This window comes from Camarhynchus parvulus, chromosome 6 (assembly GCF_901933205.1).
Source record: "Camarhynchus parvulus chromosome 6, STF_HiC, whole genome shotgun sequence".
Lineage (NCBI taxonomy): Eukaryota > Metazoa > Chordata > Aves > Passeriformes > Thraupidae > Camarhynchus > Camarhynchus parvulus.
Window position 1 is genome coordinate 31,684,757 of NC_044576.1, and position 72,089 is coordinate 31,756,845.

The 72,089-nt window shown below is 43.4% G+C and overlaps 1 protein-coding gene across 1 annotated transcript; it reads right to left on the reverse strand.

The window, feature by feature from the left end:
- Window positions 1-376: 376 nt before the first annotated feature.
- CHST15 (carbohydrate sulfotransferase 15) lies at window positions 377-44,771 on the reverse strand. The gene is made up of 8 exons (XM_030951664.1): window positions 44,744-44,771; window positions 18,661-19,730; window positions 17,575-17,914; window positions 14,326-14,472; window positions 9,682-9,838; window positions 6,093-6,249; window positions 2,146-2,293; window positions 377-980 (listed from the first exon to the last, which is right to left on the reverse strand). Exons 2-8 carry the CDS (start codon window positions 19,201-19,203, stop codon window positions 790-792), a joined length of 1,683 nt encoding a protein of 560 aa, XP_030807524.1. The 5' UTR covers window positions 19,204-19,730; window positions 44,744-44,771; the 3' UTR covers window positions 377-789.
- Window positions 44,772-72,089: the final 27,318 nt, after the last annotated feature.

Sequence of the window (72,089 nt, forward strand, 5' to 3'; positions counted from 1 at the left end):
TGGACTTTTAAATAAAAGTGGTTTCCTAGGAAAATATGTGAGTGATATGAATAAATCATACATATTGATACTTACACGAACAAAATATGGAAAGCAAGGAATTTGTTATGCTAAGCACCAAACTGGCCTGTTTAGGTTTCAGCCATCCATTCTCATCGGGATTATAAAATTTTCTTTTACAAGAACTGTGGCTAGGAAAGTCCATTTATCTTGAAGATATAAATGAGACTTGAAAATTTATGTGAATGCACTTCATCTTTCAGAATTAAGGAAACACACTCAGTGTTAGTGTAGACCATTTTTAAACAGGCTGACAAAAAGAAACAGAACTTTAGGTTGAAATCAATTAAAAATTTTAATGACTAAATGACATTGATTGCTTGAAAAAAAAATGAGTGAATAACATATATTGAAAATGAAATGAGAGATTATAAGTGTAACTGTAGGAAACTGATGCTGACTCTGTGTTGCAGCATCTCAGAGAAGGTTGCACTTCAACACCCCTGTGGAAGAGTGTAAGACATCATTGTCCTGATGCTTGTCCACACCTTTTCTGGGGTGAAAGAAGTTGCAATAAACTGATTAAAGCAAGATGCTTTCCATTCTCCCAAGGGAAATGTGGCAGAGCTGTTGAGATGTGTGCTGGCTGAAGGTGAGACTCTCAGCTCATCCATCGGCTCCTCTTTGGAATGGGAAAAAAAAAAAAAGTAAAATATCCACGCACAAAAATAGAATTTAAAAAAATAAAAACTCCTTTAAGCACTGTAGTCGTGGCAAGAAATTTACACGTTATGTCCTCTTCCATAAAAAAGCATCATCAAAAAGAACTTGTGCCAGTTTTGTATTAAAAGGCCTATAGAAATCTCTTAAAATTGCCTTGGTGGTCGGCAGCATGGGGCCCAGGCTTCTGTCCTCAGGTCTTCGGGTGTTGGATGCAGGACTCTTGGTAATCAGAGCTTCTTGTTTCTCACTCAGAGGCCCTGTGGAAAAAGAGAATATTATCTTCAAATATTTCCCCCAAAATTGCCCACCCTAAAGAAACCTTATGACTGGATCAGAAGGTTTGCCATGGGGAGAAAAATGTAATTTTTGTTAGCAGCCACAATGTTTCAGAATATTGAACACAGGCTTAGATCAGTAAAGTAAATCACTACTGGTAAATATGGAAATAATACATGTTCCTCTCCTATTAATTAATCCTCTCTATAAAAAGCATCATAAATCACTCTTGGAGGAAAACAGTTATTTTCAGAAAAATCCCAGTGATTGAAAACAACTTCCCCTCCATTCTGGAGCTGCAGGTATTTTCCTCTGCTGCTATTTCATTTCATGGTGTGAGCTGACTAATACCCCACAGAAGCCCCACAAGCCTCACTCAGCACTCAGGAAAGGCCTGGTTTGTTTATTTTGGAGGCTGGCAGTGGGATCAAAGTGGACACAGGTGCAGTGACACCCCACTTTGGGAATAAATGTGCATCACCAGGATAAAAACCTAGGGAGTTTTCCAGCACAAACCACACTCAGGAAGCAGATGCCAAGCTCTTCATCTGTTCAGCCTGCTCCATCCAAGCTTTCCCATCATCTAGACCAAGCCTTGGACCAGACAGACGATTTTTCAGCCACATTTTCATTCTCTTGCTACTGTCAAATCAACATTGGGCAACGTTTTGTCTGCCGGCATTTCTTCCCAGGATTAGCAACAGATGTCTCAATCAGCACAGCAAAAACACAATTTCTCCCTTCTCCTCGGCTACAAACACAACCTTTCATCATGCTCAGATTTAGGTTCTGGGCTGGTAGCACTTCAGTTTGTTAAAATGGTGAGGGATAACTTTGCATCTTTGTAAGCCCATGGCAAACAAGCCCTGAGTGCCTTCAGAAGCAGGGCTGGCTTCTGGGTGGGAAGATAAATCCCTGCATTCTGAGTGGTCTGGATTTTTTTTTTCCTTTATATACTCTTACTAAGATCTTCTAACACCAGGCATTTGAGAATTTAATTTTGCTTGACTCCAGGCAATGAGATTAATGCATCCTTCAAGCCAAATTCCTCTGCTTCTCTTTTTGTCCCTCAATAAAGCAAAACCAACCTAAAAGGAAGAGGATAATAATGATTTTGCACACTTAAACCAGCCAGCAAGCACCTACCCAGATCCAGGAACTGGAACACCATGTGCATGGTGTACCTCATGTTTGATGCATGGTCCTCCAGGCGAAGAACAAGGATCTGATCTTTGTTAAAAACTGTCAGCCAGTCCAGGAGATACACAACATACAGCCCTACCTGTAACCTCACCTGGAAGAATAAAAAACCCAAATTAGTTCACCTTACAACACAAAACAACACTCCACTCTGCCATCTGGGCAAAAAAAAAAAATCCCCAAAATGTGCTTTTAAGGAATGACAGAAAGAAAGTATGTGACTATTTTTAAACCTTCTTCTCATTTTCTGAACAGCTTAAAGAGATCTTTGCAAACAGCTTTTCTGCTGGTGAGAGACTTCATCTTACCAAGCTGCACCAGCCACAGGTGTGTGTAAAAGTGCTGCACAGACACAATTATCCAGAGAAGGATGCTCAGCCACCTCACACCCAAGCTCTCCGTGCTTGGAGCTTTCATGGATACTCTGAGGGCTCTCAGCCCCCTGATGAACAGTGATTCAAGGCAAGATGCTCAGTCCTGCCCCTTCTCCAGACCCTAAGCCTGCTTATTTCAGTTTGATTTCACCTTGGGGAAATAGTTCTGGGGTGGGTTTGGCAGTGCTGCATTAAAACTTAGGACTCAGTGACCTTACGGGTCCTTTCCAACCTAAATGATTCCACTCCAGGTCACACTGCCATGAGCAGGACAAATATTCTGCCTTGCTGTCAGGTGTTAGATTTGGGTGCATTTTGCTGCATCCTCCGATTGCAGTAATTAGGTTGAGATCTCAGCTGCAGCAGCATTGATGGTGCCTTGTCTGAGTACCCACACAGTCAGACCAGAGAGGGGGAATAGCAGCTTTTCAGCCTCTCCTGCCCTTATCTCCGTTTTTCTTCCCTCCTCAATTTTACATAACAAGTTGAAACACAAAAAGAGTAGCCTTGGTGTTCTTAAAAAGTCCAGCCTCCAACTGTGCTTATAAATATTTTTCTAAATCCCTTCAGGCTCAGAGGAGAGGAACATGAATCCCCAGTCTTAAGCATCTTTCATAAAAGAGACTTATAACATCTTCAGCTCACATTACCACAGAGCCCATCAAGTCAGATAACAGCCCCTTTCACTCCTGACACTGCCCCATGACCTACAATGACACCTAAATTCCCCTTAAAAAGCCTTATTTTGAATTATTGCTGAATTATTATTATCCTGTGTGATTCTGATGTGTGTCTTTGGCTGTTTATAACATAAGTCTCCACATTTAGCAGATTTCTTTATAGATGTGCTTCACCACAATCTAGAACCTCTTATTTGATGAAGACATCAGGCTAAGATGGGATAATTCTGGCAGGGCAGTGTGGTGATGTTCACAGGGGTCCCAGGATGAGGGAAGAGATGAGAATCTTGACTCCATGTTTCAGAAGGCTGATTTATTATTTTAGGATATATATTATATTAAAAGAAAATGATAGACTAAAACGATACTAAAAGAATAGAAGAAAGGATTTCATCAGAAGACTTGAAAGGAATAGAATGGAATGATAATAAAATCTTGTGACTGACCAAAGAGTCCGAGCCAGCTGGACTGTGATTGGCCATTAATTAGAAACAACCACGTGAGACCAATCAAAGATGCACCTGTTGCATTCCACAGCAGCAGATAATTATTATTTTTCTTTTCCTCTGAGGCTTCTCAGCTTCTCAGGAGAAAAAATCCTAACGAAAGGATTTTTCATAAAATATGTCCATGACAGGGCAGCACCCCAGCCCTCAGTCAGTGCCTCATTCCACTCAGCACCGGGGCAAACTTGGGGTTTATTGTTTCTTTTCTCACTCCAGGCTCTTGTAAATAGTTTCTCCATGTTCCTTGTGCACTCCTTCAGGTGCTGGCAGGCACAACTGGGATCACCCTGGTCACTGTGCCTTTCTCTGGGTAGTGTTCTTGCCTCTGATCCCAGGTGCCAAACACCCCTTTCTTCCCCCTCAGCATCCATCAGCAGCCAGGATGCCCAGGACACCTCTGTGGTTTCAGAAACACATTAACAAAGAGCAAACCCCTTCTTTTCCTGGCACAGTCACAGAATTAGCAACCTAATGAGCTCACCAGGGACAGCAATCCTCACTCCTTCAGTGCACAGCACACCACGAGCACAACAGATTTAGCAACTTGGCTGAAGAAGAAGCTAAAAAAGGCCACTGAGGAGCACAGTTGGCATGTGGGTTTTATTACAAGCACCTGCTTGTGGCTCTATGGAAGGAAAGAGGCCTCCTCTGCTCGTTTCCAAAAGCATCTTCTTCAAGAGGGCTGCTGAAGATGATAAATGGAGACGGTTCTGCACCCTGAGGATGAACATAAGAGGAAAATCTTTCCTTCTGGTTCTCTCTCTGCCTTTCTCTGCCACACTGGAAGGAACCCATTTGTGCAAGCAGATGGCTGGAAAATTCTGTGATGCTGCCCAGCAGCAACTGGTGTGTGAGGGAGTCCTGGGGGCTGCAGTCAGGGCTGAGCAGCTCCAGCCTACCTGGTGAGTGAGAGCAGTGTCCTGTTTGCTCTGCTGCTGCAGGGCCCCAGCCCATGGAGTGCACTCCTGTACTGTTATTTTATCCAGTCGAAGAGGCAATAACTTCACCCCAGAGGCAAAGGAGGGAACTATTCCCTCCGAATCCTTTACAGCCTGAGCAAATAAAAGAGGATTGAATGGCAAACTGGCCAGATGAGATACTCCCAATCCATCTATTCTGTATTATTCTCTGCCCTCGAGCAAAATCTGAAGTCAGTTCTATGCTAAAATTGTGAATTTTGGAATTGTAAGCCTGTAATACTTATCCATTCCCCTGCCAGCAGTTTCTGTGTTTTCTTGTATAATTTTCTGGCACGGACAATTAAAATAAAAAAAAGAAAAAAATATTTTATCTAGTTATTGATAGCCTTTTCCTACAAAAGAACACATAATTTATTCTGATTTTGAGGCAATTTGGTACTGCAAAGATCTTTGCCAGAGCTACTTTTTTGGAGACATCTGCAAAAAGCTTGCACATTAATCTTCACTAAATGTGCTCTCCATGCACTTGCACAATAGGAAAGCTGTGTTATCCCTGTTGGCATCCAGCAGGGAACAGGCTGAGGAGACAGCTGGGCCCCCACACCATCTTTTACATGTCTACATATATATTTATACCCACCACTTTACAAATGAACAGGGAGAAAGTTTTGCTTTCTCACTGCTTCCTTGCATGGGATTTTGGTGTTTTAACAACCTTTCCACCAGGTTGTCCAGCTGGACAATGCCCAGGCACAAAGGGACCTGGGGGTGCTGGTGGGCAGCAGGCTGGACATGAGCCAGCAGAGTGCCCAGGTGACCAAGAAGGCCAAAGGCTCCTGGTCTGGAGCAGGAATGGTGTGGGCAGAGGAGCAGGGAGGTCACTGTGTACTCAGCACCGGTGAGGGCACACCCTGGGTGCTGTGCCCAGCTCTGGCCGCTCAGCTTGGGAAGGACCTTGGGACACCGAGCACATCCAGAGGGGCTGGGAACACAAACCCTGAGAGGAGGCCCTGAGGGAGCTGGGGGTGCTCAGCCTGGAGAAAAGGAGACTCAGGGCTGCCCCCATCACTCTCTGCAGCTCCTGAAAGGTGCCTGTGCTCAGCTGGGGCTGGGCTCTTTCTCCAGCAGCACTGACACAACCAGAGCACACAGCCTCAAGGGAAATACAGATTGGATAGCAGGGAAAAGTTTTTCACAGAAAGGGTGATAAAGTTCTGGAATGGCTGCCCAGGGAGGTGGTGCAGTCCCCATCCCTGGGTGTGTTTAACAAAGCCTGGATGTGGCACTGGGTGCCAGGGTTCAGTTGAGAGGTGGGGCTGGGTGGGACTCGATGATCTTGGAGGTCTCTTCCAACCCAGTCACTGTGAATTCTGTGAAAAGAGCAAGCAGCCCCAAGTGGCAGGGCATACGTACGGGCATGGCGTTGTTGAGGGTGTTGTTGTAGACACAGGCTCGCAGGGAGAAGTCCAGCACACAGCCCTCAAACAGCTGCAGGGACTCCGCCACCTTCTCGTGGAAATCCTCCGCGGATTTGTTGGCGCTGGCGAAGTACAGATAATCAGAGTACAGCCTGGGAGGGGAGAACGTGGCAGTGAGGGGCTGAGGGAATGGAAGAACGTTCATTTACACAACAGATTTGGCAATTCCAATCAGCTACAGGAATCCAGGGAAAGGGGACGTGTGTGTAACAGCGTCCCACCCACAGCCTGTCACACAGTGACATTTTTTCATTCATTTCATTTCATTTCATTTCATTTCATTTCATTTCATTTCATTCACAGCAAAACCCTCTCCAGGGGATTCTGAACAGCATCCCCACTTTCAAGGTCTGCATCCCCTGGAGACCTGACCCTAGAAATCGTGTGAGCCAATGTTTTCTCCTGAAGGCAAAATTTAGACTTTAAATTCATGTTCTTTGTGAACAGAACTGGTCTCAGCTGATGTTGCTGCCCCTCTACACCTGGTGTTCCATGGTCTGGAACCGTCCTTGTCTCTAAAACTTAAAGCTGATTTTAGAAACTTTAGGTGGGTAGAAAGGGTAATTCTTATATTACTACCAAGCTGGCTACAGTCATGAGTTAGAAAGAGTTCTGATTTCCCATTCCTTTCACAGGAAGCTTCAGCTCCAACCTTATGTTGACTTTCCATCAAAAGACTTTCAATTTACAGCATTCTACCTGTTGATTTTCTGACTTTGTTTTTTTTAAGATGAAGCAGGAGTTTCTCTAAGTTACAAAGCATTATCCCCTCATTACTCACTTTTAGCACAATTACTTAAAATTACTTAAAAAAGATAATGTAAATTCAAATTCCTTTGGGGGTGATGCAGTGAAACAATCCAAAACCTACAGGCAAGGAAAATATCCATTTTAGCATTAAGCCCTGAAACCTTGATTAGGCTTTTGCAAGATGAACATGTTTTAAAGAGACAAAGGAAATACCTAGACATAACACAAATATTAGATCTGCTGAACATGGTATTTTAACTTCCATTCATAATTAGGCTTAGAATGACCAGAACCACAACGATACCACAGGATTTTGAAGACAATTTTGTATCACTCAGGGAGTCAGTTCCCCAACTGTGTTTGCAGCACAGATTTGATGCCTCCACAATACCCTTCTCTTGATAAAATTCCAGAAAATCTGCATATTTTTCAGCCTCTTTCAAAAAACCACAGGTGTTTAAGAAATAAAAACACCAATCTATTTAGGTCCCACTTATTACTGCAGTAACCTTTTGTATTGCACTTAGTTTATTTATCCTTTAACTTCCCTATATTTCCGTGGGTACTTAAAAATGCCTCATTTGGAAAGTTTAGGCCTAAATCCAGCAAAGCACTTAAGCACAGGAACAGCCCCTCTGCACTCATTATTTATGTCAGTGTTTTGCAAGAATAGAATTTTAATTCCCATGTGAAACAAATGAAGACTCTCTGTTCGTTTTAAAAGAAAGAAAAAAGGGAAAAGTTGAAGGACCAGGCCAGCTGAGTTCACCTAAATCAGACACTCAACAGCATCCCCTGCTTGTAGGCAATGTGGATATCAGGACGCAGCTGGTCCCAGGGATGGTGGGACTGAGTGGTGAAAGGCTTCTTCCTGGGAAAAATCAGCCAGCAGGCAGCAGGTACAGCATGAGCCAGGCTAAAGTGTCATTAAGAAGGTTTAATATGACTGCTTGGTGTTTCTAACCATCCATCAAAAGAAATGCATCATTTTTCAGACTCGTTGGCATCTTATGAAAAACTGCGTTCTTGAGGACAAGCTCTGCCTCTGCAGGGCAGCTGAGATTTCCTTTCCATTTTTCTTTTTCTTTTTTTCCCCATCTGTTTTTAATTCTGAGGACATCCGCCTTTGCTGATTAGTATTTCAGCTGTTCTAGCTACTTGAAGTCCTTCCCTTCCACCTCTTGTCCATTGCAATGAAATAATGACACCAGTTCACAACAACCATCTCAAAAAAAAAGATGTCATTCAATTATTTCCAGCTGGGGACAACACCCAAACTTTGTGCAGGTTAGATCAGAGCCCATCCCACCCCCTGCCCTCCTGGCTGCTCCAAGGAACCCGTCCCACCAATGGATGCCTGGGCTGTCCCTTCTGCTTTTGCTCCTGCAGCTCAGATGAGCCATCAGGAATGCAGGGAATTGCAGACAAAGAGGAGCCAATTTGTCATAAACACAATCAAGGAGATGAAGCTGAATTTTCTGCGACCCCTGCTAAAGCTGGCAAAGAGCTACACCTCCATTACAGAGGGTGGTTAAGGCAATCAGGGAGTTTGTCACTAATTTACATGAGGAAGCCACTCCAGCCACTCTCTTGCATAAAATTACCATCTGTTAACTCCTGGGGTCAGGAGACGTTGATGTGGAGAGCTGCATTTCCTGACACAGGAGCTGGGAACCATCTCCCAATCCGGCTCCCACCACAGCCCGTCCTGCCAGCAGGGAAGCTCCTTGGGGAGCACCACCCCAGCTCTGGAAGCTGCTGAGCATCTCCCACCATCACCTGCATCCCCCACCATCACCTGCATTCCCACCATCATCTTCATCCCCACCATCATCTTCATCCCCACCATCACCTGCATCTCCTTCCTTCCTTCCCTGAGTTTTTCTGGTGCTTTGCCCCTGAGCACTGACCCTGCCACAAGTATTCTGACTATCCCTATGGAGCTACACTGAAAAGGAGCTCACACCCCCTCAGTCTGATCCTTGTGGACTCTGCCTTCATCCTTTCCACCCTCCCCATCACCCTCATCATCATCATCCTGCTTCAGAGGACACAGTGGGAAAGATTGAGCCAGAAATCTGGAGGAAGACTGGAGAGAAAAAGTGAAATGCAAGTGGAAAGCTCGACACTCCTGACTCTCCATAGCCATTTAAAACAGTCCATACCTGGGGAAAAATCCAAACCCTTTCCTTGCAAAGTCAGGAAGACCAAGGATGAACTCCTGTAGCAGTTGGTTGTGCAAGCTTCCAAGGCCCAGTGAAACTTTACATGACTGTCTCATCAAGCACTTTAAAGAGTTTTTAAAAATTGTATCATTTGCTGACTCTGGAGCTATTTCATCATTCTTAAAAATTATTATTTAATCAGTTTGAACTGCAAACCCCATGAAAACATAGATTTTACTACTTAAATGAAACATTTCCCAGGACTACTTCTGCTAAGATCTGGAGACACAGTGCCCTCCTAGTCTAAAGAGCCCTGCTGAGAACCAGGACATATTAGCTCAGGTAATGGCATTAGATTGCATTGGGAAACAAAAATTCTTTTTTCAGAGTAGCTCAGGAGTCCAGGCATGGCACTCATAGCATTCACACTCACATGCTTCTCTTTAAAACATTATCACTGCTACCTGTGCCAAAATACACAGAATAAAACCCCTCTTGTCACAACCAAGTAGCTCTCAAACACCACAGGAATATTTACTGAAGATTGACTTGCATGCAACAGAGTGAGAGTTAAAAATATTATTATAACAAGAAAATTTTCATGCTCACCTTTCAACAGGGTCCCTCAGCATGATGATAAGTTTGGCATTTGGTTGGAAGGCATGGATAAAATCCTGGATTAGGAAGGGAGGTTCTCCTTCAGTGCTGTTGTCATAGAAGAAAATCCAAGCGTTGTTGTCCCACATTGTCGAGGCACTGGCCTCCCCTGGAAATGAAAAGCATCTCTGCTGGTAACTCATTCCATTCTTCATGTTGGGAGTGGAGATTGGCTGAATTTTTAAGTGCTATTAGGCAGATCAGAATTGACTCAAAATGAATTTCAGCACACCCTAGTTCTTGCAGACTGCTCTGGCTGAAGCTCCCAGAGCTGCAGCAACCCCACTGCCCTGTGCCTTTGGGAATGCAGGGATGCTTAAGGCAGGTTTTATGCAACTCCACCTGAAATGCTGCTCTCCATGACCACACTGCTTCCTGCTGGTGGCTAACACATGCAAATAATTTTAATTTGGGCTGGAAAAGATCATCTTGTTCCCATCCCTTCCACTGGGCCAGGTGGCTCCAAACTCCATCCAACCCAGCCTTGAGGAGGCAGGAGTTTGTCCCTGCTGAAGCCTTGCAATGCTCTTTGTAGCACCCACAGTTTGGCCTTAATGCTCCCAGTCTCAGAGAAGCAGCTTGCTAACAAATTGTAAAATTTCCCAGAGAAAAATGTGGAAACCATCGCCCCTGCTCCATCAACAGTGTGGAAAACATAATCAGGAGAATCAGTGAGCATATAAGAAATATTTAAAAAGCAGCTGAGATGCGTCATGAAGGTTTGAAGGATTATTTTTATATAATTATTCATGTAGAACAAGTAAAATATTTATGAATAGATAAAGGGTTTATAGAATAAATAGCACACCTTGGTAAAATACCAGATTCTGGTATCTTTAGTGTCTGAAGAAGCTCACTTGAAATGCAATGCTACAGGGAGAAATATATTCAGTAAAAATCTCTGCCAGACTGAGATATATGATGGTTCAGCTGCTAAATAAATTATCTGATATGTTGTTTTGAATTTTGTAACCTTCTCTGTCTTTTTAAGTAATCCTGGCATTTATGTGGCACGGTACTGTTCAATAAAACATGTACAGAAGCTTTTTGGGGACTTATACTCTGACAGTCTAATGAAAGCTAACTCTTGCTAATGAGGTTTTTCAAATCAAAGGGAAGGAGATTAAAAAAATAATAATGTTGTAGGCTTATGGACTTGTACATTATTTCCCTACATTTTTCTTCCTTCCTCTGCTGGGAAAGCCCAATAAAGATTTAAAAAGATGGACAAAGCACAACATGAGAAAGGTACTGGCTCCAAACTCGGGCTGAACATAATGTGATTCATTAATAAAGTCTGGGAGTTGTTAGAAAACATATTAATCTTCTGTCACGTTCATTTTGCCTCTTTTCAGGAGGAGGAGATCAGCTCCATTGGCTGTAGCTGGGCGTCCACAACAGTTCCATTCTTCCATTCTAAATTAATTAGCCAAAGCACTGCCTAATCACCAGCAGGCTTCCACTTGTCAATTAAAACTCAATTAGCCCAGCTCCCACGCTGGGTGAGGCAGAAACACAAGGGATTAACCAGAGGCCAGGAGCTGAGACAGCCCTGCCGCAGAAAGCTCTCCTGAGCCACCAGGACGTGGGGAAACACAGAGGGAATGAGCACCTGCAGGCAGGGATTTGCTGGGGAGGGCACTCCAGGCATGGGGGTGACCTTGGGAAGTCCCTGCTCCATCCCCCTGACAGGCACAGCCTCCAACAGCTCCCTCAAAAATGTTTGCCTCAATCATGGCAAGGTAATTAAAGTCTGTGACCCCATCCAGCCACCTATTCCTGCCTAGACTGGATCTGATCATCCTGCACAGCTCCCTGCTCTGTTCCCTGATCACCTCGGGTGTTCTGCTGGATTTATCCAAATCAGCATGGCCAAACCTGCAAACACCTCCCTGCACTGTGAACTACAAAAAAAAAAAAATAAACCCAGTGCATTTACACATAAATGGGCAGATTCTCCTAACATCAGAGCCCACGTTCCACAGAAACTCTGAACTCCACCACCCCAAATCTGCAGGCAGGACACAAGGCAGGGACACAAATCCCGTAATCACAAAGGTTGGAGAAGACCTCCAAGATTGTCAAGTCCAACCCAAGATCACAGGCACAAAATCAAATCATGCTAAAGCATTAACAGTGCTCAAGGTGCTGCTCCAGCCCAACAAAACCTGGGCTCAAGAGGCTAAACCTTCCCACAAGATGACTATAATGAATTTAATGAGGGGGGAAAAATATATATATTTTAAAAATATAATAATCATTCTGGTCCCTGGTGACTTTTATAATTTGAATTTCCTGAAGCAGGCAAACAAAATTTTTTCTGACAATTTGACAGTGTTTGGTTTTGGTTTAATATAATATAATTATATATATATATATATATATATATATATATATATATATATATAAAATCTATAATCTATATATATAATGTATTGTTATATATTTTATATAGATATATATTATATTCTATATATAATATAGAATAATATATATATGTTAAACATTATCTGTAATTATAATTATATATAACTATAATTGAATACAGGTTTAATACCTGCAAAGAGAACAAGCCATACATACTAAACATGGATAAATTAATCACCAACAATTAATTGTGTTTAATTACACTGGTGCAACTGAATTGTTTTTTCTTCTTATGGACTTAAAGATCACATGAATTATTAAATTGCCTAAAGAATGGTGCATAACCTCCTCATTCAGTCATTAATGGATTAACATCATATTGTGTTTTCATAAGTCATTCCTCTGAATATATCTTATTAATGATTCCACATAAACAAATCCGTTTCAGAATGCCTCGGGCTGGATCAGCCCTGTCCTCTGGGGTTCATCTCTAAACAGACAATGGGGTTTCTTTTTTAGGAAAATGCAGTTATTACCCACTAGGTTTAATATCCTAACTTTTCAAAATAATACAACATGATGAACTACTGAAATATTTACAGTTTTAATTTGATTTTTCTTTACAGTCATCCGAAATAAGAAAAGGAAAATAATGAGAAAACCTGATGTTCATACAGATTCATTTTAGGCTAGATGGCTTTGTTTTGTTTTTTACCAAGGTCATAAAAGACTGCCTTAATGAGTATAATCATTCAAGACTTTTCCTGTAAACTTAATAAGAAAACCCAGCAGAACCTTAATGAAACAAGAAATGAGACCACAGGAAAAAGAAACACAAAGTGAACCCTACAAAAAGCTGCAACAGGAGATGGGTAATCAAAGATGTACACTCCCAATTAGATTAGTGAATTTAATTAGTATAAGCACTTCACCCATCAAAGGACAGGAGATATTATTGTAAGTAGCAGGAAAATCTGCAGATGTCCTTGATGGCAACATTTCTTAAGAACCCCATCTTGCAAATGTTGCTCAGTGTTGCAATGTTTAGTAAAGTGAATGATGGACTTAAATGGAGGCTGGGGAAGTACTGAAGAAATGTGACTCAGACAAGGCTCTGGTATCATCACCATCTCATCCAGCCAGCAACAGGTTAAAATTTTAGGTTATAATGAGACCAAACGCCCAGTAATTCTGAGGGAAGGCAGTAAAATCTTGTCTCTCTATTTTCTGTAGAATTGTGACTTCAAGCCTACTTGAAAAGTCTCTTTTTGACAGGGAACTGTCACTTGCACAACCACTTTTTGCAAAGAATGTGTCTGCTTTCCCTGTGAAATAAGACTGGTAAAATTCCCATCCCCTCAGTTTTCTGGTTTTAGCAGACAGCAAAAGCAGAATTTAGAAGTTTGCGATGTTCCTCATGGGCACTGTAAACCAGCACACCATGGGCCAGAGTGGATGAGCCCAGAGGATTGACCACTGTGTGTCATGGAAAGCAATCCAGGGATCCCACCCTAGAGCCCCGTGCTCACCATGAACTTCCACAAAGTACAATAAAACAGCACTTCTAGACCATTCTTAGTGCTAATTAGGTCATTTAACACCAACTAATTACATCAATTTCTTCTGTTGGAGCTTAAGAGCCACTGGGAGCTTTTGCTACCACATCTCCCAGCAGCTCCAGGATTTCTGCAGCACCCAGTGTGTCATACCACCACAGTTACTGATTTATCCCAGACACTGCTCCAGCATTTGGAAGTGAAGCCACAATCCCAGCACTACAGGCAATCCCCTCATAACTGTGCTTAAAGTGGATGTGGCACTTGGGGACATGAGTTAGTGGTGACCTTGGAAGTGCTGGGGGAATGGATGGGCATGATGATCTTGGAGGGCTTCTCCAACCTAAATGGTTCTGTGAAAACAAAATGGAAACTGCGTTTGAATGAGTCACCAAGGTCATTCTCATTCTTGGGGAAAAAAACCAAACAAACAAACACATTAATTAAATGCTGGTGCTCACCAGACATACAGTACTTGCTCTGGAATGTTCGGAAGATAATCACAGCTTCTTAACAAACAGAGAAGGAAAAGAAAGCCAAGAGCTTCCAGAAAAGAGCAACACCAAGGGCTCTGTGCTGAGAACCAGACACAAAATCCCCTTTGGTGCCTCAGCTCTGAGCACTGCCAGTGTGGATGGAGCTACAGAGAATTTTGGGGCTGTTTTTGCCCTACCAATGATGATGTTGTTCCTCTTGCCATGCTCCTTCACGGCATCACTCTGCAGCACACTCTGGATCTGATGTGCTGCCAGGTCAAACAGGTCCAGGTAATCCTCCACCGGGTAGCGGTCGTGAAATCCATCCCTCAGCCGGATGATTCCTGAGGAAAAACGGCCAGAAAGAGAGAATTAAAATCAGCAATTATGACAGCAACAGGGCAAGGCTAACCACTGGTGCAAACCAAGGTGGTTGGCCCCGAGCCAGCCAACATCAGCACGAGATCAGACCGACCAAGTGCAACCCTCAGATAAAAGTGCCAATAATGAAGTGGCTGAGGTCTGAGATACTGAATGATTACACCATAAATTCACAGTGATAGGAAATATTTTAAGTGCTCTGTTTTGTAGTCCCTGCATGAATGAGCTTGGATTTATCTTCTTCTAAATTTAGCTTTTGGAAGGAATATAGAAGATAAGATGCTACTCCCATTTGCACCCATGTAAATTGCAGTAATATTGGACTCCCACTAGATTTACTGTTTTGAGATTGAGCACAGGCTCTGATGCCAAATATGCAAATGAACACACACTGGGAAATCATTCATGGGTTTTTTTCCTTTCACAGGTATGCAAATAAAGCTCCACGGTAGTATCTTGTTTTCCTCCTCTCCTTCCCTACACTCCAGGGTGAGTTCAGTATCACCTTCCCCCTGTGTTTCTCAGCATCTTCAGCTGCATCCTGTGATTTTTATACTCCTTTTCCCACTCCTGTTTCCAAATCTAGTTTCACTTCTCCTTTTGCTGTACATGCTCCCCACACAGGACTTCTCAGCTCTCCCTTTCTTGTTCCCACAAGGCCAATAATTATCAATTATGTGAGAGGAAAGCTCAGCAAGGGAGTTCTTTTGTCCAATGCCTCTGATTTTCCCCTTTAGGAAAGTGGGATTTAATGAGGGTAGGAGAAAGTTCAACAGCATATTTTTACTTGTTTTGAGGGGGGAAAAAAGTGCAAGAGTGGCACTACAGACAGCCTTGGTTTGTTGCCACCCCACTCCTGGGAACAGAAACAGTGGCAAGGAGCCAGGAGAGAGAGACAGTCAAGCTGAGACAAAGTCCTGTGGAGCATCAACCATCCCAGCAGAAGGGGAAAGGAGTGATTTGTGAAATGGGGCCTCCCCAGAGGGCTGTTTAACCTCAGCTGAAATTAGTCAGTCTCATAAAAATCCACTGAATCAGAGGATGCCATTGAACAAAGAGACTTTCTTGTCCAGCTTAAGTGTAAGAAACCAAACCAAGTTAATAGCCAGGAGCATAGGAGTCATAGCCACTTGCTGGCTGTCTCAGTTTCACTTGTGAGAGTGTTTGTCATATCCTCCGTTTTTCTTTTCTTAATTTTTAAATAGTAACCATTAGGTAATGTACTTTCAAAGGCAGAATTAAAGGACTGAGCCACCAGGAATAAACTTGATCTTTCATTCTCAGTGGCAGACAGCTGAGATGATCAGAAGGTCATCCCCACAGATCCCTCTCCCATGAGACCACGAGCTCTGCAATGTTTCCTCATTCTCCAGCTTTACAAAACAACTTCAAGAAAACTGAATTATGCAAAGAATGTTCTCTTCAAGGATCAGCACTTGGTCCCCAGTGGCTGACCACAAGACTCTGCAAGTGGAGGGCTTGTGGATGCCAGCACAGAGATAGGAATTCACCCTTGTTCTCAAGTTAGATGCACTCCAGCCTGATTTTTTTAAATTCTTCTGCCTGTTTGGTAGGTCAGGTTCAGAGCTTTAGTGAGCCCAGTCTTGCTGAAGTGAGGCTGGGTGCATTACCTCCTCCAAAATTCATTCCAAACATTTATGTTGAGGTTCATGTAAGTGGAGGTGTAAAACATTTTAGTTTAAGCTATCAGCTGGGTTCAGCCTTTCCTACCATGGAACACAAAATCCTCCACAGATTTTGCTGACAGAAGCAAGAAACAAAACCCTGTCTACAGGAGCTCAAAGGTTCTTCTGGGAACCAGGGCACAAGGAAACAAGATGGAAATTACAGGACCACATGTTGGAGAAATAAAGAATTTGAAGCAGCACTGCCAGTATCCCAATGCCTCAGAAAGTGTCCTTTCTTGCCTTCAGCCACAGAAATCCATCATTTTCCCATTCCAAGGAAGAATAGAAAAGCACCAAAAGAAAGCAGTGATCAAAGTCCTCATCTACACTCCAGTGCCAGTTTTTCCTGCTCCAAAGTCTGTGTCTGCCACAAAGCAACAGCAAATGAGAAACAGAAATTAAGATGTTACCAAAATAAGCAGACTCCTCCTCTCGGAAACAGTAAAATCACTGAAAAGTCTTTGATACCAAAGTCATACAAAGTGAGGGCACACCAGCACTTAACAGCCAGACTCAAGACGAGGAAAATCCAGTGCCTGGGTGGAACACAGAGGGCACAACACTCATCCACATCTAGAAGGGAGCAGTTAGGAAATTCAAATGGGTCTTCCGCAGTTCTAACCTCTAACCACAACACTGACCTTCTTCAGCATCCAGAGAGAGAGAAGAAGGAGAAAAACACTGCAGATGGATGAAATTCTGTGCTCAGCCCCAATGCACCCTTTGGAGGTGGAATTATGAGGGATGGATGCGTTTTGCTCCAGATGGCCACAACCCCAGCTAGTCATGTCTGCCTTCAGAGATGGAAATAACTATATCATCCAGACAAAGGATCAAAAATACATGCAGGACCCTCAGCGTGAGAGAGTTTCCTCATGTAGAGCATCTCTACTCATCAGTGTTGCCCAGAGCTGTGTCACTAATGAAGCTCCTGCCACAGCTGTATTTATTGAACCACAAGGACTGGAATTTTAAGGAGTGACCCATCATTTATTGATGTAAGAAAGGCTTTAGAGAATTTTGCAGTATAAAACTATCACTGCTGCTCTTCAACTCCCCCATGACAACCTAACAGTTTCCCTTCTTGCCTTTATAAATTCATAAGGTCGGTTTTATGCACTGGTTTTGTTTTCCCTTAGATTTTCCAAACTGCTGCAAATAAAACCAAATGAAATGCGCTTTTTCTCAAGAGGCTTAACCCAAACCACCACTGAACAACAGCAGGTGGAACACCCACCCCCTGGATTTCTCCAAACCACCAACTCCAGCAGTTTCTAGGCAAGCCAACATGCAGCAAATGTATAAACCTCATCCCGAATACTTACAAAAATTTAAGAGGGACAACTTGCCTGGCTAGCAGAGGGCATTTAGACTCACCAAAGCGCTTCCTGGTCCACCAGTGGGGCTCCTTGATGGCGGAGAAGCGAACGTCGGGGTGCAGGCGGAGGCGGTCGTACAGGTCCGTGGTGCCACACTTGGGCTGCCCGATGATGTAGAAGTGCGGCAGGCAGCGCAGGCGGTAGTGCTTGTCCTTGTAGTGGTACAGGTGGTTCCAAAACACCTTCCTGAGGTAATCGAAAATGATCCGGAAGCGCTTGGAGTAGAGCGCGTAGGAGTTGGTGGCGTAGGGATCCTCGGTGGCGTTGCCACGGTACTCCTCGTACCAACAAGGGTTCTTGCTGTTTGGAAGGAATTTGTTAGGAATTACCGAAAACATCTGCAACATAAAGAACAACAATTTCAGTCAAGGCAGCAAGCAACCAACTTTTGCTACTTAGCACTTACTTTTCTTACTTAGCACAGTGAGACAACAGAAACACTACCAGGACAGAACACTATTTCTACCTACAAAGCTGACCCCGTTCATTGCTTCTGATGAACCAAAACCCTGTGCAACCCACTGGGCAGGGAGACAAGTATTTAGAAATCCTTTTATTTTCAGGCCAGAAAGGGCCTCAATAACCACCCCAACTCCTCTGCAATCCCAGGAACTGATTTTTAAAGTCAAACACTCAATACTCAAATCAAATTACCTTCCAGTTTTTAACTCTGATATACAAGGTTTGCAGTGATTTTCAGGAAGGTGCCCCTGCAAGCAGTTATTAGAAAGGCTCCTTTCTTATTTATCATTTCAGGTGACAGGTAAATGTAAGTCACAATGATTCTGCATGAGAGAAGGTAAAAGTTCAGTGACGTTGTACAGCTACCAGAAGACTGCCTGATTTTTTGCTTCAGGTGTCAAGAGCATTTATAGAACTCATCCATCCTGCCTGTGACTCAAAGGGATGTGATCTACAATATCAACTCCTCAGCTGCTGTGAATCAGGAGACTCTAGATGGTGTAAATCACTGCATGAACATCCAAGCAGTTGCACTTTTTTATATCTAGGCAAAAGATTGATCCACAAGCCTTGAAATAAGGATGTAAAAAGCAGTTTAAGACACGCCTCAATTCATACTTACATGTGGCTCTTGCTTCCTCAGCTCTTCTAAATCAGGGCGCTGCCTCGTTATAAACTCTATCTTTGAAGTAATGGTGTCAATAATTAATTTAATGCTTGGATAATCCCTTACATATGAAATATTCATTTTTGAAGGCTGGTAATAGTCTTTCATGTCACTAAGGCTTTCATTGTCCATTAGGCTGGGATTGCTAGCAAAAGCTCCATAATGGAACGGAGATGGGATCAGCAGCAGGCCATGCTTGGCTCCAGTCAGTATGTAGGACACCATCACCAGAGTCATTATGATCAACCCAAACATCAAACTGCAGAGCTTCCCCTTCCTCAGGCAGAAAAACCCATTCCAGCTCTCACAGTGATCAGTCCTCACTTCCAGAACCGCGAGCCACTTCATCTGCTTGCTGTTTGTGTACAAAGGGATTTTATTTTCTCCTCTGCACACAGGACACTTCTGGTTATTGTGGTCAGGTCCACGGCATCTGAAACACTGTCTGTGCAAGTCATTTGGTAATAAATGTATGCAGCAATTAATGCAATGCCTCATATTACTACTGTTAAACTCCTACGTTAATGAGCCAAGCGCAGCCATAAAAATGTTTCTGAAGCATATGAGTCATCTTCTGCCAGTCTGAAATTATTTCGTTCCTGGAGTGGTTCTACAACTACTCAGCAATGCAAAAGGACAGGTTTCAAAACAGAATAAAAAGTGACATGTGTCACAGAAAGAAAAAGAAGCCCCAGCCACCACCACCACACAAAAATAGATGTACTCTGGATGTGGCTCCCAAGAATTTGGCTCAGTAAGAGGAATGTGGCAAAGTAAGGATCAGCTACAAAACTGGCTCAAGTTTTTCCCATTGAACAAAATGAGAAGGGAAAAAAATTGTTGCGCAGTGTGAAAATATGCAAAAAATAAAAATAACTCATTTTCCTCTGCTTTATGCTGGAATGGGCAAATATGGGTAGAAATTTCCAGGTTCCCTTAAAACAAGCAGGTTCCAAACCGCACTGCTGCTGCTGCTGGAAGCTTCATCTTCCCAGAGGTGGCTCCAAAGAGATGCATTGTCCAACCTAGAGAAACAAACCCAGATATTTATACACACCCAAGCATCATATCCACACCATCCACAGCCACAGCAAAGCACAACCTACCACCAATAATTTCAGATTCCTATTTGAGAGATGCCTGCCGTTTGCCAAGCCTGTTAATTACAGCACTCAGGACATTAAACCCAGGCAACATTTGGCTCCAGGTTCACAGCGAGCTGCCCCTGATTTTCCATCACCCATCTGCTCACATCAGTGACTGGTTGCTACTACAGGTAACACTACACGACTCACTAACCCACCCAACAGATCTTAATCTGCTTTTGAAATATGGGAGCATTTCTGGACAGTATCCAGTGACACAGGTTTAAATAATTATACTCTATCTGGTCCTGAGGACCTTAAATGAATAGTCCTGAAGTGGGGTAGGACCCTTTTTGAGGCAGGGATAAAGTAACAATCTCCTTTCAAACATGGGAGATAAAAAGCCAAACAAAAAAAAATCAAAAGCCATAGTAAAACATTCAGCAAAGTGAAGGGATTAAAAAACAGACACAAGGAAAAGGCCAATGACAGCATCTCAGGTTTCTGGACCAAATAATGGATTCTCTTATTACTCACCAAATCAGAGAAGTATAATCATTACTGTTATGAGTCCCACCATTTGACTGTTTTGCCTTTAGCTCTATCAACACCTATTTTTAATGCTTAAGCAACACTGCTATAATTTTAGATAATAACTCCTGGTTAATTCCTACCAAAGTGTCCTGATCAAATGGGGCACTCACTTCAGATCCCACATTTATCATCATCCTTCTGGCTGCATTTTTGTATGAGACAAAGTGCTTTTGTAGAAGTTATTTGTATTCTGATGTTTCTCCCACTGAACACTGTCACATATTGGAGGATTTCTGCAATCAGAGCAAGTAGGCTGTGTCTCAGGGACTCAAGAATAATTAGATAAATATTGAACAAAAGTATGTGCAAAATGCTTTCCTTCCACCCCAAAAAAGTTCATTTCCTTAATGAGTTTATTGTCTAAGCCAGATGAGGCAGACAGAAATCACGGCATAATCATTACTGACTATATTTAAACCAAAGGGAAAGAAATCAGCGCAAGACTTCTCAAAGAGACCAGACTTAAAAACTTCTCCAAAGGACCAAAGCTGTGATGACCGTGACAGAAGTTTGAACAACAAGACATATTAAATCAGATTCATATGGGTCATTTTAAACCTAGAAAGTATATGCTTTCTTATCTGTAAAAAATCCCTCCCAGTAAACACCCAAAAGAAAAAGAGGAACTATGGAAAGGAGCCAAGGTTGGAAAGACCTTGATGGTTGTCCAAACACCACCAATGGTGGTGAGAAGAAGGACAAGAAAGGGAACTCCTGACAAGAAGTGAGAAGTTTCCACTTCCCAAGTAAATATTTCAGGCAGAAATAAGACCCTGAACAAACATTTTCAGAGAGGAAGCAAAGGGGGCCAGAGACAGAGGCAGTGTCAGGGCAGATTCAGGCAGCATCCACATCCAACAGAGGAAGTAATGAAAACAAAGATAGCTCAAAAAAAAAAATACTGTAAAAAAAGGGGCTGGAGGTGAGGGCCTTCATCACAAAAGATAAAAAAGGAAGGTGAAAAAAGCCCCTCTGAAAAAAGAAGCACGAAGAAGAGGCCACAGGTTAAAGCAGTAGCCAGAAAAGATCTGGTAACCCAAACCCATCCTACAGCATCTCTTCAATTATATTTATCATGGTTTACACATTTGTTTTTATGTAATCCTTCTACCCTGAGCTCCTCTTCTTTGGCATCCACCTCAATACCATCTCAGACCTCTGCTCTCCAGCTCCTTGCTGTTTGTTTCCACAGACCAATTCCTATGCACTGGCTACTTAAAATAAAGAAAAAATCCAATTTCTCTTCCAGTCCTCTTCTAACAGGGATCTGCAACCTGCTCAGTGACACTGACTGGACAGATTTATCTGAGATAGCCTTATGGGATCAATTCCAGGTTTGTATATTTGACATCAATTCTCAAATTCTTAAAAGGAGCAATCAGAAATACATTAATGAATGCAGGCCACAAGACCTTAGGAAAACCACATAACCTTCTCTGTCCTATGTCCATTTGTGTGTTAAAAAATGGACTGGAATTTATTGAACCCTTCCCAGCTGCAGACACTTCTCATGAAAATCTGCCACAAATATTACAAAGCCAAGGAAAAACCATGTTAACTACATCTTTGGCAGGTGAAGAAAATTGTTTATCAGGAAGCTGATACAAGGGGGAAAAAAAATAGAAATATGTTTAGGCTACAGTAAAGCTGAGATATTAATCACACCAGTCATGAGGGGAAATTTAAAGTTCCACCAGCAACCATAACTCTGCCAGCTCATGCTCAAGCACTGCATCAGGCTGCTTAATTAGCTGATCAGTTTGATGACCTATCACAGGACAATGACAGATCACTCAGCTAATAGAATAAACACATTGATCTCATTTTTTTTTAATAACTGCTTGTTGCCAACACACCATTTTGCATGATTTCGCACTGTCAACATTCATGAAATAAAAAAATTGAGTTGTAATAAACACATTAAAGGATCTAATTCCCCAGCGCCACTCCCTTCTCTTTCCCAAGCAGCTTTTGATGGAAGTTCATTCCCTAAATTTTACCATGGCATGAAGGATGCTCACCAGAAGGGCAAGATCTTCCCCCAGCCCTCACCTCCCTCATTCACCCCATGAAATCCAGACATCTACAGTGCCCTGGTTTTGTTCCTCCCATCCAACATTCCCAGCAGCCCCAGCCACCAGCACACGTCAGCTCTTTGTATTCCACTCCTGAGAGCAGAAGGATGTGGATTGCAGGCAGAGGGAAGGTTATGAGGCTTGAGCTGGTAATAAACCATGTGTGTCTCCTTATATTTTAGCTGCAAAGCTGCTGGCTGTTCGCTGGCAGAAAATTACTCTCTTTACACAACAAGCAGTGTCTTTGTATATTGAATAATGTAGCATGTAATTTCCCCTTGTTGAAGGGAAGGGTGAATTATTTATGATCACGTCTATACTGCATTTGTCTGCTGTACATTAATGCGTGCCAGCCCTAACCACAGAGCAGAAATCAACAGCAACCTTTGCAGGCTCCGTGGCCAAAAGCAGCCCTCCTCATAAAAATCAGGATCTCTGGGAATAGCCTGAGGAGGAAACATGGATATACAAGATGACACACAGCGGAATGGGGGGGAAAAAGGAAAAAGCTCTCCTAGATTTTAATATATTCCCACTGAAGCCAGGGGGGACTTTGCTCCAAACTGGAGCAGGCTCAAGTGAACAAAGGTATTTATATGCAACAGAACTTAATAGCAAACAGGTGAGACCTTTCAATGGCAGTTTCCCTGAACAATTCCTGCATTCCATGAGAGAAGGGGCTGTTGGGGGCTCAGGATGCAGGAGAGGAGGCTGGCAAGCAGCACTGGCAGGAGCCACAAAAGCAAACAGCAAAACCTCACCCCAAAGCACTGAAAATGCAGCGCCCACCAGGCCCTACTCATCTCCTCCATAGGGCAAAAAGAGACAGTCCCCTCAAAAGAAAACATGCAAAATTTTTCATCATCCACACGGATTTTGTTGACCATACAGAAAGTATCTGAAATTCTCTATTATTCCTATGAAATGAACATTTCATAAAATTCCTCCCCTTACATTTTAAGGATTGTAAGGGAAGACTGCAACCAAAATGGCTACAGAATCTCAGAATCATGGAATTGCTGAGGTTGGAAAAGCTCTCCAAGACCATCAAGGCCAAGCATTAATTGAGCATTGCCAAGGCCACCATGTCCCCAGGTGCCACATCCACACAGCCCTTAAATCCCTCCAGTGATGGTGACTTCACCACTGCCCTGGGCTTTTGATGAAGAAATTTTCCCTAATATCCAACCTAAACCTCCACTGCTGCAACTTGAGGCCATTTCCTCTTGTCCTAATGCTTGTCCCTGGGGGAGAAGAGACCAACAGACTATAAAAGCAATTACTTTCATATGCTCAGTCACTTAGCTAAAATTCTGATCCTCTGTGAATAAGATAAAAGAGATTTTACATATATATATACCTGTGTGAATGACCTGTTTTCCAGGTCACCAGTTCCTTAATATTTAATATGCTTTCCTTTCTTTAAATCAAACTTTTGCTGGTGCTCTTCAGGTCACATTTTTCTGTAGCGTCATTACTTTTAATCACAGTCAGCTTCTCCTCCCACCACATGAAAAGGTGGCTGTTAACCTCTTATAAACACATTTCAGGTACACCAGGAGGACATTTATCATCCTGGGGTATAAATGTTCCCCTGAATTTATGTCAGTGGAGCTACAGCACTTTGTCTCCTCCCTTCACACAACAGAATTGAAGATTTCAGGTAAATCAGTCCTGCTGGGCAGCTCACAGACTAAAATATGGATGTCTAAGGCAAGTGAGAAGCTAATCCACCAGCTCTCAGATTAGATGGGATAAAGCCTACTTAGAAAGCTACAGATGCTACAAAATTAAGGATTAAACACTTTTACCCAAAAAACACAAACAAAAGATTAGGCAAAAGATAATACCTCTGAATCATCTGGCCAGGAACATCACATTGCTCCTAATTTAATATATCTAATGCCATTCTTAGAGTAAGAGCTATGTCATTCTATCCATAGTCTCCTAATTGTTTCCACTAATCAGGATGAATATTCCTTCTGCCTAAGTGCCTTCCCAGCCAAATCAGGAAGGTTTGCTTGAATCAAGTTCTCAGTTTGCACTGGTGATGTTTTTTTGCAATCTTGGAGCAAAGCTGATCCCACGCCCTCCAGAACACTCCAGAAATGAACTCCCCTGTGGAAATGTCTCCCCCTGAGGAGCTCCTGTGAAGACAAGGCTGTCATTAGTCAGAGATGCAGCTCTGGAAGTGAAGGGCTGCCCACAGTCCTACCACCATCAACTTTCCATGACTCACATCAAGAGGAATGGGAACATGAAAGGGCAAAGTGAGGCTGGTGGAGTGAAATCCTCGTAAGGTTTTCATACGGAAAGAAAAAGCCCAACAATGTTCAGTAGCAATGCAGCACAACCATGGAATTCCTTTTCCATCCCTCCATCACTCAGTGCAACATTCTCCATGTACAACAGCAGTTCTTCAGCCCAGGCGGGATAAATTTATGACCTCTGGACACAAAAAACCTGCAAAACCTTAAAATGACAGATATTTTTTAGCTATCAAGCATACTGGAAATGGTTAGAATTGAAGCAGACTGCAGGCAGCACACAATCTGAAGTATTTGTACAAGGGTAGGGGAGTATTTGTACAGCAGGAGGAAGTTCATCCTGTGAGTGGGCAGGTTGTAGCATTTCAATAAAAAATAGCCCAGTAGAAGGAATAAAATCTAAGCTAAATTAAAAAATAAAGACCATTATGTAAGGAAAAGAGAGAAATAATCGTAGATTTTTCTCTCTCCTGCTTCTTGGACACATTTGGCTCCTCAAGTTTACATATTTGGAAATAAACTTTGCCTGAACTCACATCTATTTACCTCAGAGAAATCAGAAAGATGCCAGAATGATGATATGTCAATAAAAAGAGGATCATGAATCACTGAGCTCTGCAAACTTCTGGCAAAAAGAAGAGGGGAAAAAAAACAAAACAAAACAACAAAAAGAAGCAAAAAGCAATTGCAGTGATTTAGAAAAGCCACAGGACTCATTACAAAGCTCAGCAACCTCCTGCAGACTGAAGTTATGTAAAGCTCCTTTATTTACTTAAAACCCCTAATTTTTAAAGAATCATCAATAAAGACAACTCCCAAGATGCTGTATAAACCCATGGAACCATCTTCAAGGCAATCAATGGCAAAACAGGTACATCCTAAAAGCAAGAAAAGGTGGCCCCAACCCATGGTTACATACTCAACCTGCTGAACAACTGCTGAACACTTGTTCAAGTCTAAAATTTTTATTTAAAGAAAGCATTTCATGGCCTTTTAAGGCCAAAGAAAACCTCCTGAATCACCACTGAATTAGCAATCTCGCCTAAAAAACAACAGTGGTTTCTTCCACAACCCAGCTGGTTCCTTTCTCAGAATCTAATCCAAACACAATCTGCTCCTTCCTCATCCATACACTTCCAAATCAAATGTGAGAATGGAACAAATTCCTTGCTCCACATGCAAAAAGAAAATATCAGCAAACGCCCCTAAAATCAGCATAACAGTAGTCATTTCAATCACATAAGGATGACTTCTATTATTTGGGCTGCAATGCTCAGGAAATAGTTACTGAGCTTGAATCACCACTCAGCTAGGGCATAAACACTGCCTGAATAAACAGATTGTTGGAAGCAAGGAAAAAAGAGTGGGGATTGGGAAAGGGAGCTCCCTGACCTGGATCGGTGACAGCAGGGTCGTGCCCTCCCCCAGAAATGCATTATTGCACCTAAACTCTTGTGCAAGTTCCTGGAAATTACCATGGTCCAGTTCCTTGCACTCCTAAAATGCCACATGTTCTGATGTGCTGTTGTTTGGTCTGCCTCGAGAATGTGAAAATAACAAAACTCAGTGTTACCCATTTTTAAATTAAAGCCTTTTTCAGCAGGGAAAAAAACCAACCCACCAATTATATTTAATGACTGCAGCGTTCCTTCTTTCTATTCTATCTGATTTAAATCAGCCTAAATCAAAAATCTTAGTTTTTGGGCTACTTACAGGATAAAAATTGCAGACAGGAAAATAGAATAGAACCAAAAATCAGCAATTTCTCCAGAAATACAGCTCCAAAAACCCTGGAAGGAAAAAAAGCAGCACCAGCAGCCACCCAACCTGTGGCAGCACATGCCTGGAGCTCCTGTGTCAGGGCAGAGCTCCCATCAATGTGTTTAAATCCTCTCTCTGTACAAACAGGGAGCAGAGTGCTGTTTTCATACATTTCTGAGGATGTTTGGAGCAGAATTCTGCCTGCAATGCACGCTGGCTTCTCAACTCCTGATCAAAACTTGCTGCCTACGATGTGCAACAGCTCCAGCAATTCATCTTTTCCCTTCCCTTAGTTCCTATTCATCTCACATAGTGCCTTGCTACAGAATCACTGACAGGTTTATATTGAATATGAAAGAGTTGCACACTGTAGAAAAAAAACTGTGTCTTTACATAAATTACTCCAGTGCATTTCTTCTCACAAAAAAAGCCACTGTAATCCACTTTCAGAAATCATTCTGCATGGTCAAAGTTTAGTGTCTTTATTTTCAATCCTCAGAATAACTGTGAGCATCCTCCCAAACAAACCCCACATGGTCCTGGGGGTCCCTCCATGGAAACAAGGATAAACCAATGCACCCATCCTGTGGGGCTCACAGATTCCTTTCCCAAAAATCTGGAGCCAGATTAGAAAGTTCTGACATTCAGAACATAACCAGAAATTGCATCCATTTAACAAAATCCAGCCAGTCCCTCATTAAAATGATCGATTCACCAAGAGCCAGAATAAAGGACTGATGCCACTGGGAGTTAATTTTTACCACTTCCTAAGAAAAAGTGCACTTTCTTAAATGTCCAGGGAGACAACAACACCAAAATTAGATAAAGACAGATGTAGAAGGTCAAACAATTCATGCAATGATCTCATATCCGTGAGAATTGTTCAGTCTAAATTTGCCCTATGTACTTTCTTTTGTTATATGGGAAAAAAATAAGCTAAGAGCTGCCTGGGAAGGCACAGGGATCACCTGAAATCCAACTTCAGGTGCAGAAAGTGAATGTGGTCTTGCCATAAATGTTTGTATTGCATTTTTAATAAGACCAAGCAGCAGCTGAAGTTTCATTTCCAACACAGGACATCACGATAATTTACAATAATAGAAATTCTTACCTGCCTGCTCTTTCAAGGAATACATCCCACTCTCATCCCACAAATCAGCCACATTCCTGCTCGGAGTGTGAGTGCAAGAGGGAAGCACAGAGCACGAAGGCTGAATCTGTTATGAAGCTCTTTCACTGCAGTTATTTTTATCAAACAAACTGAAGAGGTTTGGGGGTTGGCAAGAGGGAAAAAAATATCATCTCTAAATACAGCTCTCATCCGCCCTGCAGTCAGGCTGTAATCAGAAATAAATAAGTGTTTATCTTCAGAAAACGCCCAAGGCAAAGAATTGGTCTGGTATTGACAGAGCTGATGTCTCAGACCCAGCTGTTCTGTAGTTACCTGTCTCTTCCCATCCACTGTGAATCCTGCTTAATTTCAGGCTCCCAAGGCTGCTTCATTGACTCTCTGGAAAGACTGTGCTGCAATTTATTCAAACAGCTCTTCTGGAGCAGCTTACTCCACAGAGACACCAGGGTTTCCCTCCATGCAGAGCTCATTTAGGTGAGCACAGCACAGTGACTCCATCACTCTACCTGAACACCTGAAAAAATTGTGGATTCCCCATCCCTGGAAGTGGTCAGGGCCAGGCTGGACAGGGCTTGGAGCAACCTGGGATAGTGGAATCACTTCACTGTGCAAAAGAAAAAAAACCTTCAGAGTCAGTGTGCCAGCTGACTGTCACCCAAGGGAGAGGAGGAGAGCTGGTGCAGCACAGTTGGGTTTGCAGGAGGGGATCTGTCAGGGCTGAAGGGATATTTTAAGCCCAGCTCTTTGTCTCTTTGCATTGATTACTGGTCCAGAACCAGCACGTGGGGGAAAAATGTTCTGAGAGTATTTCCAACGTCCTGCCAAGAGTTTTCAGCCTTGACATGCTGCAAAATAGTGGGCATAACTCACAGTTATGAGCTACTCTGATTACCATCTTGTTCCTTTTACACATTTGATTTTCCTTGATTTTAGCAGCTGCTCCCTCAGGTTGATTTAAAGTGAGGAACATATTCCATCCACCATCTGATCTCTAATACTTTCTGCCACTTTGTAAGGGGTATGCAGCACAAATTGCTAATTCCTGTGGGTTGTGAGAGATCAGCTCCTAATTTAAGGCTGCTTTTGAGGGATGAATAACATTGTATGGAATAAATAGAATTAGCATCACTTAATGCCTTCGGTTCCTGTTTATCTCATGCTGTGGTAAAATGGTTTTGCATGCAATAATGCAACCAAGTGGTATCTACTGGAATTCATCTGATACACCTTCACATTTCATATTTAAGCAGTTTTTCTGAAAGGGGACCCATTCTATGTGAGGCTTAACTTTGCTTTAAACACAATACACTTATGGCAATTCTAGAGCAACGTAAATGCTCGCAGCTGCTCATTTGATGTTTTAGTGGCTGAGAAGGGATTTTCCTCCACCCCCAAGCTGAATTTTCTCCATAAACTTTACTATCTTAACAGAGTCATCTGAATTCTTTTTGTTGTGACTCATATACGGTGCCTTCTCTGTGAGACATGCATTGAAATGGATGGAAAAACGTATCTCATCTGTACATAAGTACCATGTAAGTGCTTTTGCATGAATAGGGCATTTCATCTTTCATCTAGTGCTGAGTGGGTGAAAGGAAACATACACAGCTGCATCCTGAAAAGACAAACTCAGCATTAGAGTCTGTCATTAAAGTTTCTTGTAAATTCAAACAAAAATTACTCAACTCAAACTATTCATTGATGCAAAATCACAACTGGGGCTTTGTTTCAGCACTTTAAAAAAACTCAACTCCGTTCCAAGCTTAGTAGTAACTTTTCTAAATGTTCAACAACTTTAATTCTTTAAGCAATGACACATCAGATAAACCTCAGTCCATTAACCAAGAAACCACTTTGTTCATTACAAAGTGCAGCAGACTCAGAGCCCAAAATGGAAAACCCAAGAAAGCTCTAAGTGTTCTCAAGAAATTTCTAATTAGTTATCTCTAAAAGAGCACCAGATAAAATTTTTGCAGGTAACTGCAGGCTACACCTAATTAAGCAAAACCTTTTTGATATAATTTCATTATACTGCTCCCAGATTCCTGGAAAAGTGTTTATTCTGCAGAAGTCAGGCAACATTTATTTCCAAAGTCTCCTACCATTATTCCTAAGTGTTTCAGCAAAGGCTTGGGCTCCATCACTCACCCCTCTGTAGTCTGTGCTTTGTAGCTATACAAAAGTGCAATACATTTTTATTAAACAGTTTGTAAGATTCTATCATTCTGAAGACATTTCTGCAGCTCTGCACCCCAGGCAGAGCACACTCTTGATGGGGAAGCTAAAGCCATTTGAAAATGGATTAAACTCTCCGATTGTCCTCTCCTGTCTTCACACCATCACATCTAAAGAACACCACTTCTACCACAAGCTTCAAAGGATCAAATATCAAATATTCAAAGTTCAAATATCTCAACTCACTGATTCCCACGAGTGGAGGAGAAAGAACGAGCTCTGTCACCAGCCTCTCAGAAATATCACAGCTCTTGGTGCTGTTCTCACAACAGGGCAAAACCCAGCCCAGGAATCTTGCAACTGCACAAAGCCCCCAGTTTACAACAGTCATAACAAAAGGGAAAAATTCCATGCTATGCATGGAACCCAGTAAATAGTGTAATGAGTAAATATTGTAATATCCAGGACAATGATAAGAAAATCTGTTCCTCAGCCACTGAACCATTGACTCCCTTGACTGGACTCTCTCTCCCTGCAGGTTTCTCCCGTGTTTGGCTTCGGTGTGCTTGTTTTCCACTTGGAAAGAACACAACCACAAATACCTTTTCATGCCTTACACTGCACTTAGCTGGCCTCCAGATTGTAAACAAACAAGATAAAAATCTGAGAATGTTCTTTACTCAATCTCCATGAAAAGAAACCAAGGGGAAAAAGAAATTAGAAAAGCAAACCAAAACCCCAACTCTGCATAATGATGAATGTACCAAGGGAAATTTGGCATGCACTCCCTCACACCATGCCTCTTCTGCAACATTTTCTGCAATATAAAGACAACATTTAGCTTAGCAAACTAGATGGTCTTTATTTGTGGGCAGAGGAAACCCAAGGCAAATGCTCCAAGAGACTTTTTTTTTTCCAATGGATATGTTAATTACTTAAATTCTGTTATTGGGAAACTGTCCCAAACTAACCTTCCACTCTCCCTCTGCTTCAACTGCAGAGGGGTCAAAATTCACTTTTTACAGTTTTGAAGTGAGAAATTGAGAAAACAAAGCCCACCCTTGATGGAGCTGTGAGAAAGCACAAGTGCCTTATTGAAATCCTTCCTGATCCCTACCTGAGCATCTTTGGGGAACTGCACAGGGATGCCTGGGACCAGGATGCTCCAAGATCTGCTTTGTGGGACAGAGCATCTCCTGAGACAGCCCAGAGTTCTAAGGGAAAGGGAGCACAACTGCTCCCAAATGCCCTGCTCCAGCCAGAAATCTCTCACTGCCATGGAAAACCCCCATGTCCCTGGAGGCAGCAGAGCACAAAAGTGACCAGTGGGAGGTAAAATGAGGTTTTATTTCTAAACTGCAGTGCGTGTTGATGTATTTGGTTCCAGACAAATAGAGGAGGACGTGGAGTCGCTACAGGACATTGCAGCTGAAATGGCACCAGTGCTTGAAATAAACCCTTTGCTGAGGCAAATCACACAAGGAATCTGAAGTGACACAAATTCCATCAACTGCAGTTGGCAGCCAGATTTTCAAGAACAGATGCATGACTGTTAATGATAACCCAAAAAGCTGTTTCTAGTGCAGAAAGACTGAAACTGTTAACATTATAAAACTGCAAAGAGCTAGAAGTATCTCCAGAGTACACCCCACAAAATACTTTGCAGGAACTTACAAACTCCAACTTAAGCAGAATTAACATATCTAACAAAAAAATCTCCATCAAAAATGCCTCCCAAGTTCTGAAACACATTTCCATCTGTTCAGTTTCTCTGCTGCTGATGTTGTTTGCCTTCAGTCAAAGATACGAATCTTTGATTTCATGAGATTAATGTAATAACTTGGTTTAGGCTGTTAATGCATTCAAAGCTCTCAAATATGCAGGAGACTAAGATGGCATCAAGAGCATACAGATACATTTGGAGGGGATGTTTTTAATGTGAAATAAATTAGAAATTCCTTAATCTATTTCTGCAGCAAGGACTACACTTACATAAAAGCTTCCTGGTGTGTCTTAGGCTGGAAGAGATGGCTTCCAAGCCCATTTATTCCTTCTAAGCACGGCTGTATAACCTAAATAATAACACTAAGGAAAACCCCTCAAGCCTTGTCAGGTAAGTGAGGACTCAAGCTTTGATGAATGCAATGCTCACGTCTCAAAAGTGACACCTGGCCATGATGAAACAATGATAAATAAAATATGCATATTATTTGCAGATATCTGTAGAGAAAAAGGCTGTATCGGTCAGCAGAAGAGCTCAGCCAAACTGATGCATCAAGCTGCAAGAGGAAACACTTCTGTTGGTGCCTCAGATCCAGAGAAATGTCAACAGCTCTATCCTCAGCTGTCCTATCACTAATGCTGCTGAGTTACTTTTTAGTGGGCACCAAAGGAGCTGCATGGTTTTGGGAATAAGGCATTGTAGAAGCTGCCCCGTGCTCAGCTTCCTTAACACTTTCCATCCTCAAAAATGGTGTTTAAAAGGCCCAGCAGGTGCCACCACAAGCTGTATCAATCATTGTCTCCTGCAAAGATCACTCCATGCCCATAGCTAAAGGCAGCAACCTGCAACAAAATGCCAAGAAATGCCACGTATTCCATCAGATCTTTGGGAATGTGACTCAGCAGCTGGGCTGGAGCAGTTCTGGGCACTGCAGCCCCTCCACCCTGCTTTATGTCCTCTACAGGAGATGCCCAAAGAGCAAGGCTGCCCACACCCCAGCAGCTCTGGCTTGCCCTGGCTCCAACAGCAACAGCTCCAGGTGAACTCAGCAGCCTGATCAGAGAATTGCTAAGGCTGGAAAAGACCCCTAAGATTATTGAGCCCAACCAGCAACCTCAAGCTGCCACCTTTGATGCCTCAGGTTTTAGCTTTAATATTTTTCAGACTCTGTGCTGCTTTGGTGTGTGGGTCTGAGCTTCACATCAGGGATGGTGAGCTCTGTGCACAGAGCAGGGAGACAAAACAATTCCTGCTCCAGCTGGGCACCAAGGACAAATGATCCAAATCTCAGCCCAAGAGCACAAACACCGTGGGCTGGAGAGAGAAAAACAAGCAGGGTGGGACTGCAGGGGCTAAAGCTGGAATGGGACAATGAACTGCAAGATGGAAATGGAGCAGAACTGATCCCAGTGACAGACCCCGTGCCCGCTCGTGCATTTTGGGGCCATTTTGGTTCATTTTGGGTGCAGCCCTGGCTGGGCTCTTGTGCTGCCCAAGGTGGATCCATGGAGGAGATCCTTTGGATAAATCCCTGCTTTATTCTGTAGCTCTGCCAGCCTCTGCTCTGGGGCAGCCTGAACAAGGCATCAGCAGTAGCCACACAGCACCAAGAATGGCAAAATCTGTTCATTGATAACTCAAAATCTGTTCATTGATAATTTGTCCTGGGCCTTCTCAAGGCATCACCTTCCCCACTGAGCCACGACCATCACTCCAGCACTGCCAGCCAGCTGGGAGAGCCCTCCTGAGCCTGGAGCCACATTGGTTGTTTTGGTTGGGATTTTTTGCCTCATGAACTGCTGTGGTGGCCCTGCCATGAAAACCTCCAGGCTCTGGCCAAAGAATTGCTGGAGGAGCTCATCTCTGTTGCTGCTGCCCAGGGGGAGGTGGCAGCTGGTGATCCCCTGGTGCATCCCCACCGTGCCTGAGGAGAGCAGAGCTCCAGAGCAGAGCCCGCAAAAAGAGGCAGCCAGGGATGGGCTCTCTCACCCTCCTGAACAAAAATGAAAGGTTGGATGAGGCTTGGAGCAGCCTGGGGTGGTGGAAGGGCTGGAACGAGATGAGCTTTAAAGTCCCTTCCAACCCAAACCACGCTGTGACTCTACAGTTTTTCCATGTGAATAACCAAGTCCTGCTCCTTTCACAGCAGTTAGTTCACCAGTATGTGGAAAATTGGGCATTCCAGAGCACCATCCTAGGTGCAGGAGAGAAATAAGTCTCACCACTGATCATTTGATTTAATTTGAAGTTTTCCTGCATATTTAAATCCTGGGAAATGCCTTCAGCATCCAAACCATTTATAATCAAAGTAAGTGACTGCAGAAGTTCAGAATAATCTATAAACTTAAAAAATTCCACAGTTCTCCTCATTTGGTGAAAAAATAAATCACATGCTGATAACACACCTCAGTTTCTTTATTGCATAGCTCATTGCTTTAAATTACTTTGAGAAGAACAGCAAATCAGAATGAAACCTTACAATTATATGGGCTTCTTTCTTTGCATATGAAAACTTGCATTTGATGGTATTCTTACTATTCCTCGTTTACATTACTTATATGGGGCCAACAAAACTGATCTGGAACAGACAAAATGTTTTATCCAAACATGGACAATTAAATACAACGTGTATTATTTTATCAGTGCTTTGACAGAGATGTTTCTGCCCAAGGTGAAAAGCAATAAATGAGAAAATGCAGCTGTAACCATTCATGCCATACACAGGAGCCTCAGAGTGCACTCAAATGCACCTTGGGGTTAAGTTATGGTCCATAAAGGGTGTGGAACTCCCATCACCAGATCTCAGAGCGATTTTCAAAGCTGCTGCTCCACCTCTGGGTGACAAAATGACAGAGTTCTGACATGTGTCACCTGTAATATCATTTGGAGTAACACAATAGAAGTACAAGAAAAACCTAGATCTCCTAACTCACCATCCAGAATCCCATTACCTAGGAATTGAGGGATTTTGAATGAAATTCAGATATGTGTTTCACAAGACAGAAAGCCACCAGCAATCCAATTTCTAAATAAACCACCTAAGGCAGACAGCGTGGACTCTGACTTTCCCCCAGTAACCACATTAAACAGAATGGATTTCAGCCTTTCATAAGCTCGACAGACAGAGAAAGTGAATTTTCCCAGCTTCCCAAGCTGCAGTCATGCTCCCCATCCCAGAGCTGTGCCAGAATCTCCCTGCACAGCAGTGGCAGGGAGCATTTTTGGGTCCAAAGCTGGCAGATGGCACTTTCAGGAGCAAAGGTGCAAGACCTGCAGCAGGAAATGAAACCCTCCCTGTCATAAACAACCCCCAGTTGAGAACTGGAGCTCTCATTAATGTAATTGGTTTCATATGAGGTGCTAAAATACAAATTTGCTGCATTTAGAAGCCAACACTGTTTCTATTAGTTAAGGAGTGTTTTGCTCACCTCTATTTTTGCTCAAGCACAGAGGCAAAAGGGAGGGGAAAATGTGTCATGTACTCTGCCTCCAGCTAGAGAATGCCATGCTAGAGTACATTTTTCACCTCAGATGAAAAATGAAGGCAGGTAGCCTTTCAGCACAGCTGCTCCTGAGGACCGAAATGGAAAATTATTTGGAGAGGAACTCGCACATCATTCACTCAGAGCTGTGGATTTACATCCTCCAACCTGCATGAGATCCACAGAGTGAGTAGGACTCCATCCCAAGCTGAAATCTGAGGGAGGAGATATATTTAAAATTTAAAATGTAAAAAAATTACAAATTTAAAATGTAAAAACAAACTACAGTACAACCACTAGGTGGGAAAAAAATCACTAATCACTATCCTTCAGGAAAACACTCAATTTTCAGCCTTTCTGCTTCAAGTCCAGCAAATTAAATTTCCTCTTTTTAATGGTGCTGCCTTTGAGTGCAGGCCAAAGAATGAAAGAGCAGGAGGGTTATGTTACCAGGGAGCAGAAAGAGGGTGTGCACCTCTCAATTTGGCATCTCTGGTAATGGGAGAGAAAACCCACAGAGGAACAGGACACACCCAGGACTGGTGAGGAACTGTCCCCTCCTCCAGCCCCCTGACACTGGCCATGCCCAACAAGCCAGGAAATCCAGCTTTGCCCGGGGTACCAAGTGTTTTTCCTCTTTAGAGACAACCCCACCCCTCTTTGCTCCTCTTCTCCTTGAAGCCTTTAAACCCTGGGGATGAGCTGCTCCATTCCAAAAGCAGATGTTGGTCTCTGATTTCAGAATTATTCCTTTCCCTCCCTCCACAAGGACTTCCACCTTCTGTATGACTTTAAAACTGCCCCCGCTGGCTTTTAACTCGGCTGAAGATGAATATCTGTGTGAGCCAATGGCTGAGGTGCCTTTAATGACAGAACAGTTCATAAAAATAAAACCATCCTGTCCGTAAAATGTGCATTCCCCCTTCTGGAAATGGAGTAAGCCCATTAATTATTTTCTTAAAGACTGACTCTCAAAATGGCACTGCTGACATTTAAGGCTCATAAAAAATGCAAGTCTGTCTGATCTGTGAGAAATGAGTTTATCTGATCTATTTTAAGATGAAAATATTTATCAAGGAAGACAGTTGCCAGTTAGGGACACAAACAGAAACAGAGCCACCTAAAGTAAGTTGTCCTTTTTTTGTTTTAATCTTTTCCATGCCAAGGACATGCTTCTCCCCAGAAGAGTGGTGGTGCACAAAGTAAGTGACATCTGGTGGCTTTATGCTGTAATAGAATAAGGCACCTCATTTCAATGCTGTTAACCAAATCAATTTTTAAATTTACTGCTCCTTAGCAAAGCTTTTCAGATGTTTCATTTATTTATTTTCGTGCAGATACTTCTGAGGCCCCTGGGCATCACAATCCCTTTTGCAGGGTGACAACTGCTGTTATCCAATTAAAGTGGGACTGTCATATTCACATCAGGAAAAACGCAACTCCACAAAGGAATTTGGAAGGTTCAGGAAAAGAGCACTAAGATTTAGCTGGGCAGCATCAGTAAGAATCACATAAAACCAGGCTGTAAGAAAAGGCTTTGCAGAATTTTGTGAAGGAAATCCTTCACCTGCTCCAATTATTCACATGCTCAAAGTAATTACTATCAACTTAGGTCTCTCTGAGTTGTCTTTCATTGGATTTTAATTAAACCCCAAAGAAACAGCTGCATTTTTCATTCTGAGTTCAGCAGCATCCTGGTAGCTACGACTTTTACAAATTTGAAACAGCTTTTCCCCTTTTCATGCTTTATTGATCCTCAGCAATGGCCACATCTAATCCAGCCAAGCCTCCTGCACCTAAACCTGCACTCCAGACATAAAGCAATTACTACTCCCCTTCAAACTCCTCCAGCCAGAAATACACTTCTCTTTTAGAAAGCCACAAGCCTCTCCTGGATAATTAATAGAAGTACTGCCAGCCAGCCTCAATTAAAATTACAAAACTGCTGGCACTGCAATATCAAGGCTTGCAACTCTAATTTCTGCAGTAATAAGTATTTATGGGGGGGAAAAAAATAACTGTAAGCACTATGTAACAGAAATGAGAGGAAAGATAAACAGACTCTAAATATTTATCAGCAGAGGAAGTCCAAAAATATAGCAGTAAAAATGGAGCGGATGGCACCTAAATCCAGACCATGGAGGGTTCCTCGAAGGATGTGCAAGGAGGAACTTCATTTTCAGCTTGACATGGCTAAATCTAATTAATTCCTTCCTCCTATTCAATTCAGGCTGCACAGAAACCCCTGATGCCAAAAGGACAAAAGCTAAAAATGTCCCCAAAGCCATGTCTGAAGGCTGCACTTCTACCCTGCAGCAGTGCAATAAATAAAGAGTCGGACTTTGGGGCTTTTCCATCACTTTTAAGGCCTAAATATCCTTAAGAGGAATGTCCACCTGCATGCTTGGCTTCCCTCAGCACTGAAAGGAGGCTCCACATCTGCAGGATCTCCATTAAAAAAGGGGCCTCTGGGATAGCACAGCTACTGATGGATTATTTCAAAGGGAAATATTATTTCCTGCTCACATTCCCTCATCCTCACCAGACATTATCTTCACCTCGAGACCTCCTGGCTGAGCTAAATAACATATGCACAGAAAAGCACAGCTGAATGGCTTTAGCTCCAGCCACTCATCAAGAAGAAAACTTTTAAAGATCCCATTTCAATTTATTTTTCGAAATGCTGGCATGCTGAAGTCAGCAGGAAGACATTTCAGTGACTTTAATGATGGCAGAGGTTCATCCAGAGAATTGCTGTTTGGAATGAACACGGGGTTTATGTTATCTCATTTGAAACCTTCCAAGTTTTCTGCTAAATGCAACTTAATGATATTTGCTATCTCGGAATTATTTGCTGTCACAATACAGAAAGGAGGGCATTAAAGTTGTGCACTGTAAAATGTTTAGTGATGATGGATGGGATACTCTTGTTTCACTAACAGGCATGTTTTTAATGCATAAATATTAATTGTCATAAAGTGCCTGTTCATTTTGCAGTTTTGGAAAGCTTTAGCTTGTAGGAATTATAATAGTCCAAAAAGATACTGTTGGCATTTACATATTTATCAGCATTTTCATGGCACATTTTTGGGGCTTTTCTTTTTTTTTCATTCATTATCCAATGTACCAGCACAGCAAGACAAAAAAAAAATGGAAAACTGGAGAGATTACTACACTCACTTAATGGGTATCATTACAGGAAAACACTATCAAAACTCAGCAGAGGCTTTTTATGCATTCCCCTGTATACCAGCAGAATGAGTTATTGCAACATTCCAACTCTGCTGCTAAACCAGGAGAATGCTCAATCTCCCGGGAATGAGCAGCAGGTGAGTGGAACCATCTGAGAGGGTTATTGACTCCAGGCAGAAGCTGCTCCCTGACAAGCTCTGGAGGGTTACCCAGATTTCCCAGCCTTGCCACACTCCTTGGTGAGCACAGGTCTCTGAATCCCTCCAAAACAAATGGAAAACTCTTCCCACTCCCACCAGTGAAATCCAAAAGGTGAATTGCTCCTGATCCAGCCTAATGCCAGATAAATCCACGTGGGATTTCCATGGATACCAATTTAGATTGCATTTAGTCTGCTGTACATTTTCATTTTGCTGATCTCCTCAGAAACACTCAAAAACACACTCTGAAGGGTTAAAAACTTCCCTATTCAAAATCACCTGATGTCAGACTGTGACAGTGTTGGCAGGGGTCTTAGGATGAGGGAAAAGATGAGGATCTGACTCCATGTTTCAGAAGGCTTGATTATTATTTTATGATATGTATTATATTAACACTATACTAAAAGAATAGAAGAAAGGATTTCATCAGAAGGCTAGTTAAGAATAGAAAAAAAAAGAATGAGTAACAAAGGCTTGTGACTGACAGAGACAGTCTAGCCAGCTGGCTGTGATTGGCCATTAATTACAAACAACCACATGAGACCAATCACAGATGCACCTGTTGCATTCCACAGCAGCAGACAACCATTGCTTACATTTTGTTCCTGAGGCCTCTCAGCTTCTCAGGAGAAAAAATCCTAAGGAAAGGATTTTTCATAAAATATGTCTGTGACATCAGACAAATTTTTATTTCCTTTTTCCTCAGTGAGAGGATCAGCTCAGATCCCACCCTTCACTCCTGCTCACCTCTCACATCTCATTTCTTGTTTTAAAGATGGTATAAATAGCCTTGCAAAGTAATTGTAATACTAACTGTCAAGTGCAATAGTGGTTTCATTCTGATTTATCCTTATCTGATCCTCAGGCAAGTTAATCCTGAAGCTGAGAAACTGTTTTCAGAGCTTTATAATTGATGAAACTTTTCATCTAAATTATTTACTTTGCGAACGGCTCCGATGAGTCGCTCAGGGCATGAAGCTGTAGTACTCCATGCTGGAGTGCTCAAGAACATGTTTTTGTCTTCTTAAATTAACAGCCCATCACTGCATCTCGTGCTGCAGTTTCTATTGGCAGTCTTTAACGCACAGCAGGGGTTTTATCTGAATTTTTATCGCCTGCAATGGATGCAGTTACAGCCCAGATGTCTCGGTGTTATCCCAGCCCGGAGCTCCAGGGAGACACAAAGCAGGCAGAGGATCCCTGATCCTGAAGGTGTCAATTTTACAGAGAGAAACAGTGTTCCTTCCCTGGAATCACCTGGGCTCCACGCCTAATGGACACATTCAAAACCTGCTCCTCTCCCATTGCAACAGCAGCACCCAAAATGATTTCCAGAAGCAGCCCCAGGAAATTTCCTCAGGCTTCAGCAATCCCAAGGATGAGCTGCACAGCAGCAGCCCTAAAAATGCACTAGGAAGGGGTGGCAAGACAAGAGCAGGAGCCCAATCATCAGCCTAACACAGTGAAATACATCTACAAAATCATGAACTTAAAAATTTGAGATTCATTATCCATTTAATTTACTTAACATTACCAATATCTGTTTAACGTTATCTAATATCTACAGAGCTGAGCAAAAAAGACAAATTACAACTAAAAAGCAGCCAAAATCAAAGAGGCTGGGAAGGAATATTAGATAAGGTATTTGATGGGCTTGCAAGGAAGTGTTGGTTTTAAGAGCTGCTAAAGGATTTTCAGGAGATAAAGCTCCCCTGTGAGGAGCTGGGCCTGCAGGCAAACCCATCTCATTATGTGATACATTCTCCTAATAAACTACTAAACCATCCTTCTCCACTTCCTCCTATTTCTAGCTTTACACAGACAAACCTCCTGGCTGCCCCAGTCAGAGAGTTCTTTTTCTTTGGATTAACAAATTCTGGCACTCAGACCATTATATCCCAATTTAGGCACAGCAAGGTTGACACTGGGCTCTTACATTTCCTCCAAATTATGGGCAAAACCTTGCAGAATCCTAACTTCTGCTACTTTTTTTTTTTCCTGAGGTCTCTCCTATTTGTTGGTATCTCATTACTTATTTGATGCCACTTCTAAAGCACTTTAATTAAGTGGTTTTTCTCCACACTGTTCCAAGACCTGAAATTGGGCAAACCATCCAATATTACAAACTCACATCCACGTGCTGCCCATCCTCAGAGCACTCTTTCAACTCTGCGAGGCTCCTTCCATCTCCTGAGTACACATGCTGCACATAAATCTTTATATTTTTTTTGCCTTTGTATCTTGTAGAGTTTTCCATTTTTCAAAGCAGTCTTATCTTGTTTCCTCTGTATGACTTTGAACTTTACATTTTATCTTCACTCTTCTCTGACCTCAGAGTTCTTCCCAGCTCAAGCTCACCTGTAACTCAATGACTTATTTGAAAGAAATGACCTTCCCTCTATTCCATGCAATCCTGAGAAGTTACGAGTCTAACTTCAACTTGTATCTAAGCCAAACACCAATAAATGCAAAAACCAAAGTAAAATATAACAATACAAAAGCCTTTTTCACTCTCATCAGTTTTTCTAATTTTATGGTTAGATAGCAGGGTACATTCACCCACATTGAAAATCAAGGTTTTTCTACAGGAAAAAATATCTCCTCATGAAACTTATTTTTTCCTACTGGAAGGCGTGAAGCAAATGGAAAATGTCAGTTTGAGTATTTTGCTATTTAGGTACAGATCTGCACCTTTTATAGTGAGGATCAACCCACCTTAGATACAGATTTGGCCTAAAACCCCATTTATTTATAAAACACTCTGCTTATTTGGTGAGTAAATGATGGCATAGTAAGTTTTAGAACATTAAGTGTGTATCTGGTGCTGCTTGGTACATAAACAAATAAAAGCCTGGCTTGCTCTCTTAGTCCATCCCATCAGTTCTCCACAAAACTGGGTTCTGGGATCAGTTCTCCATGGGATTGGGTTCATTTCCAAGGAAACCCATGGCACAAGAGGCAGCCACGTGCCCCCCACCATCCCCAAGGCTGCAGGGGCTGTGGCTGCTTTCAGCAAACCAACAGGGGAAGGGTCACACCACCAGGAGCTCCAAAAACGTGTCAGGAGTTGAGGTGGGGCTCCTCATGTTTGGGCAAGGACAGAAGGAGAGAGCAGCCAGGTGCTGAGGTTTGGGAAATGAGTGTTTCAGGCTGTTGTGGGAGTGGGAGGAAGGTGGATTTGGGAATGAGAAGAGGCAACAGGCTGGGGCTGGAGGGTTGGTGCAGGAGAGGGCAGAGGGATCAGAGGGATGGAGCATCAGTCCTGTGAGGAAAGGCTGGGAGTGGGGTGCAGCCATGATATCTTCTGAAAAATCCTTTCCTTAGGATTTTTTTCTCCTGAGAAGCTGAGAGGCCTCAGGAACAAACTGTAAACAATGGTTATCTGCTGCTGTGGAATGCAACAGGTGCATCTGTGATTGGTCTCATGTGGTTGTTTCTAATTAATGGCCAATCACAGCCCAGCTGGCTTGGACTTTCTATCTGAGACACAAGCCTTTGTTATTCATTCTTTCTTTTTTATTCTTAGCAAGCCTTCTGATGAAATCCTTTCTTCTATTCCTTTAGTATCATTTTAATATATATCATAAAATAATAAATCAGCCTTCTGAAACATGGAGTCAGATCCTCATCTCTTCATTCATCCTGAGACCCCTGCGAACACCATCACAGTGGGGTGTTCAGCCTGGGGAAGAGAAGGTTCCAGGAGTCTTTAGAGCACCTGGAGGGGCTCCAGGAGAGCTGGAGAGAGACTTTGGACAAGGGATGGAATGACAGGAGAAGAGGAATGGCTTCAAAGTGCCAGAGGGCAGGGATGGATGGGATACTGGGAAGGAATTGTTCCCTGTGAGGGTGGGCAGGGCCTGGCACAGGGTGCCCAGAGCAGCTGGGGCTGCCCCTGGATCCCTGGCAGTGCCCAAGGCCAGGCTGGATGGGTTTGAGGCAACCTGGGACAGTGGAAGATATCAGGGCTGGAACTGGATGAGCTTCACATTCCCTTCCCACACAAACCAGTCTGAGACTGTGACCTCTGTGTGCTGCCACCAGAGGGGACAGAGTGTGCCTCACTCCTGCCCACATCCACCACCTCACCAGGCCTCTCATCCTCCCCACAGCTGCCTTGTCACTGCCACCAGGACAACATTTTTCCTTCCGTTTCTTCTTGCAAGGCATCACCTGCCTCTCTCCCCTCAGAGGATGCTCCTTAAATCTAAAGCTTACAATCCACGTTCAACAGCTGCTGGAAACCAGGTGTAACATAAATTAATAAATATTCCATGGAAAAGCTACATTAACTGCTTGCCCCTGAAGTGCTGTTCAGTGGCATGTCAGGCACAGCTGTGTAATCAAAGGATTACAGAGCTCCCATTGCAAGGCTCTCCACCTCCTCGGGAGCTTCCCTGGCTCCCTCTCCTGTAAAAACCCAGCCCAGGCACCAGGACAGAATGGTAATCATGTCATTGAGCCTGGGAAACACAACCCAGCAGGCTGTGGGGACAAACACAACGTGTTTTCTGTCAGATACACAGGCAGCCACACCAATTTTTAAGAGAATGGGTCAGCAAAGCTCTAGATCATCTGGAATTTTAGTGAAATTGCAGGGAGAGAGATGGGTGCAACCCAGGTTGCTTCAAACAAGGACTTGCAGGAAGTTACAGATCCCTTCCCCTGCTTAGCTGTGCTCAGACTCCAGATCTGACACCTCACTTGGTCAGCAAGCAAAACAGGGCACTTCACTAAAAAACATCAATAAATAAGAAATGCTAATTTGTGGGGGAAAGCAGTTAAAAAATTCCCTCTTATTGGAAATCTACCATGGCTTTCCACAGCACTTTGGATTCTTCTAGCTGAGCAACATCACTCTAGCCAAGGAGTGTGGTGGGAATTTAGAATTACCCCTCCCTGTGGGAGGTATGGAGGAAAACAGTGGAAAGGGGAAATGGGGGTCTAAAACCAGCAATTAACAAGCCCAGATCAAATCAGGGTGCATCTTCTGCAAACCCTCTGAGATGTCTGAAGCAGTGTTCCACATCAGGTAAGTACCAGGGCAGCGCTGAGTGATTTAAGAGCACATCTCGTTGGAATTTTTGACTGTGGGATATACATTAAGTGTAGGGGTAATTAGGAGGGAGAGGGGAGTATCAGCATCTGTTTGTGTCATGGCTTTTCTTCACCTAAGTGATGCATCTGTGCTGGAAGAGAAGCACAGCTGGGTGTTCCAAGTTCCTAAATCCACGTGTCATTTAGGTGAGATCAGCCCCCTGCTGCCAGCTCACCTCGGGACAAATTCTATCAGCAGCCAGTGGTGACAGATCCCTGAGCTACAATAGTGAGATTTTGCTCTGTGCACATTTAAGGAAGAAATCAGCACAGGAAAAGTAGTTTATAAAAGGAAGGATTCCCTTCCTAGTCACCAGAGGAATTCCACAAGAAATCCTTGGCAGAGTTTGCTGCCACCCCACTTGAACTTCAATACAAACCAGTGCTTTGAGAGGTGCTTTAGCACCAGCCCATCCTTAAAACTGAGACCACCTGGGCTGCCAACAAAAGCTTTGAGCACTGAAACTCCCCCTTCTCACAGAGCTCCTGCCACAGGTTGCTTGAAATAATGTTAAAATAGAACATAAGCAGTACCTTATTTGCATCTCTGTGATTATGCCTACATAAAATCCCTGTTCATGTTGCTGGTGGATTACACACCTTCATCCTTCCCCTTTGACCACATGAAATAATTCAAATACGAGAGTCTGCTTCACCCTTCTCATTTCTATGATTTCCAGATACCTGCTTTTAGTTTAGCAATGAAGATAAAAATCCATTACTGCCTTCCATTGCATTAGTGGAATTATGTGTTTTGCAATGTAAATCTCCACTGTTTGATCATGTTCCTGTTACAAACCACCACATAAAACACTCTGAATTTGAGATTAGTCCTCCTATGACAAAATCTGAACCATAAAACTATTTTCCTATTGATTTCAGAACTGCACGGTGGCTGCAACTCACAGACACGGGATCTAAGTGCTATTAAAAAAAAAAAGGAAAGAAAGAAGGTGGTTTCACTACTAAATCTTCATACAAGTAGTCTTTCTGCATTCAAATTGATTTTCTTTCCTTTGGCACGTGAAGAGCCAGATGAATCCTTTGACTCAATGCCCAAGAGTGAAATGGCACCAGCAGCAGCAGAGAAGCTCTCAGGGCACGAGACGTGTGACAACATTTTAATCACTGACAAAAAGAGGCTTCAAGGCAGCTACTCTGTTAGTGTTTGCTGGTTTTAAGGGAGATGCACTGTTTGTGAGTGACTGTGTATAAAAAACATATCTATGTCTATAAATAGCACAGATATAAATACCTATGTATGGTTCACGTCCACTTGGGGATGTTTTATTGGTGGAAATTTCCCTCTCTGCCAAAGATCAAGCAGTCCCCAGTCAGTATCAAGTGCAGTGCTGTTCAATCAGGTGTTTGTTTATCCAAACGAGCACATACCATCTGCAGTTAAACCTTAAAAATATTTATTTTTCACGAACAGTTCCAGCAAACTTTGAGATTTAATCTGTGATGTGCCCAGCTGGCCACTTTGCTCTTTCTTTTAAGTCTCAAAACACAAAGGAACGTGTTTGTTCTACAGGAGATGATGATGATGATGATGATGATGGGTTTTTGGTCTGGCTAACAATTCAAGAAGTGAAACCATTCTGATGTCATATGCAAGGAAGTCAGTGTGAAGGGGACTTTAGGCCATAGAATGATGTAAGAAATAAAATAATTTTTAAAAAAAAAATTCCAAATCTGAGAGTTTGGTAGGTGTTTGGATGCACCATCCAAGCAATACTCTCATATATCCTATTAACCTGCAAATCTGTCTGTGCCTAAGACACTCAGATCCCTGCAGAGTACGGTTGTAGTATCACAATGAAGCAGCAGAGGAAAATTAAAAAAAAAAAAAAAAAAAGAAGAAGAAGATGAAAAAGAGAAGCCCATATATGAGACCGCCAAAGTTCAGCTGGTGAATTGTTGCTTAACAGACTCTGACCATAATAACCCGTCACTGAACCTTGCCTGCATTCTCAGCAGCTATGAAGCTATTTTTAACAGCCAAGCAGCTTGCATTTCAGAAATCCCCCTCTTCACCCAAAAACATTGGCAGCGATCGGCAGCGTGCACGCCCGGCTCGCTGCTCGCTGGGACGCGCTCCGGGATGGACAGGCTCTTTCAGAGAGCCCCCGGACAAGTGTCCGCGGTGCCCGAGCCCCGAGCCGGCCGCGGGCAGTGACAGCATCGCCCGCCCTGTGCCCTGAGCCCCGTCCCCGCGGGTCCCGGGAGCACGGCCCCGCTCCTGCCGCCTTTCCCCGCTCCTGCCGCGGCTCTGGGGATGCCCTGGCAGCGCCCCGGGTGCCGCAGCCCGCGGGGAGCGGGGACAGCCCCGCGTCCCCGAGCCGAGCCGAGCCCGAGCCGAGCCGAGCCGAGCCGAGCCGTGCCCGGCGCTGCCCAACTTCCCGCAAAGTCCCGCTGCCTGCAAACTTGGGGAGCCGCGGCCTGGGGGCCCCCCGCCTTCCCGCCATCCCATTCATCCCATCCCACCCCATTCCATCCCATCCATCCCATTCCATCCCATCCCCGCGCTCCTACCTCCGCCGCCTCGGCTCGGCTCTGCTCTGCCCCGCGCCCGCCGCCTCCGCCGGCTTTGCCCTGGGGGAGGGGGGCGGAGGACGAGGAGGAGGAGAGGAGGAGGAGAGGAGGAGAGGAGGAAGGGGGAGGGAGCAGCCCCGCCGCTCCCCGGCCGCGCTGCGCAGCCCGGGAGGCGGAGTGCGGCGCTCGGCTCTGCCCCGCGGCTCCCCGGGGCCTGGGGGTCCCCCCGGGCATGGGGGTGCGGGGATGGGCTGCGAGCAGGGCGGGGGATGCGCCGCGGAACCCCCGGGATGGGGGAGCGGGGATGGGCTGCGAGCAGGGCGGGGGATGCGCCGCGGAACCCCCCGGGGAGGGATGCGGGGCATCCCCCGGGCATGCCGAGCCATGGATGGAGAGAATCCAGCAGGAGATGGGCCCCTCCCGAGCCCTCCGACGGGAATTCGGGCTGTCCCGAATCGCGGCGTGCAGGCAAAGGTCAGCCCGAGGAGACTCAGGGCACGGCTCGGGTGCTGCCGAGGCTGGGAGTCAGAGGTGCCCTGCTGCACACCCGGCAGGCTGCAGAGAGCATCCTCTGCCCTGCTCCGGGCTCGGAACGGCAACAGCACCAGCGTGGCTAAGGAGCCAAAATCTTCTACTCAGCTGAATGCAAAGTTTGCTCTCAAACGAGAGATCTTACAAAAAAAACCAAAACTATATATATATATATATATATGTTTATTCATATATAGATATGAAGATATCTATATACCTATATACCTATATACCTATATATATATATATATCTATATATCTATAGATAGATATATAGATATATAGATATACCTATATATCTATATATAGATATACCTATATATCTATATATCTATATACCTCTATATCTATATATCTATATCTATATAACGTGAATATACCTTAAAACTGTTAAACTGTCAGAGGGCAAGCTGAGATTAAATGTTAAGAAGGAATTGTTCCCTGTGAGGGTGGGCAGGCCCTGGCACAGGGTGCCCAGAGCTGCTGTGGCTGCCCCTGGATCCCTGGCAGTGCCCAAGGCCAGGTTTGGCTTGGAACAACCTGGGATAGTGGAAGATGTCCCTGCCCATGGTAGGAGAGTTGCAACAAGATGATCTTTAAGGTCCCTCCCACCCCAGACTGTTCTGTGGTTCTGTGATGATAAATCTATGGTTAAATGTATAGTCTGGTGATGAAATCTGTGACGCACACACGTCCTTCCTGAGATGCAGCACACACCATTTCCCTCAAAGGTTTAATGCAACACTTGCAAAGCCAATGTTATCAAAAGCAAAACTCTTCATATTTCCCTCCTGACACTGTTAAGCTTAAATCCACTGTTTAATGCTCAGCAATATTGTTTCTAAGAGTTTGAAGCGATGAAGCACAAGCTGAACATGAAAGAACGGTGAATTCTCTATTTTAGTACTTCCTTTTGTGATCAAGCCCATCTTTGGTTATAACTTTCAGAAGCATCTAAAACTCAGCTCTGTGGGAATCTGTTTTGCAGTGAAACCATATATACCTTAATAGTAAAATGCAAAGCAGAAGTTTATAAATTACACAGCTCTGATTGGGAGCCAAACAAATTAACGATTTCAAGCAGGTGATTATGCACCTGTAAGACCATATAAAAACTTCTAAAAGCTTTTAAAAACCACACATGCACACATTTCCTACAGCACCACGTATGCATCTCTGTTCAGGTCACATCTGAATCTCACCTGGTTTTTAGGGGAAAAAAACACTCAGAATAAAGACCCTGATGAGGTGACACCTGTGATTTATAAAATACTCACACATATTCAGCATTTCTGTTCTGAGTTAAATATGCTGCCCTCCAAGGCCTTTTTTGGCCTCGTGGGATGCTCTGAATAGCAATTATCCTTAGCCAGATTTCTGTGTAATTACACTCCCTTCCTTTTTCCGTATTTTTAAATAACAAAAAAATCAAAGAAGCTGTCGTGAAAACAAGATCTTCATTCCCTGGGGAAGTCTCTGTTTACATTATTCCTCACCAGGCAGCAGCTGGAGTAGGAATCTTGGTGGTGTTTTCCACACGTGGTGGCTCAAACTTCCATAAAGGCACTCCATAAAGGCTGAGGCTGCCCATCTCACAGACACTTACAGGCTCTGGAGAGAAGGAGAGGAAAACACAAACTTTAATGGCATAATAAATCCCTCTCCAGAAACAGTGCTACCAGGAAAAATCACAGAATGGTTTGGGTTGGAGGGACTTTATAGCCCATCCAGTCCCAGCCTCTGCCATGGACAGGGACACTTTCCACTGTCCCTGGTTTTTCCAAGCCCTGTCCAACCCATCCTTAAACTCTTCCAGGATTGAGACAGCCACAGCTTCTCTGGGCACCCTGTGCCAGGGCCTCACCACCCACACAGGGAAGAGTTTTTTTTCTAATATCCCATCTAACCCTGCCCTTTGTCAGTTTGAATCCATTACCCCTTGTCCTGTCACTACATGCTCTTGTAATGATTGCCAGAGGAAGGAAAATCAGAATAAACAGCCTAAAAATCTAAAAGCTAAGACTGACCTTTAATTCTCATGATTCAGAGTTCAAAGAGGGAGGAAATGAAGAAGTTTCAATATAGAAATTATAGTAGAGCTATCTCTGACTAGATTGGTTTTCATAAAAAGAAAGGTCCTGACCTCCACCTCTGTAAATCTGATTTCTGCTGGTTGCCATGCTTACTCTGCAACATATGAAGAATCATCCCACTTTTAAAACAAGTTAGTACATATTTCTTAGCTCTGAGCAGGCTTATGTGGTGAAAAAGTTGGGCGAGTCCTTTAGCAGTGTTGAAAAGCAGGCCTGCAATTAGCGGTGCAAACTTGTGAATTTAAAAGGTGATTTTTTTAACCACATGAGTCCTTTCTCCTTGCTGCTGGCTGTGGCTTGGGGCAGAAATCTGGTGGACAGGTCCAGTGGCTGTGTTTGCCAGTAGCAGAGCTGTGCATTTATAGCCAGATTAAACTCTGGGATGAATAAATCAGATTGTGTCCTCAGAGCACCGCTGTAATGGGATGCTAATCCCAGGAAAAGGGCTGCTTTTCCTCCACGTGCCTCTCCCAGCATCAGCATCTCTGGGTTATTCTCACAGAGAGGGCTTAGAAATGCAGATGTTTCTGCTTTGTGCTTCCTCCCTCCCGAACTCATAAAGCAGAGGAAGGAGTTCATTGCCTGCAAGGGCCGAGGAGGATTCTGCTTCCCACTCCAGCTGCTTTTGGGGAGCCCTTTTCCCATGACCTCCATCCCCAGGCAGTGCTTCCCAAAGCCCTTCTCAAGGGATGCTGCTGCAGGGTGCCAGCACAAAGTGATCTCCTTACATCAAATCCTAATTCCACCAGAAACAGGAACGGGCAGTGACAGGAAAAGACCAAAACTTCCCCAAAACATCTCTGTCCCCTTTGTGCCACGAGGTGCTGGGAGCTAAGGGACCTGCCACCTTCCCCGAGGGACACCTCAGGGCTCGCCTTTCTCAGGGAAAGCAGAGGTGTGGTGGAGCTGGAAGCAACCAACTTCCTGGGTATAAAAAAACCACCTGTAAATCCAGCCGGGAGTTTCCGTGCAGTGAGCCTGGAAAACCACCAGGTGCTATGGATGTTGTATTTTAACAGCTCGAGGGCTCAGCGCTGAGCAGAGCCACAGCTCAGCCTAATTCCAGCCCAATTCCATCCCGATGGATGCAGGCTGGGCTTAGGATGTGCAGCCACAGCCCTCCAGCACCCCCAGAGATTGTTTCAGCTCTTCTCCCACCTCCGAGGCTGGGAGTTGGTGCTGTGGGAAAATTGCAGGGAGATTTGCTGTTCTTAGTTGTCTGCTCTGCCATTAAAATTTTGGTGTAATTCTCACTGGAATTAATGGAATGTGTATATTTTAAAGAAATGCATTATTACTCTCATTTTGCCCCTGGTATCCTGGCAACAGGCACACTCACATCACTAATTTCATATCTTGTACATCCTTCAGCTCTGCATAAAGGGTATATCAACCTTCAGATCCTCTGATTGCCTTTTTTTTTGCTGTTTTCCCAACTTGGGCTGGGAATTATTCCTCTTGGCATGCACATCCTTGGAATGCCTCAGGGAATTCATGCTCAGCCTTTAATTGAAGACAATGCCTTTGTCCCTGGAACAGGCAAAAATTAAAACTGAAACTTGATTCGGTAAATGTGGCAGAATCTGGTTTCCCACAAATGGTCTGTTAGATTTTAATGATTTTTAGATTTCAGTTGCCTTTTGCCTGATGCCATCCTTTCATCCTGAGCTGTGTGTCCTTCAGCACCCTCAAGAGCTCCCTTTTATTGGTGATCTTTATGCCCTCCAAGTATTTGTTGAAGGGTATCATTCCCCTCTTAGTCATCATTTAGCCAAGTGATGCATATTAAGTTCCTTTAATCTTCACTCATAACTCAGTCTCTTCCGACCTTTAATCATTTTTATTACTCTTCTTATGAATTTCTTCCAATTTGTCTGCATCTCTCTGGCAATGAGGCACCCAGGATTTACTGCCTTGTTTTAGATATGCTCTCCCTGCAGCAATGCAGAAGATGTTACCTCCTGCTACTTTCATCCACCACTGATTTAACAGTATGCTGGAGTTGTGAGGTAGCTGGGAATCAATTAAAATAGAATTTAAATGGCTCAGTGCTCAGAGTTACTATAATTCTTTTGTGGCGCCGCGTGCGATGAGAAGCCTTGGAGCCTGTGAATACCTGCTGCTTCTGGAAGCACGTGCTTGTGATTCCCAGGGCAGGCAAAGCTTTGAAACCTGCGGCATGCACAGCCCTGTGAGCCTCTGAAGGGATGGGAAGGAGGAGTTTTGATCCAGAAGACAGCTGGAGATGGGTTCAAATTTTGGCATTCACATTCTCTGAAAAATCCCTTCGCCCAGGATTTTTCTCCTGAGAAGCTGAGAAGCCTTAAAGAAAAAGGAAAACAACAATTATCTCATTTGCTTCTCCTGTGTTTTGCTCCTTTGGAATGTGTTTGGAGATTGTTTACCAACAGGTGATTGTTTCATTGGTTTCATGTGAATTGTTTTCACTCTTTGGCCAATCAGTGCCAAGCTGTGTCGGCACTCTGGAAAGAGCCACCAGTTTTCATTATTATCTTTTTAACCTTCTGTAAGTATCCTTTCTGTATTCTTTGGTATAGAATAGTTTTGTATTCTTTAATATAATACAGTATCATAAAATAATAAATTAGCCTTCTGAGAACATGGAGTCAGAGTCATCATTCCTTCCCCCCACAAATAGGATCCAGATTGGGACCAGGAACAGCTCACGTGTGACAGCTCCACGCTGCTCCTCCTGGGGCTCCCAGAGAGGTGACAGCACCCAAGGGCTCATCACAGCACTGGCAAAACTGAGGCAGGCAGCAGCCCAGAGCTTGACATTAGGTTGCTTCAAGCTCTTTTTAAATGGCTTGCTTCAATAAATTTTTTTTTAAAAGACTCTTTGGAAATCTGCACTGCTTTTGAGCTTCGATTAATGAAGAGCTTGACATAGCTGAGCAGCAGATTAAATGATGAAAGATGCTCTAAGACTTCTCAGATCTGCTAAAATTATCAGGTGGCTTCTTGTGTCCCCACCATCATGTCTGGCTTTGATTCAAGGCACACACTGGAGTCCAGAGGATCTCTGCTCCTGGTTCCCCTTTTCCCATCTGAGCAACCCTGTGGTTTCACATTGCTCTGGTGGAAAAGGAGGGAAGGCTGTCACTCTGGAGCTGTTTAGTTCCTCTTACAGAACATTTTTCTTTTTCTGTCCCATACAGAAGCTTTGGCTCTCCAGATGTATTTTGTGTTCTCACATTTGGCCCCTGAGCCTCTGGTAGGGAATTTAAGGTCACTGGGCCTTTACATTCACATTCCAACACCCTGAGTTTTCACTCTCATGTCATTTATTACTCCTCCTCCAGCCCCTGAATTCAAAATGAAGTGTTTAAAATTTGATCAGGGATGTGTTCTAATGAGTGCTTGGACTATATGTGTGCCTTGTTTTCTTAAGTGATTTTTACCCTACCCGAAAAAAAACAGATTAACTGCATTTTATAGGCTCTTTTCCCTACATACCCCAGTCTTTTCCCCTTTCCCATCTGTTGCTCTTCATTCATTAAGTTCCTTGCAAACTCCAGCCTTCAGCAGTGGCTCAAGAATTAATAAAACAGCTTGTGGCATGAAGCACATTTACATACAAGTCCTGTGAGTGCACATACGAATCTTTCCTTAAAAATTATTTACATTCTGAATAAACATCTCATAGTGCTGAGAGGAAAAAAATGTTTCTTTTAGCCATAATTTATAAATATTTCAAGTACTAAGGCTGGTTTGTTAATGTTGAGTTTGTGGGGTCTACTTGTATAGACATGGCCTGTGCCATCCTGACTTTTCCTTCAGGAACACAGAATGGGCTCTGCCCCTGTACAACTGCAAAGAGATAAATTTCCAAACCTGCTTTTGCTGTATTAGCCTTCATTTTACATACACAAATAAAGTGATTTAACTTGTTAGATGTTCTATGAAAAGTACCAAGATAGACCAACTGTCTTTACCTTCAAAGTTATGAAAACCATTATTAAAAAGATCTATCACGTAACCTCCTTGCTGACATAATGATAAATGTTTCCTGCGAGTGTTATTCTACCTTCTAATTTCAGAAAAATTAATATACCTTTTTTCTGCCTCTTTTTTTTTCCTTTTTTGCTAGCTCAGGCCTTGTTACAAAGCCATTTTAATTTGCAGTCATTCTTCCAGTGCACCTGCAATGATAGAGCTGATAAACACTTTCTTAGATGATAATTTTTAATGACTACCACGATTGCAAACTGAGTTCTGGCTTCAGGAAGAATGCCAGAGATGGCAGAAAACTGAGAGACAGAAGAAATAGCATGGGAGGGATGCACTTCATGCAATAATTATATTGAGCAATTTGGCCTAGTGGAAGGTGTTGGGGGTTGGATGAGATGAGCTTTAAGTTCCCTTCCAACTCAAAACATTCTGTGCTTCTGTGATTATCTATTCTTACTGCATTTTATTTTTTCTGGTAACTTCCTACTCACACAGTTAAAACACCACCGCGCTCGAATCCATCAAAAATCTCTCAGTTTCTCCTTTTTCCCAGTGCCTAAAAGCTGAACACAAGAGCAGGGTTCCTGCACACTGCTGCTATCTTGCTGAATCAGGCAGTTTGGGGCAAAGCCAACTCCTGTGACTCCTGTGGTCTTGCATGAGGAATTGCTTCTGTTGGAGAAGCGTTGACCATTTAATATACGCTGCTCATGACTCACCATATATTCCCAGAGCACTTGGAGGTATTTCCATGCTGTCTCTGTATTTTTACAGCCTAAACATATTCCCCTGGAGATTTATGCAGCTTTACATTCTTTTCTCTCATAGACATTTCCAGGAGTTTTATGAGGGAGCAGAGAGGGAGCCTAAGCAGCGCGGGCAGCTCGCTTAATTTAGCACAGTCCTGTCCTTTCCAGTTCACCCACCTGCAAAATGGGAATAATAATAAGCACTTAGGGGAGAATATTCACATGTCTAGCTTGAGACCTTTAATGTTCATCTCTCCAGGGGCTCAGCAGAGAGAAACAGCTTCTAATTCAGATGCTTTGAATGGGCTTCTAATGGAGCTTTGCTCCTCTTCTGGCAGTCAGGGAGACCAAGTTCTCAGCTCCCCTCCATCAGGCATTGGGTGACATGCCAGAAGCCAGACACTGTGAACATCCTCTTTCATGGCTCATCCTGCAGCCACTTCCATGCTCAGCTTCCCACTGGTGGAGCAATTTCTGAATAACCCAGTGGATTTCCACATCTGCAAAGTGGAGTGGGCTGTGGGATGAACACCATGCAGGGCCCCAGGGATCCCTGACAAAATGAGCATTTCAACAGCACTTTGTGCGTGTTAAACCCAGTGGAAGCACTATGAATTATCAATATGGCCAGTCATTAGTATTCATTAGGGCTCAGAGCAAACTACTGAGACTCAAATCCTCCCTTTGTGGTCTCTGGGTTGCAATCGTTGACATTGAGCAAGCCACTTCTCTTGTCCTCGTTTTTCCTCGTCATTAGGACCTCTGCATCATCCCTGAGTGTGATGTGAACCTTAATAAGGCTTGAAAAGGGCTTTGAGAACTTGTGCTGAAGAGGGAAATATTAATGTCAAGCATTGCTGTAGCAGCAGATGAGAGGGAGCGAGAGCCTGATCCCGATCCAAAGGGCTCGGAGCGGTGCCATGGAGCACTTCAATGCCTTGTGGATCCTGCCCAGGAGCACTGGGGACAGAGAGGCACACCAAGCCAGTTCTGCTCTCACTCAGAGCCAAGAAGCACCACCAGGGAGTTGAGATTTGGAAAACCCATCCCTCTCTTGCTTTTCTTCGGGTTGCACAGGCAAGCTGCCCGCTGGTATGCACAAATGGATATTTAGGCTCCTAAACACCTGCTCCTGGACACAGAAATGCAATTTGGGACTGTGTTTAGCATGGAAAGGCTGGCACAGAAATCAATCTTTATTTCAGAAAATCTTCTCTTCAGTGTTTAGCCTTGGTGTTGATTATATGAATTAGATCCCTATTACAAATGAGCCTCATGTCCCAGAAACTAATGTGTTGTGCTCAAGAAGCAAGACTTTCTGCATTTCATCATCATTCTGTTCCTTAAGGATTCCTCTTTCCTGGCAATGATGAGAAATGTTTATTTCCCTGGAGTATTTCTGGATGGTGAAATTATGGTGTTATTTGTGGGCAGTGGATGCTGCATTAACCCGCCAAGGCTGCCTTGCCATCTTTAATCATTCCGTTTGGAGAGCTGGCCACCTTCCTTCACACCTCTGTTTTCCACAACCCTCTTTGGCCACTTTTAATCTATTCAATCCACTTTTATGCTGGAGACAGTGGCTGCCAGCTTCTGCCTGCTTGGAGGCACAGGGGCAAGACAAAGTGACAAAGTGACAGTGAGATAAACACTACTGAGAGGCCTTAGTCTGCATTTTGAGGACTGCTGTAAATCAGAGTGATGGAGAGAGACAGATTAGTGGTGCCAGCCTAGAGAGGTGAATGTGCCTGCTGGGATCTACATATTCCTGTAAAATGCATCTACTTTTCATTTATAGCTAGTGATAGGAACACTGTCATAATGTTGTGGAAAAGAAGGATATGTTGACAGCAAGGGCAGGCTCTTGCACAGTTCCTCAGGCTCTGCAGGAGTCATTGGTGGAGTTAATGAAGGTTCCTACAGTGCTACTGCCACATTTTCTTATTTCCATCTCCAGTTCGAAGCAGAGCAATATGTTATTCTACGTGATCGTATTAAAGGAATTCTTCATTTCATGTCTCGTAACTTCTGTCACCAGGTGTTGGCTGACGCTCTCCATCCTGCTGTAAAATCCAGCTGCCTTCCCCAAACTGAAAACCCAAACACAAATACCTGAGATGAGATGAGATGAGATGAGATGAGATGAGATGAGATGAGATGAGATGACATGACATGACATGACATGACATGACATGACATGACATGACATGAGTTACACACCCAAACATACATTTGATGTTTGAGGCAACTTCAGCTAAAGCAAAATCTTGGTGAATTTGACCCCCCTGACCAAAAGATTGCACTTAGGAAAGTTACATCAATGCAAAGTCAGGCCTGAAATCTGCCATGTGCTAAAGCAGGGAACACTGAAATTAAATTCACCATTGGAGCCAATGCTTGCTTGCTCTGCAGTTACCATCGGCAGTTTTTTACATTGCTGTTTATTCTGTTAAATTTATGCTTTAGTGTGTAAAAATGTCCCCAAACTATGAAAGCAAATGAGCAGCGTGACAGGGCTCAGCCCAGTGAAGACAATAACTTTGACATTATCAGATTTTTCAGACTTGAAAATCTCAAGACTTATTCTCACATAAACCCTTGGTTTTACAGTTTGCAATCTCTGCTTAGTACTGGAAATCTTGCAATACTTATTCCCTCTGAGTTCACTTCCAGCACAGTGGAGTTTCCTCTATGTTGTACTAACAGAGAGCTCTTTGCTCAGAATTTATTCTTTGCTGCAGAACACACAACCACTGGAATCAGCAGCTCCTGTTGGAATTTTTAGGCCAACACAGGTGAAAAAAAATCTTCAAAAAAGCTTTGGTGCTCAGCTGCATGTGCTCCCCATCTCAAATTCAGCCTACATATGAACAAAGGAGAATGTTTGGGAAATGTACAAGCATGCAAAAAATCACCATATTTGATGATTTGCTCGCAGGTGACTTTTTCTTTCATGCAAAGGGATGCAATTTAAAATTCCCTGTGGCTGATTCATTCAGCTTTTTGGTTGAGAAGATGCAGAACTGCCTAGAATGGCAGTGTAGCCCCATTGCTTTTTTTTTTTTCCTCTTCTGGTTCAGAAAAGAAATGTCAGTCTGACCCATCTGCTGGAATCTGAGCAGAGCCCCAGAAGACCCACACATAGGCTGGAAGACAAGTGCCCATATGGTGTCTGCATTCATTCATTGCAGAGCTGGTAGGCAGCAGAAATACCTCAGGGAAGAATTGGGGATGAGAAGGTATTTTTAATAAACCAGACTGCAGTGATCTATAATGGGAAATAATCACCGAGCCTTTTCCACAAATATCTAAATTTCTGTCTTTCCTACTTTCCCTTCCAGCACTGGCATAGAAAAACCAGAAAAGAAAGGTTTCTTGTACTGTAAAACACTCAAATATTTCCCACTTACCAGTGCTCTACTGTATCAAGGTTACTGTTAATGTTATTAATATTAATTTTCATTTACACCACTGCAAAGCCATTATTGTGATAACAAAGTAGTTATCTTTATAGCAATAAGTATTTATTAAAAGCGTGTACAGTGAAAATTGGTAATAAGATGAAGCAATGCAAAGTAGAATGCAATGAATCCCTTAGGAAGAATAATAAAGATTTCTGGCTCTTTTTATTCCTCCCAACAACTTCAGAGTATTAAAAGAAAAAAAAAGCAAGATAACAAGGCAGGCTCAAAGTCACTTATCAGGATTTGCAAGGGCTCTGAGTGTTTATCCTCAGTGAAAGCTGGAAGGATCCATTTCTGGAAAATTATTGTTGCCTGCCCTTTTAGCAAGAAACTATCTTGCTGTTTTTGTTTAATTAAACTGCTGCTGTCAATTACTGCCTGCAAATAACACAAAGTATTGCCCAGTGAACTTGGGAAGGCTCTCAGCAGCCACTGGGGTGTTGTGAGCTCCCTCTGCACTCTCTGCACATCTTTTGAGGGTGGGAGGCGATTAAATTCCCCATTTCTGTCCATTTCTTCAAGGAAATAAAAATAACCCATCATTGCTGTGGCCCCACTGGTTGAAACTTGCTGTGAGTCCTCCACCATCCCCAGAGAAAAGTCCTTGGTTAAACGAGTGGGCTCAAAGCTGCATTTTGGTGAAGGAAGGGGAGGATTGGAGATGTTGAAGACAGGAATCTTCCCTTGCAAGCCAGAGTGCACTCACTGTCTCTCCATAATGTGTAGGAAATGGGAGTGAGGTGAATTAAAAAGGCTGAAAATATTCCCTGGAGAAAACCAGATCCCCAGTGAGTACAAGAAACTGAATTTACGATGTACAATAAAATCAGTGCTTCCATCCCAAGCTGAAATATTTGCTCTAGTCCCAAGGCTCCATGTTTGCTGAGCCTTTCCTTTGTCCTGGCCAGGGCATGCAGTGGGATGCTCCACTCCGACTTCCGCTCACCCCCTGCACCTCTGCCCTGCCAATTCAGGCACTCCTCTTCCTCTCCCTCCTGCCACATCCCGCTAGTTCCAATTCCACCATAAAGCTTTAATCTTGCTCCTTTTCTCTTCTCTTTTCCTGCCAGCAGAAGTTGTGGTTGGATTGATGCTCCGCCGCTGACCCTGGCTGCGGGGCTGGCAGCTCCACGGAGGGAGAGCGTTCCCAAACCCCAGGAACACAGAGCCAGCCCTTCCTCCGTACTCTGTGTTCCCTGCAGCTCTGCTGGACACTTCCTCAGGCAACAAGGAATCTCACCACTGGCTGCAGCTGAGGCTGGCAAGTGCTGCTGCCCGAAAAAATGACAATCTATTTTTTCTTTTTCAACTGGTCGCCAGCTGAGCGAAGGCTGCTGGTGCTTTCTGCTTTGGGCAGCTGAAAAGGCGACCTCTGATTAACTTTCTGGGCCAATGACTTCTTACATTCACTGTAGCCAAGGAGCACAGTTCAGTTTTTAACTGTTCCAAAAGTCCTCTCCCTTATCCAAAGTCTCCCTCCTTTCGTCCCAGCGCTCGGCCAAAAAAGTGACAGCACAAGTGTTGCTGACATGTATGGTCTTCATTGAATTGGATGTAATGCTGACCAAAGTATCCAAATTCCAAGAAGATACAACCAGAAAAGTTCCACCACCAAGCCTGGGGATTTCTTTTGGGGTGCAACTTTTCCAAAGGGAACTCTTTTCAGTGGAGTTGAGGGCATTGGGCTCTTTCCAATGACCATCCACAAAAAAGATTGTTCCTCCTCAAATTTAATTGTTGGGGATAATTGACTGTGGGGAGGATTTTCCATGCTGTATTTGTACCTGGACTCCACACTTTACTTTCAAGTTGCACAGAGATAAGAAACACCACACGAGTAGAGTGTAATGTTAATTAGGCTCAGTTTCCATCCTGTCTGGTTGGCCCAGCACAGTTCACTGATTTTATTTGTGGATAGATTGGAGATATGTTCACATATTTATAACTCTTCTGCCATGGCAGGGACACCTTCCACCGTCCCAGGCTGCTCCAAGCCCTGTCCAGCCTGGCCTTGGGCACTGCCAGGGATCCAGGGGCAGCCACAGCTGCTCTGGGCACCTGTGCCAGGGCCTGCCCACCCTCACAGAATTTCTTCCTATGAACAGGAAGTGAAACAGAAGTGAAAAATCATAGCTAAAGTGATGCATTTGTTGTATGCCCCAGATGCCTTCACTTTTTCCTTTCTGTTTGAATTCTCTTCCCTCAATGTTACAGCTCTAGCTTTGATCCATCCCAGCAGAATCAACAATCTTTTGTAAAATGTTCTTTTCAGTCCAAGTCCTTTCTGTGATAACAACAAAAACAGTACAAAAAGAAGATTTGGATTATGTTTATATGTGACTCGACTATTGATCTTACAGCCCGGGAAATGAAAAATAAGATGAAATGTGATTTTTAAATCTGACCAGGAGGAGGGGGTCAGGATGAAGCCAAGCACAAGTCAGTGGGGAGTGTGATTCTGCAAAGAATCCACCTCAGAAAATCAACTTGCAGTGTTTGTACGACACAAATTCAGTTTCTCATACTCACTGGGGACCTGGTTTTCTCCAGGGAATATTTTCAGCCTTTTTAATTCACGTCGCTCTCATTACCACACATTATGGAGAGACAGTGAGATCTCTCCAATTTCAATTCTCTCTCAATTCTCCAGGTATCTCAAGATTCCTGTCTTGAACACCTCCAATCCTCCCCTTCCTTCACCAAAACCCAGCTTTGACCCCATTTGTTTGACCAAGGGCTTTCCTCCGGGGATGGTGGAGGACTCACAGCAGGTCCTTCTCTGAACTTCCCTGTTTCTTTGGTGAAGAAAACCTACTTACCCCTGTCACAAGGTCCTTGTAGCCCACCCCCAGCTGCTCAGGCTGCTCCTTATTTCCCCCAGGACTTGGCTCTCCATGGCCATCATGAGGCAGATTGGTCGGAAGGGACACGTCTGACAGCGCGCTGGGAATTTGTTTCTTCCTTTTCCTACTGTAAAGCATTCTTCCTTCCCCAGCCTGCCTTAGAGAATCTAATTAGTGGACTAATTACCACTCCCATACAGTGCCCTGACTGCCCTTGGCTGCCTCGTGTTCTCAGCCTGCCTTCCTTTGTCAATTCAATTTTGGGCCGGGGGTCTGCGGGGTCTGTGCCGCTTCCTCTGCCCGCCGCGACCTCACCGCGCTCCACTCAAGGCTTATTTTTATTCCTTTCTCCGACCAAATTGAACTGTGAAAGCACTGTAAATTTTCAGCCTCGAGAGGCTCTTCATTAAGCAACAAATAACTCTCTGCACCTCCTTGATATTGCCCTCCTGTTGGCTGTTTGTCACACGGCGCTTCCCCCCTGCTCAGCCGGCTGTGGCCGTTCCACTCAGCTGACAGAGCTGCTGCTGGCCAAAAAAATTCACATTACAGCCCTTTTGCAGAGCCTCAGGCTTCAATATAGAAGCAGCAGCATCATTTTTATCCTTATTTGGCTCAAAATGCTCGTGGTATCTCGCTGTTCTTATCAGATATCAGCGGGCAGTGTTTCACACTGGTGCTGTCCTACAGGAATCGGTTTTTACGGCTCCAGCCCCACTGCTGTAGCTAATGGTGCTTCCACACAAAGAGGTGCTGTCCAAAATAATGAGCTGCGTTCAATGCCTCGGTGCTCTGTCCCTGACACTGTCCCACCAGGGTGCCTCTGCAGCCCAGCTGCCCCCAAGTCTTGGGGAAAATCTGGGCTCCCACCCCTCTGCACATCCTGCCTTGCCCCGGGGGTTAAGTGGTGTCTCAGCTCCCCGATAGGTGCATTGGCAATTTCCAAGCCACAGTGCATCTGAAAGCCAAGCACCACCCTGGGAAGGATGTCATAAAACAAAATATTCCTTTCCTGCTGAAATGCATTATTAAAGCCTCCACCCCATAAATCCCAAGTAGATAACACTCTCCGTGGCACCTTGTAAAATAAGCAATTTTCTGCTACCGAGGAGACAAATTCTTTTTCTCATTCCTATCTAAACTCCACCGACACCGTGACAGACACAACACTGCATCTGAGTTGGGCTTTGACAGCCTCATACATTTCTGACTCTGTCAGCAAGAATAAGTGTTTGAGGCTTTTCACTTTAAAGAGCTCTGGAGCAAAATGGACTTTCTGGGACTGGCTTCACCCTTTGTGTCCACCAGCCATAAAGCTCCCCACCATTTCCAGCACTGGTTCATTGCAGGGCTGAGGTAGAACCGAAGTGCTGAGATCAAATCTGCACTTCAGAGAGGAAGTGAGGCTGGGAGTAGAAATATAGACGTTGTAGATCCCCAGATATTTGGGTTTTTCACCCCAAAACATTTCAGGATGAAGTTCAGTGTGTCTCACACCCTCTGGGTGCTGCTGGGGCAGAAAACAGAGAACGTCTGGGGCTGTATCCAAAAATCCTTGCTGAGACAGACACGGGGCAGCACTAGGACCAGGCTGGTTTTCCAGCAGCAGTGTTTGAGGTGACAAATGAGTTTGGACTCCATTTTCTGGTTTCCTGATGAATCTGTCAATGTTGCATTTCAGTAAGATGTTACCTTCAGGGGTTTTTTTTTTAATTTGTCTGGGTTTTTCCAACTATAAACCCACAATACTGCTAACTCAGTGATCATTGCACCAGCAAATGTTAACATTTTATTCCAGTTTAGAATGAGAAGGGATTAAGGAACTCCAGCATTCACCGACAAAATGGAACTGCTGTTTTCTAAATAGCTCTAATCAGCCACCAAGGACACTGTCCCATTTTCTGCCACCATGAACCATGCAGGTGTACAGGTTTATTTCTTGCATGAAAGGTCTATGGGATCATTCATTTCAGAAACTTATGTAATGTCTTATGTTCAATTCTAGAGCAATCAGGGGAGTTAACTCAGTAGTTCATTGTTATTTTTCTGCTCTTTGGTGCACAGAGTGTATCTCCTGTGTATTGAGCAGCTCCAGCAGGGTGTTCAATATCAACAGACCTTACCAAGGTCCATATGTGGTCACTGATTTTAAATGCTGACTTTTCCTTTTTCTTTTATTCTTTTAAAGTTGAAGCTAAATTCAATAAATTTTTATCTACATTATCATATATTCAGGGATCAGCCTGAAGCCAAACTAAATTTTCTTCATAACATGAGTGAAAAAATGGTTTGTTCTCCAGCTCAGCACAGATCACTCAGCATTGATCCCTTGTGTTAAAGCCTCTGCACCTCATTATCAATACAGAATTCCCAATAAGAATGAAAAATACTTTCCTTTTACTCCTCACCCTCACAGTTCACTCAAGATGCAGCCTGTGCTTTGAAAACACAGTGTCACTCAATCCTACCATGAAAACCAATTAAAATTCCTTCATAGAGAAACCAGCTTTGGGTTGGGTTTGTTTTGGTTTTTCTTGGGGTTTTTTTTCAGTGTGCTATTATAAATAATAGCAAGGAAAAAGAACGTTTTTAATTTGTGCAAATGCCTTGACAAAGTTGTCCTTCATCCTTGTGTAAATATTGCTCCTGTAACACTGCCAAGGAATGGCCTTGAGTGTCTGCAGCCAAAAAAAAAAATCAGACCTGCTCCTATCTGAGCCCATGAGACCTGTGTGCAACTCATGTTTGTGCCTGGTGTTCCAGCCCTTCAAAAGTTGCCTCTGAGCCTCTCCTGACTGGGAATCCAGGCTGCTGTTCCCTGACTTCTGTGCAGCTTTTCAGGAATAGCCATGGCAAGCTTTGCAAGGAAAAATACTTCTATTAGACAAACTGAAAAAGCTGGAGGGAAAGGCCAAGGTCTCCAACAAGGAATTCCTTTCCAAACATTTAGACTTGCATGCCTGGATGCTTATCTGTCCTTTCAGAGCAATCCAATAAAAGATAAACTTTCTCCTCCTAAAAGCCTTTACTCCACTTAAACCCTGGACCATCGTGGCTGAAATTCCATGGCCAACTCCAGAGATGATGATGGAGATAAGGAGAAGGGAATCTGTTTATCTAAAGAGATTTGTACAGGATGGACAGAAATGGCACAGCCCTGTTGCATAATCTGGCTGTGTTCCTCATTTCAGTTCAGTGGGGAAGGGAGGGTAACTCCAGTCAGAGGTGGTGTTTGTAGGATGTGTCTCAGCTCTGCAGCTTCCATGGATTCTCCATCTCCCATACCTCATTTGATAGGAAAAGCTGCCCCTTAGGCACAAGGCTTCCCCCAGAGCCTCTGGAAACGGGAGGGTTCAGTTAACTCTCATGGACAGTGGTGTGAGAATAAAGCCAAGTTTCCAGGAGCACGGGCTGGAGCTTGCAGGCATTTTATGGTGCTGACATTTCGTAACTCATAAGCTTGCAGATTTGGAGACAAAATTACAATTACAGTTTCAATTACATTGAAATGGAGTTCAATTTAAAAACCCCACAGGATGAGCTCCTTGGTTTTGGTGAAGTGTCCAGACTAGACCTTTCAGTCCAAGATGGTGCTCACTTACATTCCAGCCAAAAATTCATGAATCCACATGTAGGATGAAGGGCTAAAGAACCAACTACTGTTTTCCTGAATAGAAGAATCAGCTCCTCTGATGCCAGGACAAGAGAGAATGGGTGTAAGCTGCCAAAAGGCAGGGATGGATGGGATATTGGGAAGGAATTCCTCCCTGTGAGATTGGGCAGGCCCTGGCACAGGGTGCCCAGAGCAGCTGTGGCTGCCCCATCCCTGGCAGTGCCCAAGGCCAGGTTGGACATTGGGGCTTGGAGCACCCTGGGACAGTGGGAGGTGTCCACCCCATGGCAGGGGGTGGGACTGGATGGGATTTAAGGTCCTTACCTGCCCAGACCCGCCTGGGATTTTATTCTGTGATTATTCACTACTTTTAGAGCTGTTTTCAAAATTTCATTTATGTGTGTACCTTCCTCTACCAAACTCCCAACACTGGGACAGCAGTTCTCTTCACCCAGATGGTTCTATGTGTGTTCTACACAGGTCTTTGCCATTGAAGGCATTTGCTAAAAAACTGGAATAATTTTAGGAAAAAAAGCTGACAGGTTTTACATGTGGGAAAGGCCTTAACTCCAAGCTATCAGTAGATATCACTGTGGCAAACCAATTGAAACAGTTAAATTGTTCTGGGTTTTAAGGTCAGGAAATGGTGAAGCTGTAGCAGGAAAGCATATTTTACATAATGCAGAATCTCAGTCCTGAACCAAAACACTGAGAATAGCCTGGAGGAGATCAGCACCTTTCATCCAGTTCCAAGAGAGTCTGGAAACAGTCACATTTAAATTTGTCAACCACCCCTTAACCTTTTCTCATTTTTCTTTCTATCCTCTGTGGTCTCTCTGCATGCACTTCCTTGCTGTTTATTGGGTATTTTTCCATTAATAAGATAAGAGGAGACCTCTTTGAGGACTTCCCCCAGGCTCAGCCTCTTTAGGGTCCTCTTTAGGATCCTCTCCCTCCAGGGCTGCTCAGTTCAAAGGTAAATCCACACTCAAAAAAAAAGGTACCTGGCTGTGAAAATCTTTCTCTGCAAAAAAAAGGTGTATCTACCACACCTGTGGTTCATAGATAATCTGGGAGAGGGGAAATTCATTCTTTCAGAGTGCTTTCCAAATTAAAAAAAAAAAGAAGAAGAAAAAAGAATAAGAGCAATACGTTCTTGACAATTGTGTGGTATTCACTGTCTTCAAATAATTAATTTTCATTTTAAAAAAGGCTTAATCCTCTTCAGGAATTTTTTTATGCCCTGAGTACCTTGGTTTACAATTAGAAAATCAGAAGAAAGTGAACAGTAAAAGTTTGTCTTTCATCATCCATCCATCCATCCATCCATCCATCCATCCATCCATCATCCATCCATCATCCATCCATCCATCCATCCATCCATCCATCCATCCATCCATCCATCTATCAATCCATCATCCATCCATCCATGCATCCATCCATCCATCCATCCATCCATCCATCCATCCATCCATCCATCCATCATCCATCCATCATCCATCCATCCATCCATCCATCCATCCATCCATCCATCCATCATCCATCCATCATCCATCCATCCATCCATCCATCCATCCATCCATCCATCCATCCATCCATCAATCCATCATCCATCCATCCATCCATCCATCCATCCATCCATCCATCCATCCATCCATCCCTCCCTCCATCCATCATCCATCCATCCATCATCCATCCATCCATCCATCCATCCATCCATCCATCCATCCATCCCTCCATCCATCCATCATCCATCCATCCATGGTTCCATCCCTTCCTCATCCATCAATCCATCATCCATCCATCCATCCATCCATGGTTCCATCCATTCCTCCATCCATCCATCATCCATCCATCCATCCATCCATCCATCCATCCATCCATCCATCCATCTATCCATCCATCATCCATCCATCCATCCATCCATCCATCCATCATCCATCCATCCGTCTATCCATCCATCCATCCATCCATCATCCATCCATCCATCTATCCATCCATGGTTCCATCCCTTCCTCATCCATCCATCCATCATCCATCCATCCACAGTGACATTCCCAGGAGGGATCAGCACAGAGAGCTGGAGCAGGGAAGTCCTTTCAGAGCAGCTCCTTGTCCCTGCAGCTGGTTTGGGATGCAGAAGGAATCAGCCTCTGCCTTCCCAAACAGACGCTGGGAGGTGACTCCCGGGTCAGCCCAGGCTTGTTTGCAGTGGAGCAGGCTGCACCCTCTGCCAGCCTACCTATAATTAAAGACCTGCAGTTTCCTACATATGAATTCCTAAAACATCTGTAAGCACAATTACAGCAACCACTTAAACAGCTCAATATGAGGCGGGCGTTCTTCTTCACCGGGAGATTGCTTTTAATGACTCCGTGTACAGCAGGGTTTGCAGATAAGGCCAGAAGTGCACCCAATTATCTCTCTGCTGGCACTCATTGTGCTTAAACTCACATTTTCAGGCTTTTTGGTTTGCTTCATGAGGACTTCCTTTCCTGTTAATGCTCAATTCTCCCTGCACCACTTTAAAAAGTAAAGATCCATCCCCAAGCCTGAGCTCTGGTTATCCAATTACCCTTGGAAGATGCTCTAGAGCTCAGCCCCATTTCCTTATGTCTTCCTTCTTCCCTTTGGCATGTGCTGATAGCAGTCTTTAGGGAACTGAGGGGTAGATTTTGCAGGCACTTGGCCAAAACACAGGCTGTGAGGTCAGTAGTGTGGCACAGGGTGTTTAGAAGGGGACTGAAGGTAATTCCTGGCCATGTTATAGGTCCTGTGTCCACAGTGTCCAGCTTTCTCCAAGACTGCCAGTAAAGCAGAGGTGTGGGGAGCTATTTGATGTGTGAAAAACAGTTCTCACTTGGGGTCTTTTTGAGCCTGAAAAAAGAGATTAAGGAACCAAATTAAGAATATCTAAAAATCTGAGCTGTTTTCCAGGGAATTTACTGTTGACTGTTTTCATGTTCTCTTTCCTGCTTGCCTGAAGAGTCACCCATCTCCAGTTTTCACCCCAAATAAAAACATGGGAAAGATCTATTGGATAAACTGGGAAATCCCACAAGGGTGGGGGCATCTTTGTTGTGAAAGGCACTGCAAGGCTTGAAAGTAAAAAGCAGAACTGTGGAGGTTTACACCACACACAAAACCTGCAACTTTTTTTTTTTTAGCATAGTATGCAGACAGAAAGAGAAAAGCAGCTGCCTAAATAAAGAACTGGCTTAGACAGAAAACATTTTATGAACAAGTTGTTGTCTTGCAGCAAAAGGTCAAATCCCGGTCGAGGAGGAACACACAGAGGGACTTAAAAATCAGAGATGACAGAACCATAGAATATCCTGACTTGGAAGGGACACACAAGGATCACCAAGTTCTGGTTCTGCACAGGGGAGTGCTTGGGAGGGGAGAAGGAGAAATCAAGATATCATTGTTGCAAAAGCCAAATAGGAATATCCAGAGAGGTCAGAAGAGGAGTTCACAGAGGAGGAAAGCTTGAGGGGCTCCTTCCCTCCTGTTTACCTGCAAGGTGGTGAGTGCTGGGCAATGGAACACTGCTGCTGCTGCTGCTGCTTCCCAAACCCAGCAGCACAGGAGCTTTGGGTTGGGTTTGTGTGGGTTTTGTCTCTCTTGATAACAACATTCCACAGGAGATGAAGCACACGCTTCCCGGGATGAGTCCTCCCTTGCGTGACCCTTCCTGTGTCACAGCCGGATTGCCCTCACCAATTGCACAATCCAGACCCTATTTTCCAGCCCAGGGAAAAGCAGCCCATGTCCAGCTGGCTTCATCCTGTCACAAATGTGACCTGTGGAGCTCACAGATGACGTAGCTCCCACTTCCCCCCTGACTCACAGACCTCTTTCCCCATTCGCCATGAGCAGACCAAGCCGCCGGCTCTGTTTGGAGCAAGGCATTGCCAGAGCCATCTCCACCAGGGGAGGACACGCTTAGGATGGGCCAGGAGAAACCTCCCAAAGGCTTCCCTGCAGCTCAAACTTTGTCTGGAAAGGTTCCATGAAGGCAGACCCCAAGGAAATGAGGCAAAGACCAAGGGACCGCTGCTTCTAGCACATGCTCTGACTGTGACCTGTTGTGTTTGCTTTGTCCTCACCCACCAAAGCCTGAAAATGTATTTTAAAAATTCATCTCTTCCCTTAAATTCTGAATGCCAGAATTGCACCCCCGTAGCCCCATTGATCATATTTCTACACAGCATTCCAAGCAGTAAATAAAAGTGTATTTTGGTTTGCTGGAAGATTTGGGCTGTTGGAAATGACACTTGTTTGTGTCTGATGCTCAGCTATATTTGAGTGTGTTCTTCTGATCAATAGAATAGTAACAGACTATTTTTATTCCTAATTAAATTGGGAGGCATTTTCAGGCAATTAACATTTACCTGTCAGACCTGTGAGTGCTAAAAAGCACAAACATTCCTCCAAATAACTGTAGTTGCATTTTGTGGGGATTCTGTTTGGAGGAAGGTGGTTATGAAGAGAAGTCTTGGCTGAATATTTTAAAAGAAGACAACAAATACTGTACAAGTAAGACACATGTAATCTTTCACTGTATTCCTGCAGGATCTGAGTTCTGTTGTGGTTCAAACTAAAGCAAATAGAATTTTGCAGAAGAAGCTGAAGCGTTTCTTCCTCTCCTGCTATAATTAGAGGCAAAATCTATTTTAAAAGCTGTTTTTCTTTCTACTAATTCATTAAACATGGATTTTCCCTGAAAACATTTCTCTATGTCAAGTGGCCCTAATAAACAGGATGTTATACAGCTATAAGTCCGGTTCCTGCTCACAGGGAAGAAGTTCAACAGCTTCAACATGTTCAGCTTCAAGTGGTCTGGATGTCCTTCTGTGCCTACTTTTGTCATCCTGTGGTCTCTGATAAGGCAGTGTCTGAAACTCAGCCATGCTCTGTGAAAATTGGAGATAACTCTCTCCTCCTTCACAGGGAAGAGATGAGCTTTAAGCGAGCGGAGGGAGTAGATATCAGCCTGAAAAGCAGCAAAGAAACAGCAGTGGCTTTTTTCCAGGGATCTAAAGAGAACATCCTCTGCAGATGCTTTTTCCTCCACGAGTCACATTTTTAAAGGTCTTCTCACTACTACTGAAAACCAACTTGGTTCGACTTGCAGGGTTTTGTTCAGCTTTATGTGAAGAAATATTTAGCAGCCATCAATCTTCCCCAGCTGCCTTTGATGTGGGAGCTGCAGCCATCCAGGGGTGTGCTGCCTGCGTTCTCATATAGCAGGAGAAGTGCTCAGTTTTACTGGGAATCTGGGGACTTCATCATTAGACAAGACAATATCAGAAAATTAGATATATTTATGTCTAAGGCCTTTGTCCGTTGGTCCATCCTCATTGGTGTCACCTGATAGAACACTGACTTTTTGCGTTAAGCAATGGGATGGGTGTGATGGCCTTGGCAGGGGTTGGAATGAGATGAGCTTCAGGTCCCTCCTAACCCAAACCTTTCTGATTCTATCATACCAGGCTCAGCTAAAATCAGATTTGAGTCAGTTTTTCTTAGGAATGGCTCTCAGATGGGCTTTGTTGGCATGTTTGCAGAAATCTAGATGTCTTTAAAAAGGGAAGCAGAGGAATGAGAACAAATTGGGAACAATTGCTTGAGGTCTCCTCTCAATCCTGGGTAGCTGTAGCTGCAAGAGATTTGTTTGTTATTGTACAACAGTGTATTACAAAATCACCCTTCCTGTTACAAAACTATCCTACCCCAAATTATGACAAACTTACTGTAGATAACCTTGAGCAGATGTGCAAACTCAGTAGGATATTTTATTAAAAAAAAAAAATCAGTATGGAGTGTGAATTACAAATGTTATCAGAAAGGAAATCATATCACAGTCTGTGATACTGCAGTGAACCATTAGATTATGTCAGCCCAGCAAGTGATTCCAGCTGGGAAGTGATTAATAGAGCTCCCAGATTTACAGATCAGCCCCATCAGTGCTGGCTGGTCGCAGGGTGAGCTCTGACACCAGCTGCCACTGGGCAGGATGGAACTGATTCCCCCAGCAGTCAAACACAATAAAGACTTGAACTTGGGATCCTCTCTCCTTTTGGCAGAGCTGCAGTCATTCCTCTTCCTGACTGCTCCGGGGAGATTTTATCCGGGACCACACGTTTCACATTAAGCACTGGGAGTTATTGGATTAGAGCAGTGCAGCAGGAAAGGTCACACACAGAGTGGACTCTGAGCAGCTCAGGCTTGGCTGAGTGTCCTCATCAGGAGGGATAATCAGATAATCACCCTGAGTGCTGCTTTGCCACTGATTTCTGCCCCAGCACTTCCCAGGTATCTGTGCAGTGTTCCAGGGCTCTTGAGAAAGCATTTCAATAAGCCCTTTCTCTGAAGTTCACCTAATATTTCCATGCAGTTTTCCTTTAGGTGAAATATTCTGTGGCTGCAGAGGTTTTCTTGGAAAGCCAAAGGGGAAAGTAAATTTAATTGGACTGTTTCTTAGTTACCTGACCTTTCATATTCTGTGGCATTGGGATTTTCCAATAGTCTAGAATCTTAATTAGCTTCTTCTCTCATACTTCTCTTTTTTCCTTTCTCAATCCTCCTACAGTCCCTCCAGTTGCTTCCAGAATTGAGATCCAAAAAAAAAAAAAAAAAAAAAAAAACCAAAAAAAAAAAAAAAAAAAACACCAAAAAACAAATGAAATGGGGTGAGTTCTTCAGATGGGATAACTCATGGTGTCATTGCTGACTTCATTCCAGTCTAGTACTGAAGGTAAATGAAAAATACCGAAAATTCAGCTGAAAAACTCTAAGTATCATGGTTATTCCATGTCCTTCCTTTCAAATTCTTTGATAGGCAGGGATGGCCTGTACACTTGTTTTCCATAATTATTATTATTATAGATGTAGATCGTAAGGACCGGGATTTTTACTTGTATCCTTGTGTGCATAATCACTTTTTATATACTCCAATTTCTGTTGTAGCTGGGACTTATACTCTACAGAGAGTAAAATTCATTAATTTTTTACTTAACTGTGCCTTTTATCCTGCTGGTTTTCAGAAGCTCTTTGCTCCTTCCTGAGATAGTTTTGTCCTATGAAGCAGATTTTTTTCTTAACCATCTTAGAAATTAAACTCCAGTTCCAAATCCAGACAGTTTTATTTCATATGCTAAACTGTCACAATCAAAGGCAGAATCTCTGCTGAACAGGTTTGGGAACATCTGGCTTGCTTCTTTTGACTTTTGAGGCTAATTATCTCAGAGCAGCTTAGGTTGGTGAGTATGAAACCAACAGTTTGGGAGAGGCTGGGGTTTGGTTTTGTTTCTTTCCCCCCCCCTTTGTACCTGTTTTCCCCACAGCCTTAAATCATGCTGAAATGGAAAGAGCACAGATATGCACCCAGGGAGCAGCCCACATGTGCTGGCACTGGGACACACCAGGAATTCCTTGCTGTGTGCTACAAGAGCAGAGAATCTGCGCAGAAATGGGACTGTGGGGGGCTTGGGATTTGGGAACAGCAATGGGAAAGCTGCTCCCATGGGGAGACTCTACTGAGCCAGGGCATACAGCCCAGGGAGAGGTGTTAACCCAGGCTTCAGAAACCAAATGTAAATAATAATTATCTGCTGCTATGGAATGCAACAAGTGTATCTTTGATTAGTTGCATGTAGTTGTTTTTAATTAATAGTTAATTACAGTTTAGTTGTTTTAGACTCTTTAGTTAGTTGTAAGATTTTATGATTTTTCTTTTCTATTTTTTGTTGGTTTTCTGATGAATTTTTTTCTTTTATTTTTAGTGTATTTTTAATATTTTAGTATAATATATATTATAATTATCATGATTATACATAATTATCTATTATATAATATATTATTATATATTTTGTATTATTATATATTATATTTATATATTATATTTCTATTATATTAATTATATATTATATATTATATATTATATATTATATATTGAAATATATTATTATATATTATATTTATATATATTTTAATATATATATATATTATATATTGAAATATATTAATATATATTAATATATATTAATATATAAATATATATGAAATATATATATTAAAATCAGAGGGTTCCTAAAACCCTCTGATTTTATAGATTCACACATATATTATATATTGTAATTATATATTATATATTATAATTAATATAATATATATTATATATATTTTAATATATATTATAAAATAATGAATCAGCCTTCTGAAACATAGAGTCAAGATTCTCATCTCTTCCCTCATCCTGAGACCCCTGCAAACGCCACCACAACTGGGAGGACAATGCTGGGATCTCCAGTTTTGCCTGCTGTAATCTTTGTTAGGGGAATGTTGCTTCACTCTGGCTTTTTTTTTCCTTTTTCTGAGGATTGCTTCCAGAAAATTCAAGGGGAATGAATGGAAAATATGTCAGCTTGGGAGAGGCCAGACTTTTTTCTCCCTTAAAAGGAGCAGAAGTGCTGAAGGGTCTGAGATTCTTCCTTTGTCACACATAGAGTCCCACCCTGCCCCAGGATCAAACCCACACCCAGCCTCTCCTCCTCCTCCCTTCAGCTTCCTCACTGCCAGGTAGTGTCTAACACAAATTCCCACACTGAGGGAGGAGAAAATGGGAAATAACAACAATGAATCACAGCAAACCAACCAATCTTTCCATCCAGCTTGGAAAAACCTGATGTTATTTCTGCTTTCAGACAGGAGTGCAGATGTGAAGGCGAGGGCAGGTGGGAGGGAATGCACAGATGATGAGAAGGAAATCCTGAAGGAGGAAAGGATTTGTTCCCTGT

Bases quoted from the DNA above. Each gene is read 5' to 3' on its own strand.
- CHST15 (XM_030951664.1), bottom strand. From the start codon at position 19,203: ATGAGGCATTGCATTAATTGCTGCATACATTTATTACCAAATGACTTG. The intron at 9,839-14,325 runs GTAGGGCAAAAA...TTTCATTTCCAG, and splicing joins GAGGAACAACATCATCATTG to GGGAGGCCAGTGCCTCGACA. The intron at 981-2,145 runs GTAGGTGCTTGC...CTTTTTCCACAG, and splicing joins GTTCCAGTTCCTGGATCTGG to GGCCTCTGAGTGAGAAACAA.